The sequence below is a fragment of the Sturnira hondurensis genome, unplaced genomic scaffold, assembly GCF_014824575.4.
Source record: "Sturnira hondurensis isolate 20B ecotype Veracruz unplaced genomic scaffold, ASM1482457v3 Scaffold0022566, whole genome shotgun sequence".
Taxonomy (NCBI): Eukaryota; Metazoa; Chordata; class Mammalia; order Chiroptera; family Phyllostomidae; genus Sturnira; species Sturnira hondurensis.
In genome coordinates this window covers 6492543-6553490 of record NW_028095197.1, presented here as the reverse complement: position 1 = coordinate 6553490, position 60948 = coordinate 6492543, and the positions used below count along the sequence as shown (strand labels likewise).

The following is a 60948-nucleotide window of genomic DNA, read 5'->3' as shown; positions in this document are numbered from 1 at the left end:
AGTTGCCAGTAAAGTCATCTGGGAAGTTCCTCTACTGTCCCTAACTGTCAGAAGACTTTGTTCTGCTTAAAATGTCAGTTCCTTGATGGCAAGATTCCATAAAATAAGAATAACAATCACTCAATCACTAGAAATCTTCATAAACACCAGCATCAAATGTCCTTCATCTTCATGAAAGTGTGCTTGGGTCTCTTCTGTTTCCTTCCAGCCCGTTTACTGAGATAGTCCCTTGACTTTGCTCTAGAGGTGAGCACTAGTCTCAAAATCCCCCAGCTTTCTTTATTCTGGACACTGGGCCCACAGAATTCCTGGCACCTCCTGTAGTGAGAAGGCCTCCACACTCTGCCTTTCTGTTGGAAAATCCTTTAAGTCTAAGGAACATGAGATGTTAAACCATTTCAGGAGAAAACTTCCAGATGGTGTCTCAAATCTGGGGCTCCTTCCACTTTACCAAAGGAAAAGTCAACCAGGTCAACCTCTGACATGAAGAGTCACGGGCACAAGTCACCAGCAGCACTTAAGTGCATTGAGAAACTCGCACAAACAAACAGCTGGCGTCACATACTGAGAACTGAGACTTCAGGTTTGGATTGAGTCTCTAGACCAGCGAGTGTTCTTCAACCTTTTTCATCTCACAGCACACATAAACTAATTACTAAAATTCTGTGCTATACTCCAAAATATATTTTTTGCTGATTTGCCAAAAAAATAGGTATAATTTTGATCCATTCACACCTGACAGCTATTGTTGTGTTGGCTGTTTCATTTTTTAACTTGACAATCCTCCAAGGGAAAAGAGGTCAGTGCCCCTGACCAAAGAGTCAGGTATTGCATGCTTTAAAAATTCTAGCTGTGTGCTTCTTGTAGAACACTGGTCGAAAATTGCTGCTCTTCTCTCTCTCTCCCCCTCGCCCCCACTCCCTTCCCCACTTCCCTATCCTCTAAAGTCGATTTAAGAAATTGATGCTCTAGACACATTAAGCAGATTATCAACAACTTTTCTATTTTACATGGAAATGCTAATTTCACATGCAAAAGAGAAGTACCAAAATGGTGTTGTCATTACAACAGTAAAACTATAGAAGTAAAAATCAATAAACATGTCCTTGCACGAGAATTTTTAAAAAGTAATTCTTTTTCTAAAAAGAAGTTGTAATACTATAAACAAATTAAACATGGAATGCAAATATCGCATTAGAGTAGGCTGGGCATCCAGATCTCAGCTGAAATTCTCTGAACCGGCCTTCAGGTGACAAAAGAGCCTCTGTGTTAGGAGAGGAGGGCGGGTAAAAGGAGAGGATACAGAGGAGGGGAGGTAGTCTCAGGCTTGTGATGTCTCCTCAGCTCTTCTTTTGCATTTGAATATTCACATTGGTGAATTCTCCCACTGCAGCATGTATACTTGAGAATAACTTAATAGCTATCACCTGGGATAATACAAAACTCTGCTTATGATGACCATGAGAGCTTGAAGATGATTTTAGTGTGTTTTGGCTTCTAAAAACAAAATACCATAGACTGGGTGGCTTATAAACAACAGAAATTTATTTCTCACAGTTCTGAAGGCTAAGAAGTCCAAGATCAAGGTCACAGATTTAGTGTTGGGTGAAGACCCACTTCCTGGTTCATAGACAGCTGTTGTTTTTTTTTCCTGTAATGTCTGGCAAGAAGCAAAGAGGGGGAAGCAAGCTCTCACATGACTCTTGTAGGGACTCTAATCCCATTTATGAGGACTCCACCCTCAAGATGCCATCTAATCCTAGTTACCTCCCAAAGGTCCCACTTTCTAATACCATCACGTTGGGGTTAGGGTTTCAACATATGAATGAGGGATGGCAAGGGACAACAAACATTCAATCCATAACAAAGATACTTAATAAACTGCAAATCTGATTGCTTCCAATGTCTGGTCAAAATCTTCCATTGGGTCCCAGTACCAGTAACACAAATCATTCATTTATTGGTTTGCTCATATTATTTCTTCATTCTTTTTTTAAAAAAATATTTTATTTATTTATCTTTAGAGGGGAAGGGAAGGAGAGAGGGAGAGAAATATCAATGTACGGTTGCCTCCTGTGTGTCCCCTGCTGGGAACTGGTCTGCAACCCAGGTATGTGTCCTGACTGGGAATCGAACCGTGGTTGTTTGGTTTGCAGGCTCACACTCAATCCACTGAGGTATACCAGCCAGGGCTTATTGCTTTATTCTTTCCACAAATATTAAGTGACAGAATCTGTTTCGGGTGCTGGAGATTAGCAGTACAGAAAACAGATAAGGGAATCTCACCCCTCTTGGAGCTTGTATCTTGTGGTAGAGACAGACAATAACCAGATAGTTTAAATGGAGATGATATTTTGACAATAAACTAATGTAAATTTTTTCATGTATATCCTAACCTTGATCATGTTTCCCAAATCCAGTCATATTCCCCTGCAACCATTCCACCAATATGGTCTGCACCTAAAGAAGAAACATAACCCTGGCTGGTGTAGCTCAGTGGATTGAGCACGGGTCTGTGACCCAAGAGGATCGCAGTTCGATTCCCAGTCAGGACCCATGCCTGGGTTGCAGGCCAGTTCCCAGCAGGACCTACAAGAGGCAACCATACATTGATATTTTTCTCCTTCCCTTCCCCTCTATAGATAAATAAATAAAATCTTAAAAAAAAAAAGAAGGAACATACAATAGAGGGGAAACTCTCTCCAGAAAAGATGAAATAAAAGAGAGTACTTTTGTTGAGAGGAGGAATATGCAGGTGGTGGGAGGCATCCGATCAATGTATCTCTCACACATCAATGTTTCTGTCACTTTCTTTCTCCCTCCCTTCCCCTCTCTCTAAAAATAAATAAATAAAAATCTTTAAAGAGTAAAAAATGTAGTTAAACTGCATTTTAAAAACAAATGTTTAAAAAATTAAATTAGGGGGTGGGCAGGGCAGAGGAGAGTAATGGGGGAACATAGGGACAACTGTAATTGAACAATAAAAAAAATTTAAAGAAAAAAATAAAGGAAATCTATATGGGAAAAAGAAGAGTTCACCCTGCAGCAACAGCGCACACGTGAGTTCTAGCTGAATAGGCTGCTACTCAGAGGAGCACAGGGCGGCACCAAACACGTGAGTTCCAGAGTCACAGTCTGTCTTGAAGGAGAGCACATATGGACGCCCCACATACCAGTTCCAGAGTCACAGTCACTCACCACGGAGAGCACACATTGAGGCACCACATACGTGAGTTCCAGAGTTGCAGTCTGTCTCTTGGGAGAGCACAGATTGTGAACAAACACACGTGAGTTTCAGAGTCACAGTCTGTCACTAAGGAGAGCACACTGCAGCAACACATGCGTGAATACCAGAGTCACTGTCTTTCACTTAAGACACACACACTGAAACACAACACACACACAAAAAATGAAATTAAAACCAAACACTTATGAAATGTTTGGAAGCCCTGAAACACTTTCCGGGAACCCAGGATTCTGAGAACATGAAACTACTCTCATGAAACTACCAATCTAATTAATATAAAGTGATTCTTAAGATAATTCAGTTCCCAGCACAGGTAGTTCTTACTTTACAGGGGAGCAATGAGGGACCATAAAAAGGACTGTGCAAAGCTGACACCATGCAAAGTGATCTTAATAATCAACGGGAAAAATGATATAGTGACCTTTAAAATTTTTGTCAAAACATTTAAAACTCTCTTGTCAGTAATAGTAAGTAGGGAAAAGAATAAAGTAGTAAAACTGACATTTAATTGGAAAAATGGAGACTTATAGCACTTTGTTTTGTAAAAAAGCTTACCAGTCACCACAGATTTTCCTTCCCTCTGTCTCTAAATTCTTAACCAATATCTGGAGGCATACAGATTGGTCTTTCCTACTCACAGGAGACATTTTGGAAGGTGTATTTTATATCTTTTTCTTCAACATTGAAAAAGAATTTTACAGGTGTGAACACTGTTATAACGTCATTAAATGAAAAATCCCTCATGGTTTTTGTTCATGAATACTCTAGAATTCAAAAGCTTCTGAGTTTTTTAATCAAACTATTCAGTGATACTGAAAATTCTTCAAAGTTATAGAGTAATTTATATAAGAAAATCTGATTCTTTTTGCAATATAATAATATATTAAAATATATAATAATATTGTCCGTGTACATGTGTTAGGTAGGATACATAGCAAATCAAGGCAGGGAGGAGAGATGTCCCACCCACTGACTCAGCAGTCCTTGAAATTCTATGAATCTTTTCATTATCTGGGAAAGAAAGCCTTGAAACTGTGCTTTCATCCCAAGTCCTGAAAGTCCAGAAAGGGCCCATAGTGCCTAAAGGAAGAAGCCCTGTCCTGGAAATCTAGCACCTTTATCTGGCAATGTGTAACTTCTTTACGCTCCCCATCCTGCCAACTGTGTAAGTCCTCAGAACAAAGGATCTCTCTCTTGCTTTTGCCACCTTTACTCTTCCCTTTCTCCCACGTTGGCAAGGCTGGTTTTCTTCCATGAGAACCAATCACCAATAAACGCTGCTTGTGGGATAATAGACTTGCTGATTTGTAATTTCTTACTGGATTGGCAAGAAGAACTGAGTTTCTGGGGGTTTCTCCCATAAAACATGGAAAATATGTATTTCTCTTTGAAAAACTATCCTTTTAAGAAAGTTGCATAGTATAACAGTGGAGATAATGCTCTCACACACTATACTATTTGTAAGATTTAATAAAACATTTTCTACCAAGAAACACTTACCAGAAATGGTTTGAATAGTGCTTGCCTTCTTCTTATCATGTAACTTAGGGTGGGAAGTTAAAATTTTTTCTGTGCCTTTGCAAATTATCATATCCTTTATCATATCCAACATTTTATTTTGGCACTTTCAGTATGAATATTTCTTTAGCGTAAATACTTTAAAGTATCTTCCTCTGATCACTCTCTTTCCTCTCATCACTCTTTCATTTAAGTTTATAAGTTCATGTTTACTTCATTCCTCTTACTGTATATCTAGGGTCTCTTGAGTGGTGACAGTGTCACCTATGGTCAGCTATGTCTTCTATAACTTCATTCATCTTTGATTCAAATTTCAGTTTGGAGAGTTCCTTATATATTCTGGATATAAATCGTTTGTCAATGTCCAATTTATAAATATTTTTCCTAGTGTATGGTTTATCTTTCCATTCTCTTAACTATGTCTTTCAAAGGGTAGAAGTTTAGGATTCTGATGAAGTCCAATTTTTCAATGTGAACTTTTGAAAAACATATCACCTATTTTTTTAAAGAAGATTTTGGTTTTATTTATTTTTGAAGAGCGGGGGAGGCAGAAAGAGGGAGAGAACATTGATGTATGAGAGAAATATCAATCAGTTGCCTCTTGCATGACCCCAGCTGGGGACCTGGCCCCAAACCCAGGCATGCTCTGGGAATTGAGGAATTCCCAGCAATCTTTCTGGCCCAAAACCCTGGGCATGTGAGGAATTGAACCAGCAATCTTTCAATTTGCAGGCCAGTGCTCAACTCACTGTACCGCACCAGCCAGGACTCAGTGTGATCTTTTATAGATCTCACTTGGATGGTATATCTAAAATCTCTGCCTATCTCAGAGTCACAAAGGTTTATTTGTGTTTTCTTCTAAGAATTTTATAGTTTTACATTTTGCATTTAGGTCTGTAATCAATTTTGTTAATTTGGATTGTGTGAGGTATAGGTCAAGATTTGGGGGGGTTTGAGGGGTTGTTGGGAGGATGACAAATGAATAGCCAATTATTCTGGCACCATTTGTTAGAAACACTATGGTATTTCCATTGATTTGGCTTTTTTACTTTGGCCAAAAATCATTTGACCATTTGTGTATTGGGTCTATTTCTGGACTCTATAGTTGAAGAATTTTCTTTTTTCCTTTAAAAATAGTAAATATTTTAAGCTCTGCAGGTCATAGACAATATACAAAAAATGGCCATGACTTTGCTAAACTGTATTTACAGAAATAGGCAGTGGGCCAGATTTGGCCTATAGGCCACTGTTTGCCAACCCCTGCTCTATTCTTTTCCATTTATTCTTGTGTCTCCCTTTTCCAGTACCCTCTGACACTGTGTCACACAGGACACTGTGTTAGCTACTGTAGCTTTATAGTAAGTCTTTAAAAATATATTTTATTAATTATGCTATTACAGTTGCCCCATTTTACCCCCTCTATTCCCCTCCACCCTGAACACCCCTCCCACCTACATCCCCTCAACTTTAGTTCATGTCCATGGATTGTACATACAAGTTCTTTGGCTTCTACATTTCCTGTACTATTCTTAACCTCCCCTTTCTATTTTCTACCTATAATTTATGATACTCGTTCCCTGTACCTTTACCCCCCATTTCCTCCTCCCCTTCCCCACTGATAACCCTCCATGTGATCTCCATTTCTGTGATTCTGTTCCTGTTCTAGTTGTTTGCTTAGTTCATTTTTGCTTTTGTTTTTGTTTTTAGGTTCAGTTGTTGATAGTTGTGAGTTTGTTGCCTTTTTACTATTCATAGTTTTGATTTTCTTCTTTTTCTTAGGTAAGTCCCTTTAACATTTCATATAACAAGGGCTTGGTGATGATGAACTCCTTAAACTTGACCTTATCTGGGAAGCACTTTAGCTGCTCTTCCATTCTAAATTATAGCTTTGCTGGATAGTCATCTTGGATGTAGGTCCTTGCCTTTCATGAATTGGAATACTTCTTTCCAGTCCCTTCTTGCCTGTAAGTTTTCTTTTGAGAAATCAGCTGACTACTTATGGGAACTCCTTTGTAGGTAACTGTCTCCTTTTCTCTTGCTGCTTTTAAGAGTCTCTCCTTATCTTTAATCTTGGCTAATGTAATTATGGTGTGCCTTGGTGTGTGCTTCCTTGGGTCCAACTTGTTTGGGACTCTGAGCTTCCTGGACTCCCTGGAAGTCTATTTCCTTTGCCAGATTGGGGAAGTTTTCCTTCATTGTGTTTTCAAATAAGTTTTCAATTTCTTGCTCTTCCTCTCCTCTTTCTGGCACCCCTATTATTTGGATGTTGGAATGTTTAAAATTGTCCTGGAGGTTCCTGAGCCTCTCCTTCTTTTTTTGAATTCTTGTTTCTTCATTCTGTTCCAGTTGAATGTTTATTTCTTCCTTCTGGTCCAAACTGTTGATCTGAGTCCCAGTTTCCTTCCCCTCACTGTTGGTTCCCTGTACATTTTCTTTTATTTCACTTTGCATAGCCTTCACTTTTTCCTCTATTTTGAGATCATATTCAACCAATTCTGTGAGCATCCTGATTACCAGTGTTTTGAACTCTGCATCTGATAGGTTGGCTGTCTCTTCATCTCTTAGTTGTATTTTTTCTGGAGATTTGATCTGCTCTTTCCTTTGGGCCATATGTTTTGTCTGGGTGTGCCTGTTATGTAGTAAGGGGCAGAGCCTTAGGTATTCACCAGGGTGGGGCAACCCAAAGTTGCTGCACTGTGGCACTACATGTGGGGGAAGGGAACAATGCTGCTTGCTCAGCTCTCCAGCAGCTTTCAGTCACTTTCTCTGCTACCCACAAGCAAATTGGGCCCTTCTGGTGCTGATTCCCAGGTGCATAGTTTTGCATACATTCTAGGACCCTGTGGGTCTCTCCAACAGAATCTCCTGTGAGGCTGGGATTTTCTCTCACTACTGCAGTCCTCACAGGTTTTTACAGTCAGAAGTTTTGAGGCTTTATTTCCACCCATAGAGCATGAGGATTCCCTTTTCTCCACATCCTTGCCAGCATTTGTTGTCTGTTGATTCATTGAAGATAGCCATTCTGACACACAAGAGTTGATATTGCATTGTGGGTTTAATTAGCATCTCTCTAATGATTAGTAACGTTGAGCATTTTTAAAATATGTCTGTAGGGCATCTGAATGACCTCTTTGGGGAAGCATCTATTTAGGTCCTTTTAGGCATGGTTTTCTTCTAGTTTATTCTGTGTGGGTTTGTGTTGCCACTCTTCAAGTCCAGGCAGGTTCATGTTATTTGTGCAGATGAAAAATATTCGTGGAGCCATTGGGATGTCTGATATGCCTTTATTCATGGGTGGGTGAGCCACGCATGCTGCAAGCTGCATATCTATCTGTGTGTCTCATGTCATGGCCCTTGCTCCCCAGGGTGACACCCATCAGGGCACCTGTCGCCTTGTCTCTCATCATCGTCGCCCCCAGCAAGGAATTTCTACCTGTTTGAGTACTAGAGGGGAACAAAGCTGGCAAGATGCCAAAACCTTACATAACAGAACACAGTTCTGCTCATGCAAGCCCACTTCATGTTATGGGAACAGTTCATTGAACCCAGTCTCAAGGCTGTGAGAGCACTGGTTATCAGGCCCCTCCGAGGCTGTGGGAACACTATTCCTCTTAGTTACCCAAACACCTGGGTGAGGAAGCCAGCCTGCCTCCACTTACCCTACAGAGTTTCCCTAGCTTTTTGAATTAGTAAATTTTTCTACTTTCATTAAATATGGGTGATTTTCAGCCATTATTTCTTCAAATATATTTTCTGTGCCAATTTTATATGTGCATATGATTTAGACTAAATGAAATGGTGATAACTGATATCTTCTGAAAGGAGTTTAATTTTATGAAATTCTTACATTTGAGGTACTCACCAGAATATCATAGTTAAAATCATATTTTCAGGACTTTAACTTTAAGAGCTTAATTATCAAACAAATGATTAAGTTAGTTATTAAGCAATCTTTGGACGCCTGAACTATTTCTTAGAACAGATGCAATAGAAACACACTCATAGATACAAAGAACATTTTGACAACGGCCAGATGGGAGGAGCTCAGGGAGATGAGTGAAAAGGCGAAGGGATTCAGAAGTACAAATTTGTACTTCTGAATAGAAGAATAGTCATGGGGATGTAATGTACAACATAGAGAATATAGTCAATAATATTGTAGTAACTATATATGGTATCAGATGGGTACTAGTTTTATTGGAATGATCACTACATAATTTATATAAATATCTAATCACTGGCTATACATCTGAAAATAATACAGGGTGGGACAAAAGTAGGTTTATAGTTGTAAGTATGCAAAACACAGGGTGTTTTATTGTATTATAATTAATTATTATTATAATAATACGTGAATAATTGTATTATTTTCCATATCAACAACTATAAACCTACCTTTGCCCCACCCTGGATAATATTGTACATCAACTGTACAAAAAATAAAAGATTATTATTATTTTTAAAGAAATTATAAATTGATTTTGAGAGAGAGACCGATATCAATTTATTGTTCCACTTATTTTATGCCTTCGTTGGTTGCTTCTTGTATGTGCCCCAATCAGGGATCAAACCCACAACCTTGGTGTACCAGGATAATGCTATAACCAACTAGTTCTAGCTAGTTGGTTATTTTTAGGACCTGAGCTACTAGCCAGGTCCTAAGAATTAGTTTAAAAAAGAAACAGATGCAAAAATATTTCTCATTAAACATAATTTTGCTTTACTCTCATTTCTTAGAATGGCATTATATTAACAAATATGAAAAAAATGCAAATGCACTGGATGATTATTTGCTACTAAATTTTCTAAAGATGATATGTGACAGATGCTCATGGAAAAAAAAGTAGCTAAATCGCTCTTGTTTTTCTGTTTTCTAGTTTTCTCCTATGTCTGGAGAAAAGAAAAGTTGGGTGATTAGTTTAAAAAGATAATTAATATAACTGGGTGACTATGCTACATATCTTTTCTGTTTCTCCAGTAACTAGAATAATGCTTTTAACATACAAAAACACCCAATTAAAATTTGTCAAATCAATGAATGAATTACCTGTGGCTGTGACAGTGAAGACAAAAGCCTAAGATTGTTCCTAAACTACTTTACTATAAGAGGTACCCTTTTTCCCAATTCAAAAACATTTGTTTCTGGGGTATTGGTGTGGTGTGTTAGCTCTGTAAGTTAGAAGAGGAAGAAAAATCTTACAGAAAGAAAACTGCAATGAAGAAAGAAATGTAACTTGAAGGATAAAAAAAGAAAGAAAAAGAATACTAAAAGAAAAAAATCAGAGGGTTAAATTGGATGAAAGAAGGACAAATGAAAAGAGTCAGAATGTGATGGATAAAAGATGGCATTTTGGAACACTAGCCTTTAACCAATAAATATTGTATTATTGGAAAAAGTACTTCTAAAGTCAGCGGAACAATTATCAACTATTTAAAATACTCATGATGTATACCAGTTTCACATTTGGGCTTCAGAAGTTCTCCTCAGCAACTTCTCACTGCCTTTCCCCTCCTTCTTTCTCCTCCTCCCCTCTAGTTCTTCCTCTTTCCTTTTCAACCCTTCAGGACTGCATGTGCATGCACCCACAAAAATGAAAAAATCTGTAGAGAAATGCACCCACACGGACGTTTTTACCAAGATACACATATGGTCAGATTCAGGAGACCCATCTCCACAGCTCATGTCCACGTGATGCAGAAAAACATGCCCACAAGAAGATGCACAATCACAGTTTCCATACAAAGGCAAAATGACATGTAAACCTCATTTCATTGAGATTGAATATATACAAAATGAAATGTACCCAGAGTAAAATATTTCAGGAATCCTTCTGTTATCCCCATGTACTGCTACACAGATACACTGGGAGCCTTTCACTTGCCGATTCCTGCATTTGGATCACTGTCTTTTCTAATTACATATATTAAAGTCATCTGCTTCAAGCACCAGTTTAAATGCCATTTTCTACATGAAGCTTCCCCAGATCACCTTAGCCAAAAATAATCTCTCTCCTTTTTTAGATGTAGATAGCAGTTTATCTGTACCAGGCACACTCTGAGATATTTTGAGTACTTTTGTGTAACTATTGTTTTACACTTTGATCAGGATTCCTTTCTAGATAATATTTATAACCCTCCCCCATACTTTATTCAATAAATAACCCTTAATAGATACCACTTTTTCCCAAGGGGAAGAAACTAAAACACACAACAGGAAGGCAGCTTCCTAAAAGTAGAGGCACCCACTCTCCTCTGTGAGGGGACAGGGTTGTGGTCACTGCAGCAGCCTGATGTTTTCAATTGCTTTCCCTGTCTCTGCCACCACTGGTCCTGAGGGTGGAGGCTAACTAGGAAGAACAAAAAAGACAAGAACTAAGAGTCAGCATTCCCCCGATCTACAAATAGAAAGACTCAATCTTGTCCAGGTTCTCTGAGACAATGGTTTCTTCATTGTGGACCAGCTGTAATTAAACTGAACAGTATGAGGCATAAATAATAATGCTAATTTGCTAATTTTTACTGGCAATATAATCCCAAGGGACCTGGCATACTCCCACCTGCTAGCCAGGGCATTATCTTCTTATAGGCCTATTTATACTGAAAGTTACATTCTAGTCAGAATAATGAGCCTGTAATCAAGCCAGGAGTGTGGGTTGATTACAATGGGACGACCTCAGGTACTAATGTCACTGGGCTGTGACAGCCTGATGCCTGTTGCACCTGGGGACACACCTGATGAGAGGAAGTAGGTATGTACCTGAATGACAATGGAGACCATTGGACCCAGCCTTGCTCTTTGGATCTTGTTTTAGATTCCTTTTATTATGGTGGTCTTTCTTTAAAAAAAAACACTGGACATCTGAGCAGTCTGCTCGAGTAAGTGAAAGGAAGGAAATGATAGAGATTAGAGTGAAAATAAATGACACAGAGACTAAAAAAATACAAAAGAAGAATGAAACCAAAAATTGGTTCTTTGAAAAGATAAATAGAATTGACAAACCTTTAACCAGAACTCATCAAGAAAAAAAGAGAGGACCCAAATAAATAAAATCAGAAATGAAAGAGAAGTAATAACTTACACCACAGCAATACAAAGGATTGGAAGAAAATACTATGAACAACTATATGCCAAAAAATTGGGCAACCTGGGCCATATGGATAAAATCTTAGAAACATTTAGTCTTCCAAAACTGAATCAGGAAGAATCAGAAAATCTGAACAGAACAGTTACAACTAATGAAACTGAAGCAATAAAAAAAATCTCCCAGGAAACAAAAGTCCTGGACTGGATGGCTTCACAGGTGAATTTTACCAAACATTCAAAGAGCAACTACCACCCCTTCTCAAACCACTCTAAACATTCAAGAGGAGGGAAGACTTCCAAGCTCCTTTTACAAGGCTAGCATTATTCTGATTCTTGAAACAGATAATGACACTACAAAAGAAGAAAATTATAAGCCCATATTAACATAGATACTAAAATCCTCAACAAAATATTAGCAAACCATATCCAGCAGTACATTAAAAAGATTATATGCCATGATCAAGTGGGATTTATTCTGGGAATGCAAGATTGGTACAATATTTGCAAATCAATGAATGTGATGTATCATGTAAAGCAAAATGAAGAATGAAAATCACATGATCATATCAATTGATGCAAAAAAAGCATTTGATAAAAGTCCACACAGATTTATGATAAAAACTTTCAGCAAAGTGGGAATACAGGGATCATACCTCAACATACTAAAGGCCATATATGACAAACCCCCATCATACTCAATGGGCAAAAACTAAAAGCATTTCCCTTAAGATCAGGAATGAGACAGGGATGTCCACTTTCATCATTCTTATGCAACATAGTACAGGAAGTACTAATCCCAGCAACCAGACAAGAAGAAACAAAAGTCATCCAAACTGAAAAGAAGGAAATAAAACACTCAAACATTCTTCACAGAACACATGATATTATACATAGAAAATTATAAAGATTCCACCAAAAACTAGCATTTTTAAATTAAAACAAAGCATTTATTTAATTAAAAATCATTTTAATAAAATGAATTAAACAAAGTAGCAGGATACAAAAGTAATATTCAGAATTCAGTGGCATTTTTATATACCAATAATGAACTATCAGAGAGAGAAATTTTTTTAAAATCTCATTTACTATTCCAATATAAAAAAATAAGGTACCTAGGAGTAAGTTAACCAAGAAATTGAAAAACCTGTATTCAGAAAATTATAAGATACTAAAGATAGAAATTGAGAAAGATACAAATAAGCTGAAGCATATACTATGTTCATGGATTGCAAAAATTAACATCATTAAAATGTTCATACTACTTAAAGCAATCTACACATTCAGAACCATTCCTATCAAGATACCAATGGCATATTTCACAGAACTGGAACAAATATTACAAAAATTTACATGGAACCACTCAAGACCCCAAAGAGCAACAGTGATCTTGAGAAAAAAAGAACAAAGTTGGAGGAATCAAGCTACTTAACATTAAACTATGCTATAAAACCATAGTATTCAAAACAGCATGGCAGTGGTATAAAAATACACCTATACATCAATGGAACAGAATAGAGAGCCCTGAAATAAACACACATCTCTACAGTTAATTAATATTTGACAAAGGATGCAGATACATACAATGGGCTAAAGAGAGTCTACTCAATAAATAGTGTTGGGAAAATTGGAACGATAAATGCAAAATAATGAAACTAGACCACCTTCTTATGCCTCTGACAAGAATACACTCAAAATTGATTAAAGACTCAAATGTCAGACTTGAAACTGTAAAAATCCTAGAAGAAAATGTAGGCATTAAAATCTTGGGAATTTTTCATAGTAGTATTTTTTCTGATATAACTCCTCGGGTAAGAAAAACAAAAGAAAACAATTAAATAGGATACATCAAACTAAAAAGGTTTGGCACAACAAAGGAAACCATCATCAAAATGAAAAGAAAACACATGGAATGGGGGAACATATTCACTGGTACATCTGAAAAGGGGTTAATATCTAAAATTTATAAAGAACTCATACAACTTGACACCAAAAAAAAAATAAACAAAACAATTTTAAAAACAGCAAAGGACCTGGATAGACATTTCTTCAAAGAGAACATACAGATGGCCAATAGACATAAAAAGATACTCAACTTTAATCATCAGAGAAATGCAAGTAAAATCACAATGAGATACCATCTCACACCTGTTAGAATGGCTGTCAACAATAAACAACAAGATTTGGCAAGGATGTGCAGAAACAGGAACCCTTGTGCATCATTGATGGAAAAGTAGATTGGTACAGCCACTGGGGAAAGCAGTATGGAATTACCTCAAAAAGTTAAAAGTAGCCCTGTGTGGTGTGGCCAGTGGATTGAGTTCCAGCCTGCAAATCAAAGGGTTGCAAGTTCTGTTCCCAGTCAGGGCACATGCCTGGGTAGCAGGCCAGGTCCTCAGTACAGAGTGCATGAGAGACAACCACACATTGATGTTTCTCTCCCTCTCTTCCTTCCCCCTTCCCCCTCTCTAAAACTAAATAAATAATATCTTTTTAAAAATCTTTAAAAAATTAAAAGTGGAACTGCCTTTTGACTCAGGATTCCACTTCTAGGAATTTATCTGAAGAAACCTGGCACACTAATTTGAAACAATATATACAACCCTAAAATCACTGCAACATTATTTCTAATAGCCAATATTTGGGAGCCGACCAGTGTCCATCAGTAGATAAGTGGATAAAACAACTATGGGACATTTACACAATGCAATACTACTTGGCCATAAAAAAGAAGAAGATTTTACCCTTTGCAACAGTATGGATGCACTTGGAGAACATTATGCTAAGTGAAATAAGTCAGTGAGAGAAAGACAACTACCACATGATTTCACTCATATGTGGAATCTAATGAACAAACTGATCTAACAAGCAAAACAGAGACAGACTCAATGATAGAAAGCAGGCTAACAGCTCTGGAGGGGGGCAGTGGAGGGATTGAGTATAAAAGAAAAAAGAGAAAGAATTCATAGACATGGACAACAGTGTGATGATTGTGGGGGTGGGGTACTGGGATGTGGGTGGAGGTGGAGGAGGGTATGGGGGGATAAATGGTAAAGGAAAAAATAAAATAAAATATTTGACAAAGGAGACAAGAACATGTAATGGAGTGAAGACGTTCTCTTTGATTGTAGTTGGGAAAGTTGTACAGATACATGCAAAAATCGGAAATTAGACTACCAACTTACATCATACACAAGAATAAACTCAAAATGGATTAAAGACTTAAATGTTAAATCATGAAGCTGTGAAAACCCTAGAAGAAAACATAGGCAGTAAAATATCAGACATTTGTCATAGCAATATTTTTTCTGATATAACTCCTCAAGCAAGGGAAACAAAGAAAAAAACAAATGGAACTAAAAATCAAACTAAAAAGCTTTTGCACAACAAATAAACCATTAACACAATGAAAAGAGAACCCACTAAATGTGAGAATATATTTACCAAAGATATATCTGATAAGGGGTTAATTTCCAAAATATATAAAGAACTCATACAACTCAATCAAGAAGACAAACAACCCAATTAAGAAATGGACAAAGACCTGAATAGACACTTCTCCAAAGAGGACATACACATGGCCAGTAGACACACAAAATAATGCTCAATGTCACTAATTATCAGAGAGATGCAAATTAAAACCACAATGAAATATCATATCATACCTGTCAGAATAGCCATCATCAATAAATCAAGAAACAACAAGTGCAGCCCTGGCTGGTGTAGCTCAGTGGATTGAGCGCGGGTCTGCGAACCACATGATCGTGGTTTGATTCCCAGTTGGGGCACATGCCTGGATCTCAGGCCAGTTCCCAGCAGGGGACTCACGAGAGGCAACCATACATTGATATTTCTCTCCTTCTCTCTTTCCCTTCCCCTCTAAAGAAAATAAATAAAATCTTTAAAAAAATTGCTTAAAACACATTGTTTTTTTTGTTTGTTTGTTTAAAAAGAAACAACAAGTGCTGTCTAGGACACAGAGAAAAGGGAACCATTGTGCACTGTTGTTGGTGGGAATGCAGACTGGTGCATCTACTGTTGAAAACACTATGGAGTTTCCTCAAAAAATTAAAAATAGGACTGCCTTTTGACCCAGCAATCCCACTTCTGGGAAGATATCCAAAGAAACCCAAAAAATACTAATTGGAAAAAATATATGAACTTGTGTGTTCATTGCAGTATCATTTACAATAGCCAAGATCTGAAAAGAGCCCAAGTGTCCATCAATAGATGAGTGGGTAAAAAAAGCTGTGGTACATTTACACCATAGAATACTACTCAGCCAAAAAAGAAAATCTTACCTTTTGCAACAGCATGGATGGACCTGGAGATTATTATGTTAAGTTAAATAAGCCAGTCAGAGAAAGAAAAATACTATATGATCTCATTTATGTGTGGAATCTAATGAACAAAATAAACTGATGATCAAAGTGGAAACAGAGGCATGGATACATGGAACAGATGGACAAGCTGTCAGAGGGGAGGCCGGTTGAGGGGCTGGGTGAAAGAAAGTGAAGGGATTAAAAAAACATATATATGTAACACGTACACAGAGACAACAGTGCGGTGATGGCCAGGGTGATAGGGGTGTGGAAGTAGGTGGACATGGGCAAAGGAGGGATAAATGGGGCTAGAAAAAGACTGCTTGAGGTAGTGGGCACACGATGCAATGTGCAGATGATGTTTTGTTGAATTGTATCCTTGGAACCTATATGATCTTGTGGTCCAACGTCACCCCAATAAATTCGATTAACAAAAGAAAGACAAGACAAAGTATGGCCAAGGCAGGTAATGATACCACTAACACATCGCAGCTGCTGCCTCTAGAGCTTGTGGGCAAGTGTATAGGATCAAGAATTCACATTGTGATGAGCAGTGATAAGGAAATTGTTGGCACACTTCTAGGATTTTAAGACTTTGTCAATCTTCTTGGCAAGTGCAAGTTTCATCTTCTTCTATGAGTATCAGCCCTACTGGATGTGGGTCTTAGGCCAAGCAGTCTACTCTGTGGTCTTTGGGGAAGAACTGAAATCACAGCAGACAAAGAAGGGTGACTAAATTAGACCACAGTTTGACCTGGCTGGTGTGGCTCAGTTGGTTGGAGCATCATCTTGTAACTGAAAGTTTGTGGGTTCTGTCCCCGGTCAGGGCACATCCCTGGGTTGTGGGTCCAATCCCTGGTCTGGACACAGGTGCATGTGATCCCCTGTTTTTGTAATTATGCATATTTTGAAAAAAAGAACTGTTTTTCTTTGAATGCTAAAATAAAGGTGTTTTTACCAAAAAAAAAAAAAAAAAGACAAGATACAACCACCGCTGGCAAGGACACAGAGAAAAGGGAACACTTGTGCACTGTTGGTGGGAGTGTAAATTGGTGCAGGATGGAGGTACTTAAAAAAATTTAAAATAGCCAGCCAAGATGGAGGAGTAGGTGGAAATACTGTGCCTCCTCGCACAACCAAGATTAAGGACAACAAAGATTTAGAAACAAAAAACACAACCATAACAGAGAAAATGTACTTCTGTACATTGAACTGTACAGAAGTCTGACAACTATTCACACAGACCGGTAAGAGGGGTGGAGTCGGCGGCCGTGGAGAGGGGTCCTGGCAGGAAAAGGTGGTGGCTGGCAGCCCTGGGCGCACAGGTGGTGCAGGGCTAGCAGACATCAGGAGGGGGGAGAAAACGAGCAGACCCAGTGAGGCACACAAGGTGGCTGGCAGACCGCAGACACACATTCATGTAGGTGTCCAAGCAAAAAGAAGGGCAGTGAGACAGACCACGCAACCCAGAGCCCCAACGGCGGGAAAATAAAGCCTAAAAGCACCGATTGAAGGAAAGTTTCTCACAGGAAAGTTCCTTTTCTCACAGGAAAGTTCTTTGAAGAGACCCACAGGGTCCTAGGATGTACACAAGCCCACACACCCAGGAGCCAGCACCAGAAGGGCCCAATTTGCTTGTGGGAAGCGGCAGAAGGGATTAAAATCCAAGAGAGAGCGGAACAAGCGCCATTGTTCCTTCTCTGACTCCACCTCCAGCCACTGGGTTGTCCTGCCTGGTGAACACCTATGGCTCTGCCCTTTAATACATAACAGGCAGGACCTGAACAAAAACATTATGGCTTAAACAGAAGAACAAATCAAAGCCCCAGAGCCAATACTTTTAAGTGACTGAGAGGTAGCCAACCTATCAGATGCATAATTCAAAATACTGGTGATCAGGATACTCACAGAACTGGTTGATTTTGGTCACAAAATAGATGAAAAATGAAGCCTACACTAGTGAAATGAAGGAAAATGCATAGTGATGGAAAGGAAACTGGGACTCAAATCAAGGGAGTGGACCAGAAGGAAGAAAGAAACATTCAACCAGAAAAGAATGAAGAAACAAGAATTCAAAAAAATGAGGTAAGGCTTAGGAACCTCCAGGACATCTTTAAACGTTCCAACATCCGAATTATAGGGGTACCAGAAGGGAAGGAGGAACAGCAACAAGTGGAAAACTTATCTGAACAAATAATAAAGGAGAACTTCCTCAATCTGGCAAAGGAAATAGACTTCCAGAAAGTCCAGGAACTCAGAGAGTCCCAAAGAAGGTAGACCCAAGGAACATCATAATTACATTACCCAAGATAAAAATGAAGGAGAGACTCCTAGAAGCAGCAAGAGATAAGGGAACAGTCACCTACAAAGGAGTTCCCATCAGACTCTCAGCTGATTTCTCAAAAGAGACCTTACAGGCAAGAAAGGGCTGGAAAGAAGTATTCCAAGTCATGAAATCCAAAGACCTACATCCAAGATTGCTCTATCCAGCAAAGCTCTCATTTAGAATGGAAGGGCAAATAAAGTGCTTCTCACATAAGGTCAAGTTCAAGGGGTTCATTATCAACAAGGCCTTATTATAGGAAATGTTAAAGGGACTTATCTAAGAAAAAGAAGATAAAAAATATGAACAGTGAAAGGACAGCAAACTCACACTCATTAACAACCACACCTAAAACAAAAGCAAACTAAGCAGACAGCTAAAACAGGAGTGGAGCCACAGAAATGGAGATCACATGGAGGGTTAGCAACAGGGGAGTGGGAGGAGGAGAAGGGGGGAGAAGGTACAGAGAATAAGTAGCATAGGCGGTGGGGAGAAAATAGACAGTGGGAGGGCAAGAGTAGTGTGAGAAATGTAGAAGCTAAAGAACTTATGACACATGGACATGAACTAAAGGGGGGAATGTGGGTGGGAGGGGGCGTGCAGGGTGGAGGGGAATGAAGGGGAAAATGGGACAACTGTAATGGCATAATCAATAAAATATATTATAGCCCTGGCTGGTGTAGCTCAGTTGACTGAGCACGGGCCTGCGAACCAGAGTATCATGGTTTGATTCCCAGTCAGGGCACATGCCTGGGTTGCAGGCCAGTTAGTTCCCAGCAGGGGACACATGAGAAGCAACCATACATTGATATTTCTCTCCCTCTCTCCTTCCCTTCCCCTCTAAAGATAAATAAATAAAATCTTAAAAAATAAAATAAAATATATTATATTATAAAAAAAAATAAGTACTATATGATTCAGTAACCCCACTTCTGGATATATATCTGAAGGAAATCAAATCACTATCAGGAAGATATATCTGCACCCACATGTTCATGCCAGCATTATTTACAATAGCCAAGACCTAAGTGTCTATTGATGGAAGAATGGATAAAGAAGATGTGATACACACAAACACACACACACATACTGGAAAATTATTCAGCTGTGAAGAAGGAATAAAAAGGAATAAGAAGGAAAAGGAAGAGGAGGAGGAGGAGAAGGGGAGGAAGAAGTGAAGAAGGAAGGAAGGAAGGAAGGAAGGAAGGAAGGAAGGAAGGAAAAGAAAGGAGGAGAAACATTGATCCGACCTTGAGGACATGACACGAAGTGAAATAAGACAGAGAAGGACAAATACTACATGATCTCACTTATATGTGGAATGTAGCCAAAACTCACAAAAGCAGAGAACAGATTGGTGGTTGCTGGCAGCACGGGGTGAGAGGTGGGGGAAATGGGGGAGTTAAAAGGTTGAAACATCCAGTTATAAGATTAATAGATCCTGAAGATCTAATGTGCAGCACAGTGACTATAGTTAACGATACTGTACAGTTAATGATACTGTATTGTACAGTGTTCGAAAGTTATGAAAGTTGCTAAAAGAGTAGTTCTCATCACAAGAAAAAATGTAACATGGGAAGTGGTGGATATTGACTTATTGTGGTAATCATTTCCCAATACATGCACATATTGATCATTACGTCGTACACCTTCGACTGACACAATGTTGTATGTCAGTTATATCTCAGTGAAATTGGGGCAGCGTGGTGGGAAGGAGCTATTTCTCTTTGGAGGCCAATTGTTTCCAAATACACATCCAGAGCCAGTGCTTTATTGTATGAGGATTGTTTTTAATTATTTCTTAATATGTGAATTTCTGGGCCCTACTCCTAGAGATTATGATTCGATAAGCCTGGGTGAGGCCAGGAAATTTATATTTTTACAATCTTCCCGTTTATTCTACTGCAAAGCCAGGATTAAGAGCCACTGGGACAGGTTACTGTTCCTGTCCATGAGTCCTCCAGACTGGGCGCATCAAGTGGGCATGTGCTGCCCTCTAGTGCCTCTGGCTGCTCGCTACACCGCTGCACAGTGTAGTAATCCGCTGTGTGAGCACCGGTGGTCTTGCTGCCTGACAGTACTCCGGGGCTTCCTGTCCAGCACTCTGGAAATCTTAGATCTCGGGCATTAATAAAAATGCTCATGTATAATAATGTTGCTGCCGAATAGCAGCAACTATGTTTCTCTGACCAAGCATCTTGGCATAACTAAGGTGTGCCATAATTCTTTCTGAGAATGAGACACAGCAAAACTTTATAAGGCTTGTCAGGAGGGGCAACTTGTGTAAATGGTACGACTGTGTGACCCATGGTACCTATGAATCAATAGCTGTGAACAGTTTCCTGAGGAAATTCTGTTATTACAATAATTGTGATGCCATAGCATTATAATGGAAGCAGGGTCCAGCTTTACAAGTCTTCTAGAAACACAAGAATATGAATCCTTTGGAGTTGTGTAATCCTCCAGGGTCCACAGAGCCTTTCCCTGTACTTCCCCTCCCTTGTTTGCTGTTCATTGTAAACCACGAGGCAGGAAGGACAAGTGTGAAGATCTATCCCCACATCATTAAAAATCACAAACAGTATGTCCATCATGTAACTGTGCCCTTATTTAGGAAGACCCTAACCTCACATCCTGTCCACACAAGCACCTTTCATCAACAAGTATCAAATCAGTAACACCTGCACCGAAGGCCCATTCTGCAAAAAGGCATAAGATTACCTTTGGTTCTAACTCCACAGCTTGGAGACAGACAAGCAAGGGCTGGGTGAACTGGTAGAGAGGAGATTTTAGCAGATGGTTCTAATGGCTTGTGGGGATGTCAAACTCATTTTCACCAGGGGCCACATCAAACTTGCAGTTGCCTTCAAAGAGCCGAATGTAATTTTAGGACTGTATAAATGTAACTACTCCTTAACTAGGGGCAAGGAGCTCGGCACTGCTGCTGGGTAGAAACAAGGTGCTGGGCTAGATAAAACAAGGTTTTAAAAAGGGGGCAGGATTCGGCCCACGGGCCTTGTGTTTGCCACCTGTGGCTTAGTGGGTTGACAGTGGCTGTGGGTTATCTGTAAGGTAAGTGTACTGGTCAGAGCAGGTGTGAAGTTTGCAGAATTTGATGGTTTTGACTGAAGCAAGTGATTAGGTTCATGGAGACTGAAAACTGTTCAGCAGCAAAAAAGTGGCAGCGGCCGCAGGAAGTTGGCACTGGTTGGGTGGGATATACAAGTATTCTGTTCGCCTCCTCTCCAGCTCACTGGTGAGGGAGAGAGTCCCTAGGATTCTGGGGATGGCTGAACGCGTGACGCTGATGCTGGACCTATGAGACTGACAGCAGCTTATTTAGTACATATATTCAGAGACCAAATACTTCGTGGCACCCACTGGGTCAGGTTAATGGGAGACAGAACTATCGCAGTGGCATAGGGGATGGCGGTAGCTGCAAGAAGCAGAACCAGGTTGAGTAGTAATAATAAAAGAAACAACAGATTCAAGCCACTTTGTAGGTGTCTTGTCCCGCTGCTGAAAAGCTGATGCAAGGTGCTTTCAAATGGATTTTTGTGAACGTGTCATTCAGTACTGTTTGCTTGAAAAAGTCTTCTCTTTCCTGTATTATGGAATTTGCAAGTTCAGAAAAGATGTCAAAATGACTTCCTTTCGACATCTTCAGGGATGTAAGGATTATCTTGAATGTCAGGTTCTATTTTTCAATTTTGTTCTACATAAAAGAATATTCAAGAAAAACATTTTCTAATCCATTTCTTTAACAAATCATTTCCAGATTATTCTTCCTGTAGCTAGTAAAAAAGTCTCTCATGTTAATAATTGTATTTTGGCCTTTTGTTTTTTAAACTGTGGTTAAATATACTTAACAAATTTTAACTATTTTTTACAAGATTTTATTTAATTATTTTTAGAGAGAAGGGAAGGGAAGGAGAAAGAGAAGAAGAGAACCATCGGTGTGTGGTTGCCTCTCATGTGCCCCCTACTGGGGACCTGGCCTGCAACCCAGGCATGAACCCTGACTGGGAATCGAACCTGTGACCCTTTGGTTCTCAGTCTAGCACTCAATCCACTGGGCCACACCAACCATGGCAAATTTTAACCATTTTTTAAGGGTATAGTTTGGCATCATTAAGTACATTCACAATGTTGTGCAGCCACTAACACTATCTTTTTCAGAACTTTTTTCATCATTCCAAACAGAAACTCTGAACACATTAAATAAAACTCCCTGGTCCCCTCTTCCCAACCTCCTGGTAAGATTAGTTTTTGATTTATGTGAATTAGTCTTGTCTTTGAAACTAGATTTTTAAGGGTCTTGAGACCAGGCAGGAAACACAACTCAAATGTCTCTGTGCTTGTCACACCCCCAGCTTACAGCTGAGCAGACTGTGTACTCACCACATTTGTTCAGCAGAAGAGTAGATGCTGGATGCAGGACCACACAGCCTCTTCAGAGATTTGGGGCCTAAGAATGTTTGGGCTGTGGAACCACTCATCAGGGCAAGAACATCTTAAGGAAATTCAGAAATCCTGGAATGTTGGAGGCATATCACAATGCCCACAGGGGCCATGGCGTTAACATTACTAAGTGAATCAGTGGACATTAGAGTGTGGTGGGCATTGAAGTTGAACAGGAAAAAGCCTGCTCTGCCTAAATGTGTACAAATTCAGATTTTAATAAAACCTTCAGCCAGACATTCCAACCATGATGGAATCAACCAAAGAGCCACAAGTTTGTGGCCCTTAATCAAAAGTCCAGCCAATAATCCATCTCCCTAAATAGGATGCTCTAAGATCTGTAGTGTCTGTTCTGGAAACTCGAGCTCCAGAGGTGAGCAATGAAGCTCATGTGCCTCCATGAAAGACAGTCACTTCCTGCCCATCTCAAGCTTGACCATAAACACTAGAAGGAATCCTTCTTAAATAACTTACAAAGTTATTTAAAAGGACAGCAGTTATGTCCTCTCCTTGCCCCATCACACCTGGTCCTCTTCCTGAACTTCTCCATACTGACACATAAAAACCCACACTTTCCAAGACTTAACAAGACATTGCAAGCTTTGTCCTCTTGTGTGTTTTTTGGTTACCTTCCCACTACAGGTCATACAGTTTATGGAGTTCCTCTGGCCTAGCCATTTCTTTCTTATAGGGCATGCAATATACATCAAGACTCAGTTACCTGGGGATAGATGCGCAACTATTGTCTTCACAAAGAGAGCTGAGCCATCAGGGCATAGGAAAGAAAAAGAGCATGAAAGAATATATGTTGCCCATGACCTTGGCACCTTTAGACCTAGGCTCTGCAACCCATGCAGGCAACTAGGTACTCTCCTCTGAACACTGAATCACACGAGCTTCTCATATACCAGGGATTTTCAACTGGTGTGCCCCAAGAATTTTTAAAGCATGCAATACCTATTTAGTCAGGGGCACTGACTTCTTTTCCCTTGGATTGTTAAATTAAAAAAATGACAACAGCCAACACAACAGTAGCTGTCCCGTGTGAAGGAATCAAGATTATATCTCTTTTTTGTGAGATAGGCAAATATATATATATTTCTGCGTGTGCTAAAGAACTTTAGTAATTAGTGTATGTGTGCCATGAGATGAAAAGGTTGAAAATCACTGTCCTAGACAGATAAAGGTCTGTGATGCTCGGCATTGCCTTGTGAAACAGGAGGGCTTTGTGATGCAGTCTGGTTACATCCTCTGTGAGGCAGACATGACAGTGTCTAGCACATGGAGGCATTAGGTTTCAAGACCTTGAAAGATGATGGCTAGCGAGGTTTAGATTATGTTGAGCCCGACATTCGTTCTGTGGGAAATTGGATATCCCTTATACACTTATGGCTCCATCATCATTATTGCATTAATTATTTGGCAAGCAAAAAAGAATCACCAAGAATTGAAGCTGGGACCTAACAAGAGCCATTACCGGGTAGGAAAACACTAGGACCATGACCGAATCAATTTAAGTCTCAAACAGGATTTTATCTCCTTACTTTCTCTTGTTGCTCTTACTCTCTGCTTTTTTCTTTTTAAATGGGGGCATCCTCATTGGATCCCAGAACAGCTCCATATTTAGGTGATTCTTCCGGTTGGTAGACACGTAGAGCCTCAGATGGCTGAAGTCCTTTGGCTACTAGACCACCCACCCTTTAACCTGTTCCACTTTCTCTCCTGTCTCATTCTGATTTCTCCTCAAAACTTGTTCGGGGAATGAGGGTGGAAGTGTGGAATAAGGAAGTGCCTCAAAATGAATCAGAAACAAGAAGAGAAAGAAAATGATGGGTGAAAAGAAATGTAGGGAAAATATGTAGGGAAAAGAAAGATAGAAGAATGTATAAAATTGGTATACAGAGCCCTGGCTGGTGTAGCTCAGTGGATTGAGTGCAGGCCTGCGAACCACAGGATCGCAGTTCAATCCCCAGTCAGGGCACATGCCTGGGTTGCGGGCCAGTTCCCGACAGGGGATTCACAAGAAGCAACCATACCTTGATATTTCTCTCCTTCTCTCCTTCCCTTCCCCTCTAAAGATAAATAAATAAAATCTTTTTTTAAAAAATTGGTATATAGAAAAACGGTTGGGAAATATTTGTGGGTTTTGTCTCATTTTAGACATGAAAAATTTTTAAAAAGCATGTTCCAGCTTCAAACTCTAACTTTTTTTGTCTGTAGCATCAACGGAGAGTCAAACAAAGGGCTAAAGATAGAACTTCAAGAGGTAAACTCCCTTACTCATCTCCGACTCCCCCCAGCTGTAGGCCAGGGTCCATGGCTTTAGCCCTTCTTTGACCTCTGTGTGTGTGGGGGGGAGGGGGGCCAGGTACTTTAACCACTGAAGCTTCCAGTTCCCAAGCTGACAAGTCCTCCCAGGAGAATTTCTAGGGTGGGAAACTGGAGCCTGGGAATGTTCCAAAATCCTCTACCCTATCCCAAGGAATGAAGAATGAGGATGTAGGGCAGAAGTCTTTAACTGTGCCATTTACTGCTTTCATGGCTCTGTGGAAGTCACTTCAGCTCTGAGTCTTTTATCCATGAAACAGGCATCTGAAGACCCTGCCTCACTCGTAGTGTAGCTGTGAAGATCTAATGGGATAGGTCCAAGACAGCACACCATAACTGGTTGAGTTGGACACAGACATGCCTTAGGGCATTGACTGTTGGGGTTTCCAGTCTTCTCTCAATCAGAGGCCTTTAGCTTCTATAGGATGTCCCTGGATCCTCTCTCATTCCATGTAACACTGTCTCCTGGTTTCTCAGCTTGGAGACTTTCCCGGAAAGAAGCTGAAAAGCCATGGGAGCTGCTGTCTTTCATGAAAAGGTGATCAGTTGCTCTTTGTGGTACTCCGGCTCCAGCCTGGATCATGATGGTTTCTCTGCTTGGCCTGGGGCAGGGATGAGGAGAGGGATAATAGCTGGAAGGGAGTTGGACACAGTGGGGGCTGCAGCAGGGTTGAGAGGGTTGCCAGGGCAAAGGGGGCTCAGATGATTCAGGAGGGAGGAGTCTTCCAGTTCTGGGCTAGGCTCTCCATGCTCCAGAATTCAGAATTTGACTAGTGCTTAATTCATCAAACCTACCTGGGTTTGTACTTAGCCATAAGACCAGTTAGCCAGCTAAGAGAATGGGTGAATAGTGCAAAATAAGTCATCACTGTCATAGTCTCCTTACAGCCACACCCTTTCAAGGGCAGACCCCTGGGCCCTGCTGACATCACCTCCCCTGGTGCTGTCTTGAGGGAGCTCAGTTCCTGGGACATCTCTCAGCCAGGAGCTTAACATTTCATCCTCCTCTTAACAACTCTACAGAATGAGATTAGCGCCCCAGAGACATTGTATACACCTCACAGTCCCCAGGGAGCAGAGTTCCCACAGGGACCTCATTTTCCACAACTTAGAAATACTGAATACCATGCTGTGGCCTTTCTAGCCTTAAATGAGACTGAGTCCAGATTCTGCCTGGTGATGGCCCTGGTGAAGCCCTATCAGCAAACCATTGACTCCCCATCCCTTTTCCCATCTCCTGGTTAAGCTTCTTAACACAGGGCAGTGACAGCTCACCCACCTCCCAGTTGCTCATGACCCTGCATTCCCATGGGTTGTCTGAGACCTTGCCCAACAAGCCCCAGGCCCTCAGCCCAGCACTCCATAACTTGCCCAATGGCATTTTCATAGAAAGAAAAGTAGAGGAGTAACCACTAGGGGAAAGGGGGGTGGCCCCAGCACATGCAGGACTGGGAAGGGCAGGGCCAATCTCCAGATGACACACCTCCAGAGAGGCAGGTGCCACTCCATCAGTAACAGATGCCATTTTCTCTTCCAGCCAAGGCTGGTTTCCTCAGGAGGGAAGTGTGCGAAGGCTCCTGTGTGCAGATCCCTCCTGCCCCATCTGCAATGCCGTGGCTCTGGAGATCAAGCAGTGGCTGGCTAGTGAGAACACCCCAGTCTCTCCCTCTTCATCAGGGCCATCCCAGGATTCCTCTTGCCTAGAAATTTTGTCCAAGTCTAGTTTGTCTTTTGATCAGAGTCGGGGTTCCCAGCACAACAAAGAACTTTCACTTCCATCTGCGACCCCCTCAGTGTCACAACGAATGAATCAGAAATCCTTAACCCAGTCAGCTGCCCAGTCAACCGGTACAGTCAGCATCCAAGACTACTGGGCCGACCACCAGCTAAAGCAGGGATATCAAGCACCAGATGTGTCCTGGGATGCAGGTGTTCTGTCTTCTTCAAGCCTTGAGGAGCACAGGATTCCTGTGAACCAGCAGGACAAGAACAGCAACACCCAATGTGTCTGGGAGAAACAAGGTCAGCAGCCCTTAAGTACCCTTTCTTTCCCTCAACCCAGAACTGACAAATCTAAAACACCCCATGGCCTTGCGTCCCCTTCACCTGTTCTCCCTGTGTCACAAAACTGTGGGGTATCTTTGAGTACAGGTATATAAATGCATACATTTCTATAGCTGAGGGCTTCCGAGATCTGTGAAAGAGTTCCTATTGCCACTTATATCACACTGCCTTAAATATTATCTAAGACCAGAGGGAAAAAAACAACCATTTCTTTCATCATAATGCTACCGCTAAGGCCTCTGTTAAAAAGATAGGCTTTTATCTCCCTGACCTGGGGTCATAGGAGGTCAGCCAGTCCACCCAAAATGTCTGGGTTTTTGAAGGATCCAGAGCAAATATCACAGCAGGCGAATCCCAAACTCCATGACTCTGAACCTACCCTCTACCACCTTTTGGTTACTAAATGGTCTCTGTCCAATGCCTGGGAGACACACTGAGAACTCAGTGTTAGCTGCAGCATAAGCACTATTTATTTATGGTTCTGCTTTTCCACACAGTACCTAGTCCGCCCCTGGAGATCTCTCCACAAAAGTGGAGTCCTCAGTACCTTTTTCTTCAATGATTTCTCCTTAATCTCTGTACTATTTGTTAGCTCCACCTTCTTCCCATCTGAATTTGGGCTTCTTTATCTGACTACCAAAAAGCCCATACCAATGTCCCATTTCCAACTCTGGCCCAGTGTGAAGCCTTGGAGTGGCACCTGCTGCAAAGGCAGCTCCAACGTCAGTGATGCTTGCCAGTTGTTGCCCGGAGATCTCTGTAGAAGCAGAGAACCATACAACATAAACCCTGAGACACGTTAAGCAATCAGTCCCCTAAGACCCAGGGTCTTACCTGTGTGGGAAGCCTGTTTAGGTCCTGAAGAGGCAGGTAGTATTTTCCTAGAGCATGCCCAGAGGTGCGGGGTTCCGCCTTCAGAAGTGGTCAGTTGAGCAGGTCGATTCACCATTGCTAGGGCCTGCTCCAGAAGATCCAGCAGTCCTTCCAGTTTCTTCTGTCACCTGATGACTAGCAGCTCCTGCTCTGGAGCAGCACACTGACCAATTTGAGTGTCCCCTAGTCTGCAGGCCTAGAGGCCAGTGGACACGGGGACCTGTCCTGATCCACCGAGGCAGATGGACCAGTCCACAGTTGTTTGCCTTGGCCAAGGCAGTGCTGTAGGGCCACATGGACTGCAAATGGGGAAGATCAGCTAGGACATTGTCCCTGCCCATATCCTCACTGGTGGGACTGCAGCATTTTAGGAGCTCTGGAAGCAACTTGGTTCCCTTACACCCAGGAAGTAAGCCCTACACTTGGATCAGGAAGTGACACCTGAATACTGACAGGTCTTGATCAGCAGCAACAAGCCTCACCAGAAACTGTCACTGATCACCTGATCAGCACCTTCATGGATTCCTTCTCAGGGAGTCACTGAGAGACTGAATCACTGAGACAGGTTTTGGCCTTTCCATTAGGGCTACTGTCTCTTTACTATGTGACTCTCTCCAGGGCCATAGCCCCAGCAATCACTAGCCAATCAGCAATCACAGAGATGGTGCCTGGGCCTGTTGGGGGGTCAAAGAGAGCCTCCAGCTCAGTCTCACTTAAACAGCGATGTATGAGTCCTGGGCCATGCTTTCAAGATGCTAATGGAACTTACCCAGACAGTGCTCAAGCATTCCAGATTTAACCACAAGTGAATAGGGATGGTACTTTAGCTAGCCAGACAGATCCTAGTAGCCCCTACTCACTCAATACACCCATCTTGGCCAATGTAAAATTTTACCCGAAAAAGAAATTCCTAGCCTTGGATGGTGTAGCTCAGTGGATTGAGTGTGGGCCTGCAAATCAAAGGATCGAGGTTCGATTCCCAGTCAGGGCACATAGCTGGGTTGCAGGCCAGTTCCTATCAGAGGACACACGAGAGGCAACCATACATTGATATTTCTCTCCTTCCCTTCCTCTCTAAAGATGAATAAATAAAATTTTTAAAAAAGAAATTCCTAGAGATACATTTGGGGAGTCTTATCAAGACAAGGGAGTCCAGGGAAGAAACTTTGGCTGTCTCAAAGAATGTCTGGGCCTAGGAGTCCTTTAGGAGCCTAAACAATTATGGGAAAACATTTCCCCAGGAACTCCCCTTCCCACCAGACATGCCATGTGCCCCAGAATGTCCCACCTTAAAGGAGAGCTTGCAATTAAACTAACAGGTGCAGCAGAACCAAAAGCAGGCTCATTCCAGGGGATTCCTTATGGTTCTTCTCACTGGGCCTTCAAGATCTCACAGCTCAGTGGGGACATGACAGAGGCTCAGGTGCTTTGTGTTCAGCTGAAGGCCAGTGTGAACAACCCCAGCCTGAAGGAGCCCTGAGCTCCTTAACCCCAGGTCTCTACAAGGATAAAGACAACTCCCTATTCCAGCAGAGAAAACAGAGGCTGCAGGGAAACTCAAAACAGCAGAGAATTACAGAGAAGGGGGTACAATGTTGAGGTTCTACCCAACCAGAGAGAACATCTAATCTGCCGAGATTCAGGGGCCAGTAGGTACACTTCTAAGTAGGACCTCTAAAGCCCCTGACTTCCCAAATGTATCTCCAGGATCTTTCTCAGGTAGAATTTTAGTGTCACCAACATGGTTTTCTTGAGTGAGTAGGGACTAGCAAGGGTGTGTCTGGATCTAGAGATCCACCATCTTCATTCTCCCAGCCTACTGCTTCCTGTCAGCACCTTCACCAGCTTCTCCCTCACCTTGAGTTCCTCCTGCATCCTCTAGCATTCCTTGGGGCAAAGATCCAGATTAGAATATTCACTGATATGTAGAATCTAATGAACAAAATAAACTGATCAACAAAACAGAAACAGAGGCATGGATACATGGAACAGACTGACAGCTGTCAGAGGGAAGGGAGGGCTGGATGAAAGGTGAAGGGATGTTCTTAACCAAACATCTATGCATAACCCATAGACAGCAGTTGTGGTGATGGGCAGAGGAAAGGGGGGTGTGGGGACTGAGTAAAGGTGGGCAAAGGCGGGGCTGGGGGAGAAATAGGGACATCTGTAATAGTGTCAACAATAAAAATAAGACAAAAAAAGGCTGTTAGAGCAAGCTGAATGACCTCATCCAAATAATGATGCCCGAGAATGTCCACTCTGGAATGCCCACAGCTTAAATAGTCTGGTCTTACAGGATCAATTTACTAGGCCACCACTCACTAAGCCAAAATTTGAAAGCCCAGCATTTGAAGGGACCACGTGTTTCAGATCCAAACTTTGCAGGGACAAAATTTGTCAGGATACTTTCTAGGTCCAGGAGCTACAGGGTTTGGTAAAGGCAGCTCATACTCACAAGAGCCCTACCCTTGCAGAAGCTGCAGACGTTGGCTTGGAAAATAAGAGGAAGCATGTTCCACACTGGATTAACCCCAAAGTGAAAGGAGAAGGGCATAAAGAACCCATTCTCCTCTCCAAGGAGGAAACACTGGTCAAAACCACAACACAAAAGGTTGAGAAGAGTCCACCCTCCACCAAAGGCCCCATGAGGCTAGCTAAGTTGGAAAAGACAACAGAGGACAAGGGCATCACTTTCTTTGATGCCCACCAATGTCTAGACAATGAAGTCCAGCAACGCCGCTTTCAGCCCAGGCGCTCCTTGTTCCAGTGCTTTCCCCACCACAGCTCTAAGCACGGTCCTCAACAGACTGGTGCCACTCAACAAAAAACCTCAACTCTTGCCTCAGCAGGAGGCGCTGGCCTAAACAAGGAGAATACCCATTCCAGCAAAAAGGAATTCTGAGTCTTTCAAACTTCTGCATCTCCCTGAAAAGGGCTATCATCATTTCCATTATTGTGCAGATGAGGCAGCACCTTCTCCAAATATACTCTATACCTCTAAGCAAAGAACCACCTGTTTTTGTCTCCTTATTTTCAATGTGTTATATGATGGAGAGAGTAGAGGGGGTAAATAGTACTTCCCATGTGGTATAAGAGCTTAGACTTGTATTTCAGGTGGGTCAGCATTCCATAAAACTCTTTCAGTGCCACCCTGGGCTGCAGATAAAAGCACTTGAGCAGAAAAGGAAGACCCTCCTCTAAGGTGCATTGAAGGTAAAGATCAGGCTTGAAATCTTCCCATGGTGTCTTTGGGCACCAGAGAAGCAATGTGGAGATGAGAATAGTATAGAAGTAGTGGCCAGGAGTCCGGTGCATTTTTGTCCCATAGGCACAGTTCATAAATAACCTTTGTGCATGACCACAGTGTGGAGGGAAGGTTTGTAGAGGAGTGTGCACCATCCTTGAGGATGTGCTTTATGTTTATCAAAAGCAGAAAGCTAGTATGACAGATGTCAAAAGCAAATGATAGCATCTCCCCTCTCTGTGCCCTGTTGTTAGTGATTAGCTCTTTAAGAGGTAAGCCATCTAGTTCCCATCAAGAGGGAACCTGTGGTGGTCCTTTTGCCTCTTTGACCCTCATTGCCTTTCACCTGCATGTAATGAGTGCCCCCTAAAATAAAGAACAGTTGATGGGAAGGTCCCCAAAAGCATTACAATAAAAATGACTTTGAGCTGAGTTTTGCATTCAACAATTCAAGTATCTGAGTACCTTATATGCTAGGTACTATCACAGACCCTAGGGACACAACAGTGAACAGCACACAGGCCATCTCCCATGGAGCTCATGGAATCATGGAGTAGACAGTTAAAAAAAGAAGTCACTAAAAGCAATGTGATAGGAGCTGCATAGAAGAAGTCAGTCACCCACAGATGTAGAGTACAGAATAGGGAATATAGTCAATAATAACGTAATAATGTATGGTGTCAGATGGATACTAGATTTGTTGAGGTGATCACTTACTAAGTTGTACAATGTCTAATCACTGGGTTATGCACATGAAACTAATATAATATTGTATGTCAACTATAATTGGAAAATACAAGTTATTTTTTAAAGATGTTATTTATTTTTAGAGAGGAGGAAGGGAGGAAGAAAGAGAGAAAGACATTGATGTGCAAGAGAAACATTGATTGGTTGCCTTTCACATACCCACAACCAGGGACCTGGCCACAACCCAGCTGTGGACTCTGACCAGGAATCCTACCAGTGACCTTGCGCTTTGTGAGACAATGCCCAACCAACTAAGCCACACCAATCAGGGCATAAAAATAATATTTTTAAAAATAAATAAATGACAGACACAGGAGGTTACTTAACCTAGTTTGGGGGAGGTGTGATTCATGAAAATCTTCTTGGAAGACATGACATGTAGACAGTTTCAATGGGTGAGCAGAAGTTAGCCAGTAAGCAGGTTGTGGGGTAGAGAGGTTTTCCCAGGCTGAGAGTACAATATAAACAAAGGCATGCTGTCAAACCAATGGGCTTACCTGCCATGTCAGAGAACTTACTTGCTAGAGAAGTACCTGTGATAATCAAAAAAGCATATTAAAATGTTTGAAGCTGGAGAATGGATGGCATTCACTCAACCATTTTTTTATTTCTTCAACTAATATTGAGAACCTACTCCATGTCAAACACTTGTATAGGCACTTGGAAAACAGCAGTGAACAAAAGAGGGAAAAAACTCCATCACCAATGAGCGTACATTGATGGTGCTCTAGAGAGGGAAATAAAGAAGCATATGTAGAAAAATATAGTATGTAGAAGGCAACCAAATACATGCAAAACCGTGGTAAGAGTCTTAGGGAAGACATAGGTAGGGTATAGTTGTAAATAGGGGGTTCAGGGCAGGTGTTCCTCAGACATTGACATGTGAACATGGACTAGAGGAAGAAAGAGTAAACCACATGGATGACTGAGGAAGAGCATTCCAGTCAGAAAGTATAGCTATTGCATATGTCTGGAGGCTGGGGCACACCAGGTCTATTCCAAGGAGCAAGGACAATGAGCCTGAAGCAGAATAATCAAGGGATAAAGTACTAGAGGGTGAAGTCAGAGGAGTAAATGGGCAGATGAGGTAAGGCTGAGAAGGTTGTAGCAAAGACATTGACTCTGAGTAAAAGTGGGAGCTATCAGAGGATCTTCTTAGATTTGACATATTTTAAAAGGGTCACTTAGGTGAGGTGCTAATAGAAGGTTGGGGCCACAGACCTGGGAAGAAGCAGTGAGATTCTTTATGAGGTTACTCTAGTCATGGTAGCAGTGGAGGAGACTGAAAGCATTTGGATGCTGGTTTCTTTTTGAAGGCAGACAGAACAGGATTTACTGATAGATCAGATGTGGACAGCTAGAGAACCAAATGTCAAGGATGACACCAATGTGTTTGGGTTAAACAACTGGCAAGACGGAGTTGCTGTTAACTGTGGTGATAAATGCTGTAGCTGGAATAGGGCAGCAATGTTCAACTGGTGTGCTGTGGCAGGCACGCTGGTGTGCTGCAAAACATGTTAAAACATGCAATACCTGACTTTTTTATAGGCAGGGCACTGATCTCTTCTCCCTTAGATTGTCAACTTAAAAAATGACAACAGCCAACGCAGCAATAGCTGTTCACTTTGAATGAATCAAAATTATACCTATTTTTTGTCAGATCAGCAAGAAATATTTTTTTTGGTGTGCCACAGAATTTTAGTAATTAGTTTATATGTGCTATGAGATGAAAAACACTGAAAATTACTGGAGATGTCTGTGATTGGGCATGTGGGGGGCTGGGTAAGGAGGAGCTCAGTTTTGTATAGTTATGGCTATTGGACATTCAAGTGTACATGCTGATTAGACAATTTGGATATGTGACCCTGGAGTTTAGGGAAGGGCCCAGGCTTTAGGTAGGCAGGCAGCCAGCCAGATAAATAGATATACATAGGTGATGATAGAAAGATGGATAGATAGATGATAAATAATAGATAGATAGATAGATAGATAGATAGATATAAAACCATGAACCACGAGACTGGACTGGGGAGGCAGATCAATTACTACATCAGTGTGATGAGAGCTATGGTGTGTGGGGTCCTGCCACAGGAGGAAGTACTCAGCTGATGAGGAGAACCCTAGGGTCACATAAAGTGGTCACAATAAAAATGATCTTAAAAAAATAAAATAAAAATGACCTTAAGAGGCGCCGTGCATTCAACAGTTAAAATATTTGAGTACTTACTGTGTTCCAGGACCTATTCCAGACACGGCAGTCACATGGACCGTGCCTCCATGGAGATCATCACCTTTACGGGGCAGACAGTCTCACGTGCCCGAAGTGTCTAATCAGAATATACACTTGCACGTCCAACAGTCATCTCAAAAGTGAATTCCTGACTCCCTGGACCCACCACCACCACCCAAATCTGTTCTCACTGTGGCATTTCCCACGTTAGTTATGGCACTTCTCTCTTGCCAGTTGTTCAGGCCAAAACCATTGGTGTCATTCTTTTGTTTCTAACAGTCCACTTCCGATCCATCAGTAAAATCTTGTTGTCTCAAAACAAATCCAGAACGTGACCACTTCTCACCTCCTCTGCTGCTATGATTACTGCAAATAGTATCACCACTAATCTCCCAGCTTCCTCCTGACACCCCATCTCCTATAGTCTATCATCAACACAGAACCCTGAGGGTCCTAGGGAAGGGTCCTGGCTACAGGTGATTGGTTGGTTGATTAACTGATTGACTGATGTATATAAAACCATAAGACCAGATAAGGTCACAAAAGGAATGAGTATAAATGAAGGACCAAAGTATGGGAAGTGCTGTCACTTCCTTATGAAATGGTGGGGGGACTGTGGGCTGCCCCTGCCTCATTGATTCCTAAGGAAATCCAGGATGACTCAGCATTCCATCAAATGAGGAGGTGGTGGCAGGACTCCCTTCCTCTGCTAGGACCCCACTTGGTACAACGTGTTCATTACTAGCAGATGCAGAAAAGCCAGGATGGGAAGAAGCAGGAATGCGTCCTCCTCTGAATGGTGAGATTCTGTGCCTGAGGGATGGGGGCCTAGGCCCTAGTGTGGCCTCCAGGATGAGGAGGCACAAAGCCCAGGCCTGCTGAGCCAACACCCTCCAGGTGTTTTCCTAAAGCCTCCCCAAAGATCACTGGAGGTCTTGTGACAGGCACATCCTCCCTGCCTGGTGGGAGTTGGGCAGAGAGTCATGTGAAAGGATGCCCAGGAGAAGGAAAGTGATGCAGGCCGGTCACCAGAACATCAGGTGAGAAGCCAAGGTTAATGTGCACACATCCTGTCTTAGGCGTAGCAGGTCTTTCCCATGGCCCCCACAGGCTTCCACCTGCCCCAGCAGATTTCTATCTTGGAATTTCAGGCAACTGACCACCACCAATTGCCTGAGTTTTGTACCTGTTCACTCCACCCTAGTGAGAAGTCGTAGAATATGTGGAGCAAGTGAGTGTGTGAGACCCATTTCCTTGCTCTTGCTCAGTCCTGTCATGCCAGCCTCTTGCCAGCAGGGGACCCAGATTCTAGGAGGTTAAACTGAAACTCCCTGCCCTGCTAGAGTTCCCAGCCTGTTGAATGCTCAGGCTCAAGGGCTCAGTTATCTCTGCTTGTCCACTCAAAGTCTAGTCCCTTTTCTCTGTGGGCCTTTGAGTACAACACCCCCAGCTCCTAAATTCCCACATCTCTGAATCTTAACCTTCTTCCACAGCTTCATCTTATTTCGGCTAACCTTTCCATTGCCACCCTATTCTTGCCCTGTCCAGCCTGAATCCCTAGGAAGATGTTATAATATACGAATACAAGGTCTGCCCAGACAGTATCCAGCTGTGTAATATGAAAAATAGAGACATTCACTGAAGAAGATACAAGATACAAGAAACATTGTATGCAGGACAATGATGCCTCAGTCCTCTTCAAAGTAGGCACCTTGGGACCTCACACGGTTCTCCCAAGTGCCATCAGCTGCCCTGCTGTATTTTCCTAAATTTCACTGACAGTCTGAAATCTCTTCCCTTTCAAAGGTGATTTTAGTTTTGAGAAAAGCCAGAAGTTGCAGGGCGCCAAATCTGGGCTGTAAAAGGGCTGAGTCACCTGGGTGATTTGATGTTACCAAAAAAACTCTGCACGAGACTTGATGCATGAGTAGGTGCATTGTCGTGATGAAGCCGACAGTCACCAGGTACCCATAGCGGCAGCCTTCTGAATCATGTGACTTGTTTCTGTGGAGGAATGTTCAAGCTTAATGAAAAATGTGATGCAGATTCATTGCTCTACTTGCTTAGTCATTGTGAATGCAACACCACACAGTACACACGCTCACTCAACAGCATCTACCGCCCACTGACTAGTACAGTGAAGTCACTGTTGTTCACACATGCGCATTTCAGCCCACTTTCCTTGGCTGCCAGGTTACATCGATGTTGCACAAACTGTTCTTGTTATATTAATAATGGCTGGACTTTTTCCGTACAGACCTCATATAGTGAAAAAGCAAGTTACAAAAATATTTCTGTTTTAGTATAATGTTTGAAATAGTAAGAATATTTTTAGAGAAGCTTTAGGTTTGCAGAAATATTGAACAGTGAGTACAGAGAGTTTCCATATACCCATTTCCTGCCATTAGACACATACAGTTTCCTGTATTGTTAATATCTTGCATTTAGTGTGGTATGTTTGTTACAATTGCTGAGCTAATGCTGATACATTATTATTGTTAGAGTTAATAGTTTACAGTAGGGCTCACTTTTGTGTTGCTCATGCTATGGGTTTTGGCCAATGTATAGTGACATGCATCCACCATTACAATGTCACAGAGAAGAGTTTCACTGCCCTAAAAATACCCCATGTCCCACCTCTTTATCCCTTTGTCCCTTCACTCGATCCCTGAAACCCACTGATTGTTTTTTTATTGCAGAAAATATAAACAATATGAAGTTTACAATTTTAACCATTTTCAGTGTTCAATTCAGTAGCATTAAGTACATTCCCAATGTTGAATACACCACAATCTCCAAAATGTTTCATGAACCCAAACAATTTAAACAATAACTCCCCATTCCCCGACCCTACCCCAGGACCTATTAACTTCTATTTTACTTTTTGTCTCTATTAATTTCCCTATTTTAGGTACTTCATATAAGTGGAATTGTGCAATATTTGCCCTTTCGTGTCTGGCTTTTTTGCTTAATGCAATGTGCTCAAGGTAAATCCATGTTATAGCATATATCAGAACTTAATTTATTTTTGTGGCTCAATAGTATTCCATTACGTGGATATGTCACATTTTGTTTATCCGTTCATCTGTTGATGGACACTTTGGTCACTTCAACCTTTTGGCTACTGTGAAAAATACTTCTATAAACATGGTGTGTAAATATGTTTTGAGTCCCTGCTTTCCATTCCTTTGGGTATATACTTAGGAGAGGAATTGCTGGATCATATGGTAATTCTGTGTTTAATTTTCAGGGGAATCACTTCCAATTGTTTTTCACAGCAGCGGCAACATTTTATATTCCCAGCAACAATGCATAAGGGTTCCAATTTTTCCAGATCCTTGCAAACACTTGTTCTCTCTCTTTTTTAAAGAATAATAGCCATGCTAATGAGTATGAAATGTTATCTCATTATGGTTTTGATTTGCATTTCTTTTTTAAAATATATTTTATTAATTATGCTATTACAGTTTTCCCATTTCCCCCTTCATTCCCCTCCAACCTGCATAACCCCTCCCACCCACATTCCCCCACTTTAGTTCATGTCCATGTGTCATAAGTTCTTTAGCTTCTACATTTCCCATACTATTCTTGCCCTCCTCCATCTATTTTCTACCTACCATCTGTGCTACTTATTCTCTGTACCTTCTCCCCCTTCTCCCCCTCTCTCCTCCACCCACTCCCCTGTTGCTAACCCTCCATGTGATCTCCATTTCTGTGGTTGTTTCTGGTCTAGTTGTCTGCTTGGTTTGCTTTTGTTTTAGGTGTGGTTGTTAATAACTATGAGTTTGCTGGTTTTTTACTGTTCATATTGTTCATATTTTTTATCTTCTTTTTCTTAGATAAGTCCCTGTAACATATCATATAATAATGGCTTGGTGATGATGAACTCCTTGAACTTGACCTTATCTGAGAAGTGCTTTATCTGCCTTCCATTCTAAATTATAGCTTTGCTGGATAGAGTCATCTTGAATGTAGGTCCTTGCCTTTCATGACTTGGAATACTTCTTTCCAGTTCCTTCTTACCTGCAAGATTTCTTTTGAGAAATCAGCTAATAGTTTTATGGTAATTCTTTTGAGGGTAACTGTCTTCTTTTTTCTTGCTGCTTTTAAGATTCTCTCCTTATCTTTAATTTGGCTAAAGTAATTATGATGTGCCTTGGTGTGTGCTTCTTTAAGTCCAACTTGTTTGGACTCTCTGAGCTTCCTGGACTTCCTGGAAGTCTATTTCCTTTGCTAGATTGGGGAAGTTCTTCTTTATTATTTGTTCAAATAAGTTTTCCACTTGTTGCTCTTCCTTTTCCTTTTCTGGTACCCCTATAATTCAGATGTTGGAATGTTTAAAGATGTCCTGGAGGTTCCTAAGCCTCTCCTCATTTGTTTGAATTCTTGTGGGGTTTTTTTGTTCTTTTCTGTTTGGTTGTTTCTTTCCTCCTTCTGGCCCACTCCATTGATTTTAGTCCCAGTTTTCTTTCCATCACTATTGGTTCCCTATGAATTTTCCTTCACTTCACTAGTGTAGCCTTCATTTGTTTCATCTAATTTGTGACCAAAATCAACCAGTTCTGTGAGCATCCTGATCACCAGTGCTTTGAACTGTGCATCTGATAGGTTGGCTATCTCTTGGTCACTTAAAAGTATTGGCTCTGGGGCTTTGATCTGTTCTTCCATTTGATCCATTTTGGTGGGGGGAGGGCTCTGGTCATGCCTGTTACATAGTAAGGTGTGGAGCTTTAGGTGTTCACCAGAGTGGGGTGACCCAGATGCTGGGTTGTGACACTGTATGTGGGGGAGGGGTCAGAGAGGGAACAATAGCGCTTGCTCTGCTTCCTCCTGGATCCCAGTCTCCTCTGCTGCTTCCCACAAGCAAACTGGACCCTTCTGGTGCTAGTTTCTGGGTGGGTGGGCTTGTGTATGTTCTAGGATCCTGTGGGTCTCCCCAACGAATTCCCCTGTGAGGCTGGGAGTCTCTCCTGGCACCTCAACCCCCACACGTGTTTTCAATTGGTGCTTTTAGGCTTTATTTCCTGGCGCTGGGGCCCTGGGTTGCATGGTCTGTCTCACTGCCTGTTTTTGCCTGGTTTATCTGTGCATGAATGTGTGGCCGCAGTCTGCCAGCCACCTTGTGTGCCTCACTGGGTTTGCTTCTTGCCTCCCTGCGTCCAGGGTCTGCTAGCTGCTGCCTGTGTGCCTGGGGTCTGCCAACTGCCACTTTTTCCTGCTGTGACCCCTCTCCACCAGCCACCAACCCCATCCCTCTTACCAGTCTGGATGAATGACTGTCAGACTTCCATACAGTTTAATTTGCTGTCTGTTGGTTGTCCCTTTGTTTCTAATTTTTTGTTGTCTTTAATTTTGGTTGTGCAAGGAGGCACAGTGTGTCCACCGATGCCCCCATCTTGGCTGGAAGTCCTGATTTGCATTTCTTTAATGACTAATTACATTGAGTATCTGTTTATGTGTTTATTGGCCATTTATATATTTTCTTTGAAGAAATGTCTACTTAAGTCTATTGCCCATTTTAAATTTTTTGGCTTGTTTTTATTTTGTTAGTCTTTGTTTGTTGTTGACCACTAATCTTTCTATTGTCTTCGTAGTTTTGCCTTTTCCAGGACATTTTAGTATTGGAATCATATACTATATAGTCTTTTCAGATTGGCTTTTTTCACTTAGCAATACGTATTTCTTCCATGTCTTAAAGAGATTGCTAGCTCATTTCTTTTTAATGCTGTATGATATTCAGCATTATAGATTTACTAGAGTTTTATTGTTCATTCACCCATTGAAGTATATATTGGTTGCTTCTAAGGTTTGGCAATGATAAGTAAAGCTGTTATAAACATTTGAATGCAGGGTTTTTTTGTGTGCACATGTTTTCAGTAAATTTGCATAATAGAAAGAAGCACAAATGCTGGATTGTGTGGTAAGAGTATTTTGATTTTGTAGGAAACTGCCGAACTGTTTTCCAAAAGGGCAATACCATTTTGCATTCCCACCAGCAATGTGTGAGAGTTCTTGTTGCTCCATGTCCTCACTGACATTTGGTGCTGTCAGGGTTCTAGATTTTTGCCATTCTAATAGGTGTGCAGTGATCTCTCATAGTTGCTTTAACTTTCCATTTTCTAATGCCATATGATGTTGCCTATCTTTTGATATGCTTACTTGCCATTTGTAAATATCTGATGAGTGTTCAGGTCTTTTGACCATTTTTAAATTGTGTTGTTTATTTTCTTATTGTTGAATTTAAGAGTTCTTTAACAGTCCTTTATCAGGTAGGTGTTTTGCAAAGATTTTAAGTGTGGATTCTCTTTTCATTTTCTTACCAGTTTCTTTTGGAGAGCAGAAGTTTTTTAACTTTAATGAAGTCCAACTTAACTATTTTTTTGTGTGGATTGTGCCTTTGGTCATGTATCTAAAAAGTCATCACCAAACCCAATATAAAGTTTCCTCGTAATCTCATTCTTGAAAGAAAAAAAGGTATGTATGGCTTTATTTTCATCTATTGTTAATCTGCACTTTCTAATTTTCTTACATTGCAAATTAATTATACATTTTATTGTATAGTAAAAAAATCCCAGGGTTGGCAACATAGTGGGTTATTTTAGTTTTATATATAAAACTCTGTGGCCCAGGAAACAGCTTTACTAGTCTGGCTTTCATTTTCTACATTGGTGAGCATTGCAACACAGCATCGGTGTTCCCGTTCTGTCATAAGCATCTAGAATGCTCATGGTGGTTTTTTTTTAATTATTTTAATGGGCCTTTTTGGATCATCCTGCCAAGGGGTATGTAACCACAGGGTAGGGGAAGAGTGTGTGTGTGTAAGCTTTTTAAAGGCTATTCGCCTAGAAATTTCTCTCTCTCTTTTTTAACCACTCAGACTGTATTCTCTCACCCAAAAGTTTCTTGAAATGAGAGGTGGGCCTATGGTCCTCAGACATTGCCCACATGCCTCACACCTCAGAGACACAGCTATGCTCTATGGTTAGGTGGGAAAGCAAGTCCCTAACTTGCAGTGAGAGGAACAGGCCCACCACACCAAGGAGAATGCAAAACTGACACACACTCTTCACTATGGACCTTCCTCATGAGCAATTACCATATCCAAGGCCACAGTATGTTCCTCAGAAAACTTTTATGGTTTGGCTTTCAAATTTTTTGACTGTGACCCATAAAAAAATATAGTTTACAATGTGACCCTGTACATATATGGTTATGAACACATGTTCATAGATTGGTAACTGCACCCAAAGTTTTGTGAAACCATCCTAAGTAGTAGATATGATGCTCCCTGAGATTATTTATTCTCCCTATTTCATGAAAATGATTCTGACAGTGACTGTCTAAAATAATTTCCTGACTTTCTGATGGGTCTGGATCTATAATTTGAAACACATAGCTTAAGGATCATTTTACATTTTTAAGTTTTTTTACTATATTTTATCACTTATGCTATTACAATTGTCCTATTGTTTTCTCCCCTTTGTTTTCTTCTGCCCTGTAACCCCCCTCCCACCATGATTCCCACCTTAGTTCATGTCCATGAGTCATACATATAAGTTCTTTGCCTTCTCCATTTCCCATACTATTCTTAACCTCCCCATGTCTATTTTGTACCTACCAGTTATGCTTCTTATTCCCATACCTTTCCCCCCATTCCCTCTTCCCCTTCCCCACAGATAACCCTTCATGGGATCTCTATTTCTGTGAATTTGTTCCTGTTCTAGTTGTTTGCTTAGTTCATTTTTGTTTTTGTTTTTTAGGTTTGGTTGTTGATAGTTCTGAGTTTGTTGTCATTTTATTGTTTTTATTTTTGGTCATCTTTTTCTTAGATAAGTCCCTTTAACATTTCATATAATAAGGGCTTGATGATGATGAACTTCTTTAATTTGATCTTATCTGGGAAGCACTTTATCTGCCCTTCCATTCTAAATTTTAGCTTTGCTGAATAGAGTCATCTTGAATGTAGGTCCCTGCCTTTCATGACTTGGAATACTTCTTTCCAGTTCCTTCTTACCTGCAAGATTTCTTTTGAGAAATCAGCTAATAGTTTTATGGTAACTCTTTTGTAGGTAACTGTCTCCTTTTCTCTTGCTGCTTTTAAGATTCTCTCCTTATCTTTAATTTGGCTAAAGTAATTATGATGTGCCTTGGTGTGTGCTTCTTTAAGTCCAACTTGTTTGGACTCTCTGAGCTTCCTGGACTTCCTGGAAGTCTATTTCCTTTGCCAGATTAGGGAAGTTCTCCTTCATTATGTTTTCAAATAAGTTTTCAATTTCTTGCTCTTCCTCTTCTTCTTCTGGCACCCCTATGATTCAGATGTTGTAATGCTTGAAGTTGTCCTGGAGGTTCCTAAGCCTCTCCTCATTGTTTTTGAATTCTTGTTTCTTCATTCTGTTCTGATTAAATGTTTATTTCTTCCTTCTGGTCCAAACCATTGATTTGAGTCCAGGTTTCCTTCCCTTCACTGTTGGTCCTCTGTGCATTTTCCTTTATTTCACTTTTCATAGCCTTCACTTTTTCCTCTATTTTGTGACCATCCTCAACCAATTCTGTGACAATCCTGATTACCAGTGTTTTTTTTCTTTCATGTGTGATGTTCCACACAAAATATAAGTAGCTCTAAAATTAAGGCAAGCAGCTGTGCTGTTTGATAATTATCAGGACAAATCGTGCTGTTTTTGTTAGGTCTGACTATGTTATCCTTTTCACATCTGTCTTCTGAATTATTTGTCAAAAGTGGTGCCATGAGGACATGCATACAATGGCTATAGAAGAAATTCACAAATTCACTTTTTTCAGTTTTATCGTCACTCTGCTGGGCTTCTTGCATGACAAATTCTTGAACCATGGGTGGACTAAATTCTACTAAATAAGAAAATATGTCTGTAGCAGCCAATCTGAGTTGCAAATCATCCATGGCCATTACAATTTCAAGAGCAGAAAGAATCCCCAATTTTCCAAAGCTTTGAGAAATGTACCCCTGTTTTGGGGTTGTAATGTCTGAGAAATGCACAAAATTCCTTGAAAAAATTAACCAATTCACACCATTTATCATCATCTGTGGCCTTATCTGTTAATTATGCAAAAACTTCAGAGAAAAATTTCTCATCTTCCTGCAACATGCTATTTCAATTTTGTTGAAGAAAATAAAAGAAAACAAAAACAGATGGCATAGGCAAAATGATGTCCTGAATGTACCGTACCCTGTAAGTCTGGTGTACCTTTTGCCTTCGTTCCGAGTCTGTTACCTGTATAACTTCCTTAAACTTTTCAGTTTTGGTCAGGAATTCTCCATGCCTTTTTGGCTGAGCCATAGCAGGGTGATATTGAAGGAATCCCATGACATCCATGATATACTCATCAGAAAACATTACTTCAAACAGAGTTGCCTTATTTAGACATAGGATTCCTCTAATAATTTCATACAAATGGTGTAAGCCTTCCGTGTTTTCTAGGTTCTCACGAGCTTGGAACAGCTGCAGCAGTTTTTTAATATAGCCTTCATTTTCCAAGGCCAGAGCCAGCTTTTCCCTATGGATAGGTGAGGAGAGCACTGAGGTAACTAAGTCAGCAATCTCTTCAAGTTTATTGAGTTCACATGCAGGCGGGTCAACCGGATGAATGGTTTTAGGCATTTCTTTAAATCATTCTTCTAATTCATCAGTGAGGTCCTGTGTGACTTCCACTGATGGATCCTTACCTTGAACAATTTTTTCCCTAGATCTCATCATGACCAGCTTTTTCTTGAAAACTTAGAGCCAGATCATAGTTTTCAGCTTCTGAGAAAACAATTAATGTATCCTGTTGTTTCTGATATGCAGTGTTTGGATTTATCTTTGATTCCAAGAGTGGGGATCTTTCGGACTCTTGCCTGAACCAGCAGCAACATCTCCTTGAGCTCCTCCACACAAGTGAAAGAGACAGCCTCGTGCCTCAGTCATCCCATTGCCCATCATCACATTGCCAGTCTTCATTCGGAGTGTAGGCCTTCACTCACCACCATGTATCCGACATTGTGGCTGCTGTCCCCTTTGCTTCGGCCACTGCCTCCACATTCACCTTGTCCACACCTCCCACTCCTGAGAGATGGTAGCAGCAGCGGCGGCAGCAGCTCTAGCTCAGCCCAAGTTCACCATAGCTCCCACGGTTCAGCCATAGGAAGGGGCAACAAATACCACCAAGACCTCTACAACCAGAGTTCTGGTTACCTCTCACTTTACCCCTCCACATACCCACACTCCCCTTTCCTTCCCCCACAGAGCTCACTTGCTCTCTGGCTGCTGTAGTAAATACTACACATCTGCCATCTTGTAACCCAATTCTGTCTTTTTCTTCCTTCTCCAGCAGGTTTGCATGGGCTGTCCTAGCAAGGGCTACAGTGGCTGGTGAGGCCAACTCTGATTACCAGTGTTTTGAACTCTATGTCTGATAGGCTGGCTATCTCTTCATTGCTTAGTTGTATTTTTTCTGGAGCTTCAATCTGTTCTTTCATTTGGGCCATAATTTCTTTGTCTTAGTGTGCTTGTTATGTAGTGAGGGGCAGAGCCTGAAGTATTTGCCAGGGTGGAGCAACTTACCTCAATTCACTGTGGCACTGAATATGTGGGGGAGGGGTCTGAGAAGAAACAATGCTTCTGGCTCAGCTCTCTGTGGGCTTTCAGTCACTTCCCTGGCCACCTACCCACAAGCAAATTGAGACCTTCTGGTGCTGATACTCGGGTAAGTGGGTTTGTGTACATCCTAGGACCCTGTGGGTCTCTCCAATGGAATCTCCTGTGAGGCTGGGAGTTCCTCCTGCTTCCTCAACCCCCACAGGTTTTTCAGTCAGAGGTTTTGAGGCTTTATTTCCCCTAAGCTGGAACCCTCAGTTGTGTGGTCTGCCTCACTCCCCAGTTGTTCCTCCCAGTTTATTTGCACACAAATGTGGGACCACCTGCTCCACCAGCCACCACCTTGCCTGCCCTGGTCCTCCAGCTTCAGCCTTGCAGAGCATCCTCTCCACCCCAGCTGCCCATCTCCACCCCTCCCACCGGTCTGGGTGAGTATTTCTTCTTTAACCCCTTGGTTGTTGGACTTCCAAACAGTTTGATTTTATGTCAATTCTGTTTTTTTGTTTTTAAATGTGTCTCTGTCCTTCGTTTGGTTGTGCAAGGAGGCAAAGTGTACCTACCTATACCTCCATCTTGGCTGGAAGTCCGGATCTCTCTCGTTTCACATTTTTGATTAAAGAACCATGTTCTTTAATCAAAAGAACCTTGTCCTTTTCTCTTTTTTTAAGGTTTTACTTATTTATCTTTAGAGGGGAAGGGAAGGAGAGAAGCATCAATGTATGATTGCCTCTCGTGAGTCCCCTGCTGGGAACTGGCCTGCAACCCAGGCATGTGCCCTGACTGGGAATCGAACCACAATCGTGTGGTTCGCAGGCCCGTGCTCAATCCACTGAGCTATGCCAGCCAGGGCCATGCTTGTCCTTTTCTTTAAAAATTTTTAAAATTACAGTTAATATTCAGTATTACTTTAGATTACTTAATCTCAAGTAATCTAAAGTAATGGTTATAGTGATTAGACACATATAATTTACAAAGTTATCCCCCCAATAAATCTATTATCCACCTGGCACCATACATAGTTATTATAATGTTATTGACTATATTCCCTATGCTTTACCTTTTACCCCCATGCCTATTTTGTAACTTTTAATCCCTTCATCTTTTTCATCTAACCCCCAAACCCTGTCCCATCTAGCAAGCATCAGAGTGTTCTCTGCATTCACAAATCTATTTCTGTTTTGTTTGCTCATTTATTTTGTTCTTTAGATTCAACATATAAGTGAAATAACATGGTATTTGTCTTTCTCTGACTTATTTCACTTAGGAGAGAAGCCTATAGATCCATCCATGTCGTTGCAAATGGTATACACTTTTGTCTTTTTTTTTCCTTGGCTGTTTTAATCTTTTTTTTCTTTTTTAAAATTTTAATTGTTGTTCAAGTACAGTTTTCTGTCTTTTATTCCCATCTCAGCCCTCCCTGCTCCTTCCCATTTCCATCCCCCCAGTCTTTGTCAATGTGTCTTTTATACTTGTTCCTGTAAACCCTTCCCCTTTCCCCCTGAAATTCCCTCCCCTCTCCCCACTTTTGTCTTTTGATTTAAAGATAGTTACCTATGAAAGACAAGGACAACATTGTAGAGTATAAGGTAACATTTCCTTTGGCTGAAGTGATGTAAGAATAGAATTCTTAAGCTTGTCTTAAAAGTCCATGTGGTTGAAAGGTCTAGCAGAGATGGGCAGCTACTAATGTGCCTATGACTGAAGAAAACCATACTCTATTTGAGAGGCTGATTTTCTGACCTATGGACATATTTAAAACAACATTTTCTGGAGCCTCGTTTAGTGATTTAAAGGTGGGAATAACTTCAATAGGAATACAAAGTCTGGCGAAATGATTTTTAATGGTGAATTGACTGAATAACAATTATAATATGCATATTTATATTTGAAAAATGAACACTATAAACCATTACCTTTTTTTGTAACACAGACTACAAAACACCAGAGATTTACAGTATCTATCTTCTTGGTTCTCAGGGATACACAGAAGGTACCAGCTCTTCAAACCGTTTAGGGAACCCCCTGCCAGATGTTGTATTAGAAGTTTGGGGAACAGTCATAAGGATTTTTACATTAAAAAAAAACAGAGAAACACTGTCCAAAGACCTGATATAAACATACTTGTAAAATTAACTTTTCAAAAATGATTCCTTAGAGAAAAATTAGTAGTACGCATTTGGTTCTTTTTGGCTTTTTTGGACAACATGACAATTATTGAACAAAGACCAAATAATTAGGAGGATTACTCTGTAAGTGAACAGACTCATTAACAGTGTATCAGCAAACTTACCTCAGGCACCTTCTAATACACTATAGTCCTGCTACAACCATTAATCTCCATAAGGATAACAATCTCAACTGTTAATCTTATCATTGTAGTGGTTTTGGGAGTCTGTCTTTAAAGGAATTTTAATGAACCGAAGCTGACATCCATCAGTGAAGCAAACAAACAAACAAACAAACACAGCTTGCTTCTTCAACACCCCTGTCCCCACCCCCAAATCCCAACACTTTCCAAGCCTGACAGGCTCTAAGAGCACTTCCGTTCTCTTTACCTGAGGTGGCTCCACTTTCCAGGCCACTTTTCCCCCTCAAAAGGCAAATAGTGTAAAATAGAACCTTAAAATGAAAACATCAAAAATCCCAACAAGATCCCAAGTCATTTTGAATTGATATGGCTTTGATTTTGAGAGTAAAGTGTGAGGACACAGCAGAATTCAGTGTAGGGAATGAGGCCAACGCAGTTAGTGGTTAAAGGAGGAAAGGATCAAATCTATATACAAAAGACACCTTGGTTAAAAGTGAGTGTTCTTAAATATCTAACACCTGCCCATGGAATGTTTGAGAACTTAACAAAATCAGCTATCATTTCCAGAAAAACAAGTGGTATTGTTCAGTAACAAGTAAAAACAATGGCTGGGGAAGTCCTAGCAAATGTAATAGGACACTAAAAGGTATATTCACTGGGAAGGAAGAAATCAAACTCTCTTTGTTCACAAATGACAAAAATACCCCAAATAGCCACCCAACTTTGAAGGAGAAAGACAAAGTCAGAGGGACCAAAAGGGACATCTGGCCACATGAACTAGAGAAAATGAAAGCAGATGACAGCCTGAATCTTTCCTTAGTACTATTGCAGCAAAAAGGCTGTGTAGATGTGTTTGTAAGGTAGGAAGATATAAGTGGCAACTCAGGTTTTGTGTATTTGCGTGCCCTATTTCCCTGCAGAGAACTTGCTTATTTATAAGGGCAAAGGAGGAGCTGCTCTGCAGGGGGAGAATGGACAGACGAAATCAGAAGGCACAAAGGTAAATAACTGAGAAAGCCTAAGGAGCAGCCTCCTAATTGGCTCCAGGCAGAAGTGTCTCATCCTGTTAGGTTAAATACAAGTAAAAAGATGAGCTTTGCTTCCACTTAATTCTCAGTGTGAGAGTGAAAACTGTTTAGAAACGACTCTAAGATAAATAACAGCAATCTCCTGAGACATGAGAGGGCTTCATTAGGAAAAAAAACAAAGCAAAAGAAACCTCTGAAAGGGAGAATGGGTGGAAGAAACCGAAGAGGGTTCAAAAGGTGGAAAAGGAAACGCCAACTTTTCATTGAGATTAGGCAAGAGGAAGACAAATCTAGATGGTTATCATTGCCTTCCATAGAGCATGTGTTCTATGTATCTGTGTTGTATGAATGACACATCAATGCCTGGGAAACAGAAAATGTTTGAGATTATAGTATTAGTCCTGTTCCTTTTCATCAAAATGTTCCAGAAAGACTTATGAGAACAAATCTTTAAGACTCAATTCTAGAAAATATGCAATCCCCAGCTCATCACCTCACATGTACTCTGCTTCCCCAGAGGTAGAGCCCGACTGGTGCATCAGGGCCAGCAGGAATGACAACCGGTGACACATACACTAGGAGGAAAAACAAACACAAGGGCAGACACGTAGATCTACAGGGACCCTACTGTGTGGCTCAGATAGCATGAGACCAGATTGGGTGCTTGGTAGAAATAGGCAAGGAAACCTGCATGCACACAGAATTATCATTAGCCCAAAGAATTGAATGGCATAATATAAAGTAATTAGAAGAATATATGTCCTTAAATTTCAGGAATTAAAAATAAACTGACCCAGAGAACTCGATTTTTCTGAGACCAATGTAGTAGGCAGCCTCTTACATGGCTCCCATTGAGCCTTGCCTTCTGACATTTGTGGTGTAAATCCTCTCCCCTCAAGAACCTTGCTGATGGTCAACAGATTGTGGCAACATTGAGAGGTATCACCTTCCCACATTGAGTTACAGAAGATTATTATCAATTCCTCCATCTTGCTAGCCAAATCCCTCCAATGCCTTCTTGGTATACACACTTTTATGGCATAAGCTGCCATGTAGGAAGGGCCCACATGACAAGTCACTGAGGATGGCCTGCGACAAATAACCAGTGAGAAACTGAAGCTGTAAGTCCAAAAGAACCCGAGGGACTAAATTCTGCCAACCACCACTGAGTGAGCTTGGAAGCAGATGCCCAGTTGAGACTGCAGACTCTGGGCTAATACCTCAATTTTGGCCTTATGAGAGACCATCAGGGTAGAGAGGATCCAGCTAAGCTCTGTCTTGATTCTTAACCCACAGACACCATAAGATAACAAATATGTGCTGTTATAACAAGCTAAGTTTGGGGTAATTTGTTACACAGCAATAGTAATAGAAACGGAAGTGGGGAAGCTGTGATTAGTTCCAGGGCTCTCAATATGTGCACTACAGTCACAGCAAAGGCCTTGGGTTATAACTTTCCTGTGCCTCACCAATTCTCTGGTGAAGTGTGCATTCAAGTCCTTTCTTTATTGAACATGTGTGTTGTTTCCTTTCTTATTGTTGAGTCTTGAGTGTTCTTTATAGATTCTGTATTTGAGTCCTTTTCCAGATATATAATATGCAAATATTTTCTCCCACTACGTTGCTTGCATTCCTAGGATAGCCCCATTGGTCATGACGTATTATCCTTCTCATATATTTTTGTTTCAATTTGCTCAAGTTTTGTTTTGAAGTACTGTATTTATGCTGATGAGGAATAGTTGTCTTTACTTCTCTTGTAAAGTTGTTGTCTGGTTTTGACATCAAAGTAGAGTTGGCCTCATGGAACAAATTGGGAAATATTCCCTCTTCTGCAATTTTACAAAAGAGTTTGTAGAGAATTGGTATTATTTCTTCCTTAAATGTTTGGTAGAATTAATCAATGAAGACACCTGGGTCTGGAGGGGTTTTTTGTGTGTGAGAAGGGTTTTTTTAAAAATATTTATTTATTTATTTATCTTCAGAGGGGAAGGGAAGGAGAGAAGGAGAGAAATATAATGTATGATTGCCTCTCGTGAGTCCTCTACTGGGAACTGGCCTGCAACCCAGGCATGTGCCCTGACTGGGAATCGAACCACGATCATGTGTGGTTCGCAGACCTGCACTAAATCCACTGAGCTACACCAGCCAGGGCAGTGGGAAGGGTTTTGACTAAAAATTCAATTTCCATTTTAGAGCCACTAAATTTGTCTATTTTTTCTTGAGTGAGCCTTAGTACTTTGTATTTTTCAAGTAAGTTGTTATTTTCATTTAAGTTGTTGAATTTATTAATATAAAGCTGTTCATAACAGTCTCTTATTATTATTTTATTGTCTGTTAGGTTAGTGTCTCTCCCCTTCTTCATTCCTTGTATTGATAATTTCTATTCCCTTTTTTTCCCTGGTCAGTCTGGCTATAGTTTATCAATTTTATTGATTACTTCAAAGAAATAGGAATTATGAACTTTCTCTGTTGTGTTTTGTTTTTTATTTCATAGATTTCTGTTCTATATTATTTCCTTGTGCTTACTTTAATTTTATTTGCTCTTCCTTTCTTTTTTCTCAAGGTGAACACAGAAGTTGTTTGAGATTTTTCTTCTTTTTTAATATACCTGGTTAGTACTATAGAGTTCTCCCTGAATCCCACAAATTTTATCCTAATTTTCATTCAAAGTATATTTTAAAACTCAGTTCAAAATATTTTTTAATTTCCCTTTTGATTTTCCTTTCACCAATAATTCTTTATTTTACCTTCTCACTAACATTCAGTCCATCAGTAGATGTACTTCTAAAGTATATCCTAAATTGCACAACTTCTTACCAAGTCCAATCTTAAAAACCCAGTCTAAGCCCCACCTATTACTAGCTTAAGCTAGGTAAGCATCCTAATGGTCTTAAGCTAGACAATGGCATGTTAATAGTCTCTTTTCTCTTCTTGCTCCTCTAAAGTCTATCCCCCATAAAGCTACTGAAGTGATCTTTCAAAAAAGCAAAACTGACAAATTAAAACTCCCTTAATGTCCATAATAGTCCATTTTTAAAAAATGCATTGTAGCCCCGGCTGGCGTAGCTCAGTGGATTGAGCGCGGGCTTGCGAACCAGGCGATCGCGGTTTGATTCCCAGTCAGGGCACATGCCTGGGTTGCAGGCCGGTTCCTTGCAGGCTAACTACCAGCAGGGGACGCACAAAAGGCAACCATACATTGATGTTTCTCTCCCTTTCTCCTTCCCCTCTAAAAATAAATAAATAAATAAAATCTTTAAAAAAAAATGCATTGTATTTAGTTGTCTTGAAGAATACAGGCCAGATTTCTGGAAGAATACAGGCCAGATTTCTCTATTTGCCCAGTGTTTCTTCATAATTGGACTCAATTAATTTTTGACAGTTATACAACCAAAGTGATATTGTGTTTTTCTCAGTGCATTATATCAGGAGGCATATGATTCAATTTGTTACAATACTAATGATGTTTGATTTGGTTAAGGTGGTGCCTTAATTTGCTGGAAGATACTCTGAGTCTATGAAAATATTCTGTTCCTCATCAAACTTTTACTCACTAGTTGTAGCAAACATTATACACTTCCTAACATCATCATTCTTTCTATACTTATAAGCTGGCATTTTTCTATAAGGAAGAGTTTTCCCTCCTTTCATATTTATTTATATCAGTATGGACTGATTCTTATTAATTCAATATGTTGTAATCCATCATTATCATTATTTATTTCAGTGCTCAGATTGTCCCATACTTGGTTGGTGGTACCCCTTTAAGTTGGCTGCTGTGTCCTTTTGATATACCTTCATGATTTTTTTGAACATTCCTGTACTTTATGGCATATGAATATTCCTTTCCATAGAAAGGAACCATTACAACTCTGCTAAGACTCCCGCTTTCAGTCAAGATGGAGTAAGAGGGCCCAGATATACCCTACTATCTGTAACAACACTACAGAACTACCTAAAATATACAATGACTTTTAAGGCATTAGACATCAAGCAACAAATGACAGCTATCACTGAGAGACTGAAAACCAACAGGGTGAGCCCTACAATGGTATCTGCTTACAGCCTGGACAAAGTTCCCAGATTATGGTGTTGGGAAGAGGAACCCAGGTAGAACTCAGCAGTCTATGAGTTGAGGAGATTGAAGCTGAGATTCAGAGAAGGCCAATACAGCTAGAATATGCAGGGCAGAGTATCTGAGAAGAGAGGGCTGGACATCGAACTCTTTCAATCTGAAGAGGGTTTCCCTTTAGTGCTCAGCAGAAGACTGGCTCCTACATGCATGTAGGCAAAGTACCTCAGGTGTGACTTCATAAAAACACCTGAAAAGATATAATAGCATAATATATATTCAAAGATCACACACAGAGGTAGGCAGAGTGCCTCATTAATAGCCAAAGTGGAAAACTTCATAATAAGCAGGACATTGGATAGAGAGTACCAAGAAAGGTCTTGCTTCAGTAGTGAGTAAAAATTAATCCTGGAGGAAATGTTGGTAGGATCCGAAGTCAGAAGTGGCTGTAATTGTGATGAAGTAACATAATATACTAATCAGGTGGTAATTATTGAATAGGCTGTACTAATGAACTCATAGAAGATTCATGCATTTGCAGCTTCTGCTTAACCAAGGAATGACCCTGACCATGAGAAATAGGGCAAGCATCAGCAACTCAGAACCAGCAGAAACGCTGCCTGCATGCCTTGTTCCAAGATATCAGCGGCAAAACCTGTGGATGGAATCATGAAACTACATGATGACACACACAGGAGACAACATGGAAACAACATTGAACTCCTTAGTTCCCTCTTCCCACGGTTCCCCTACATGAACTAGCCAGGACACCTGGGATGCTAAGATGAACTTTGAGACAAGAGTCCTCCATCTTTCAGATTGCCAGCACCTGAATAAAACCACTTTCCCTTACATCAGCACCTGCCTCCCGAGTAATGTCTTTCAACGATGCAGGCAGCCAGACCTAATTTGGTGAGCCAGATAGGACAATGTGGACCCTGGTAAGGCACTGCTGGCATGAGCTGGGGTCCCAGCTGCTGGTGGCAGGCTGACCCCATGGCAGGATTGCAGGAATTTCCCAGCAGCTGTTCTTTATTTTATGGACTCTCCCTGCTCTCCCTCTCAAGACATCAACTGCCTTTTAACACTTTGCTGGTGAAAGGAAGCAGGGAATGAGCCCAAACTGGGTAAAGTCGCTGCTGTGTACAAGTAGTAGCCCCCAGCCCCACCATCTGAGTACTTTGAACCATCTGGGATTCTGTAGGACTCAATAGATGCTATACAGCACTATAGCATGAAGATGCTATAAGCATGCTTCAGCAACTAAGAAAAATCCCAGTTCCCTGCTGTGGGATTAGGAGCATGCTTTTGGTGTTCTGGTTTTTGGATTTCTGGGTTTTGAATACGTGTTCCATTTGAAAGCTCTCCTCTGTCTCTTCTGTTTGGAAACTTTGTTAAAGCTCTTGCCTGCCTGAAATGAAACTTTGCTATGGTTGTTCTTTGCTTGCTTTCCTATTTTTTTAAGGACTTGGTTTGCTCTTTGCTGTTTTGTTCGCATAGGGAATCCTCTGTCTTTGTCATCTGGGCATTGTGTCATTTAAAACTTGCAAAGGTCATTTGCACTAATGTCCCATTTGCTCTTTAAGAGGATTTAATTGAAGAATACTATTTGTTTGAGGTTTGTTTTTACTTTAGGTATTGTTTTAATTCTGGTTTTTTTGTTTGTTTTCATTTTTTAGTATCATTTATTTTATTTTAAAATATATTTTATTGATTGTGCTATTACAGTTTTCCCAACTTTTCCCAATTTTTCCCTTTTTATTCCCTGCTCCACCCTGCACCCCCCAGCCCTCCAGCATTCCCCTCTCCTTGGTTCATGTCCATGGGTTGTATATGTAAGTTCTTTGAGTTCTCTGTTTCCTATACCATTTTTTTACCTCTCCCCACCTATTTACTGCCTACCAATTATGCTTCTTTTCCCTGTGTCTTTTCCCTCCTATTCCTCCCTTCTCCCTCCCCACTGAAATCCCTCCATGTGATGTCCATTTCTCTGATTCTGTTCCTGTTCTAGTTGTTTGCTTAGTTTTTGTTTTCATTGTTTTTCTTTATATTATTTTTATGCTCATTTGTTGATAGTAGTGAGTTTGTTGTAATTTTAATGTTCATAGTTTTGATCTTCCTTATCTTAGATAAGTCTCTTTAACATTTCATATAATAAGGACTTGGTGATGATGAACTCCTTTAACTTGACCTTATCTGGGAAGCACTTTATCGGCCCTTCCATTCTAAATGATAGCTTTGCTGGATAGAGTCATCTTGGATGTAGGTCTTTGCCTTTCATGACTTGGAATACTTCTTTCCAGCCCCTTCTTGCCTGTAAGGTTTCTTTTGAGAAATCAGCTGATAGCCTTATGGGCACTCCTTTGTAGGTAACTCTTTTCTTTCCTCTTGCTGCTTTTAAGATTCTTTCTTTGTCTTTAATCTTGGGTAACTTCATGATGATGTGCCTTGGTGTGTTCTTCTTTTGGTCCAACTTGTTTGGGATACTTTGGGCTTCCTGGACTTCCTGGAAGTCTATTTCCTTTACTAAATTGAGGAAGTTTTCCTTCATTATTTGTTCAAATAAGTTTCCAATTTCTTGCTGTTGTTCTCCTTTTGACACTCCTATAATTCAGTATTGGAATATTTCAAGTTGTTCCAGAGGTTCAAAGTCTCTCTTCATTTTTTTGAATACTTATTTCTTCATTCTGTTCCAGTTGGATGTTTATTTCTTCCTTTTGTTCCAAATCATTGATTTGAATCCTGGTTTCCTTCCTGTCGTTGTTGGTTCCCTGAATATTTTGCTTTATTTTATTTAGGATATCTTTCATTTGTTCTTTCACTTATTGACCAAGCTCAATCAGTTCTGTGAGCATTTTGATTACCAGGGCTTTAAATTCTCCACCAGATAGGTTGGCTATCTCCTGATTGCTTAGCTCTCTTTCTGAAGTTTTGCTCTGTTCTTTCATTCTGGCCCCATTTCTTTGTTCAGGGCCCCAGGTTGAGTGGTAAGGGGGCGGGGCCTTAGGTATTCACCAGGGCAGCCCAACCCTCTATGCTGTGCTGCAGCTCTGCCTGTGGGGGAGGGGCCAGAGAGGGAACAAAGCAGCTCCCCTGCTCTTCTCCAGCCCACTTTCCAACGAACTCTCCTGTGAGACTGGGAGTTTCTCCCATCGTGGCGTCTGTCATAGTCCACAGCCAGCTCTGAGTCTGTTTCCCCTTAAGTCAGCCCCTCCCACACACCCTGCTGCCTCACCACAGACAGCCCACATGGTCTGCTGCCTCACCACGGTTTCTCTCTGTCCACTGCTTTACCAGTCTGGTTGTTCCATTTGACTGTTTCTTTAATTCCATTGTTGTCAGAGTTCCATGCAGTCTGATTCTCTGGCACTTCTAGTTGTTTATTGATTTTAGATTGGTTGTTATCCTCCTTTTGGTTGTGGGAGGAAGCAAAGGGTTCTACCTGTGCCTCCATCTTGGCCGGAACTCTATTTTTTAATCTGTTTTGGTTCTGTTTTGAAATGGGTGGCTTGGTCTCAATTCCGCCAGAGAATGCATTAGGTTGCATTTTAGCTGAATGGTCAACTTACAGCTTTAAGTCTGTGACTAATTAAAATTATTTTGCCAAAGGTCTGATAAATGGAATAAGATCTCTTGTGTGCAATTTTCATGTTGCTACGTCATAAAGATTCTACTCAAATGATTTATATAGATGGTTCAAAGAGGGTTAAAAGGTCTCACACCCCTTCCAGACTGAAAACTCAGGAAGAAAAAAAATTGAGGCAATAAGTCTTTGAAGCACTCTGAATCCTCCTTCTGGAGGTACAGAAGCTATGGTAGCCCCAGAAATAATTTAGGACTTAATGTCACCCTAAATCCTGTGGAAACAGCAGGGGTAACTGCCCCACCTCAAAATGAATTTAAAAAGCGGGCATTTTTAAAATCAAGTGGCTAAAGCCAGCCAAGCCTGGTACTCCCCCACCTCTCCTCCAACCTCCTTAAGGTTGTCAAGGACAAAAAAAAATCTTGCCTTCTCTACAATTATTAATAACACTATTTATGTATATAGTAAGAATATAAATAAGAACTACATCAAATGTTCTATTTCAGGATCATGTGGTCTGGAAATATATTTGGTATTAAAGCTGGTTTCAATTTAGTTGATATCTTTTAAAGTTATTAACATAATATATATATATATATATATTTGTTTTCCCTGGGTTTGCAGGAATAAGTTCATGTTATCTCTGTTACAGAATTTGTCAGAAAAATGGCTTGTGTAATATATGATTTAAAGTCTTATAAAATTGTTAAGAACCAATAAATAGATGTAACTAAAATGAAGTTTTTGATAAGGCTTTTCAGAAATAATTATAAATATACCTAAATATAGTTTTCCAAACTCTTGTATGACTTGGGACATTGGACTTTTACTGGGTTTTATGGTGAAAATTATTAAATATATAGATATTTTGAAATAACAGGATAGTAAAATTATTAATTGATCTGAGTTTGCCTACTTTGATTTTTTATTGCAGAAAATGGACTTGGATCTGTTAATGAATATATCTTATAATTAATTTGAAGTATGTCCCATAAAAATGTGAATATGTTTACCAATGGAAAAATACCTATTTCTAGAAGTTACGAAATGTATTCACAAAAGTATTAATCTAAAGAATTCTAATTAAGTTGAAAAGAATAGAAGGTATAAAATATGAAGACACTTGTTAAAGGAAAAGAAGAAAATAATTTGTTCTAAAGTTGGTTATTTCTAAATGAGTTAAGAAGAAGCAAACTAAAAGGAACTATGTAAATTTTAGAAAGGTTGTTCTCATTTCACAGAGCCTGTGCAAATTGAAGAAGGTTTATAAAGAGAGATCTAGAGAGGATATGACTTACTTTTCCCATGCCAGAAAAATTGTATCTGTTCAACAGGTACCTCTAAAAAAATGTATCTTCTTTTAACTCACAAGATTTTGCTTTATAACAGACTCAAGTTTTTCATTCCCCCAGATAACTAAGAGGGGGAATGAAAGATAACATAGTTCCAAAGATATAAAGAAAGAATTGACAGTGGAGAATTGTAACAGTGATTGAAGTAAACATAACATACTAATCAGGTGGTAATTATAGAATAGATTATACAAAGAAACATAGAAGATTCACATATATCAAAAGTCTCTTTATAAGTATTTATAGACATCTGTACTTGCAGCTCCTGCTTAACCAAGGAATGACCCTGACCTCAAAAAATTGGGCAAGCATCAGCAATGCACATCAGAACCAGCAGAAACACTACTTGCATGTCTTGTCCAAGATATCAGCAGTGAAATTGCAAACAAAGTGGTGAAACTACATGATGACTCACACATGAGATGTAACATTGAAACTACTCAAGAGTGGGGCTGAGAAACTGCACATTACCAGAAAGTCCTTAGTTCCCCTCTTCCCACAGTTCTCCTATACAAACTAGCCATGTGCCTGAGATTCTACAATGGGCTTTGAAACAACAGTCCCTCATCTTCCAGGTTGCTGGCACCTGAATAAAACCACTATCCTTTGCATCAGCACCTGCCTCTTGAGTAATGGCTTTTGAAGTGGCAGGCAGCAGGACCAGCATTTATGTATTTTTCTGACTATAAGACGCACCCCCCCAATTTGGGAGGAAAATGGGGGGGTGAGTCTTATAGTCCAAATGTAGCTTACCCGGCTTGCTGTGGCTGGAGGGGAGGGCAACAGTGGAGCAAGGTCACAGGTTATTAAATATTTTGCCGCATTTTTTGCTTCAACTTTTTTTGCTATTTTCCTCCTCTAAAACCTAAGTGCAATGGTGGTCCAATGCATCTTGTAGTCTTAAAAATATGGTAGATACATGGCCACNATTTTTTTTAATATTTTTTTATTTGTTTACTTATCTTTAGAGAGAAGGAGAGAGGGAGAGAAACATCAATGTATGGTTGCTTTTTGTGCGTCCCCTGCTGGGAGTTGGCCTGCAGGGAACCAACCTGCAACCCTGGCATGTGCCCTGACTGGGAATCGAACCACGATTGTCTGGTTTGCAGGCCCGCGCTCAATCCACTGAGCTACGCCAGCCAGGGCTTCGCATTTTTTGCTTCAACTTTTTTTGCTATTTTCCTCCTGTAAAACTTAAGTGCATTGGTGGTCCAATGCATCTTGTAGTCTTAAAAATATGGTAGATACATGGCCACTAACCCATTTCCATCAGCAGATAGAGTTCTGCAACATGGTAAAAAAAATACAGCTCTAGAAAATCAACTATTTTTGTGAGTCTCATTCATGTATCTCCATGGAAGACAGTGTTTACAATCTCTTCTCATCCCTCTGCAAGTTTAAGGCCACACAGACTGAGAGGCACTCCTTCCTGCATCTCTAAAGGCATTTAGAGAGACTACCACCTTGGCCTTTCCCTGCCACATCAGCCATGGTCCTGTTCATGTACCTATAATTTCGTGTCAACATTGCTTGGAACACCAAAGCTCTCCATTAACCAGACTCTGCCCTCCCTAAGCTTGTATGCAGCTCCTCAGATACATTTTCAGTATAGATGGAGATGTTAGTGAAGATTCTTTTGTCTCTTTTTCTCAATAGATGTTCTGTGCTCCTAAACACTGTTTTCTGGGAGTAGGTGACTAGAAATTGTCATGAAGGAAAGAGCCAAGCCATCAAACTGGTGTAGGGTATGAAGAGTGAAGACAAAGATGGAGCATAGACACTGCCTGTGAGTGAGCACCTTTAGTCTCTGGCTCTGTAACCCTTGAAGAAAACAAGACACCCTCATCAACAGACTGAATCACAATACAAACTTTTGTAAAACATAAAAGTCTTGAACACTACACCTACCTTGTAAAACAGAAGGGCTTTGTGATGCAGTCTGGCGACCTGGTTCCATTGTTTGTGAGGCGGAGATGACAAGGCAGAGCACTGGGAATATTAAGTACTAGGATCCTAACCACCTAGATACATGGATGGTTGGTCTCCTCATGCTTATGAGGTTTAGATTATGATGAGCTCTGCTTTTGTTCTGTGGGATTTGACGCATCCTTTATATACCTATGGCTCCATCTTCATTATTATCTTAATTATCTGGCAAGTGAAAAAGAGTTACCAAGGATTAGGGTTAGAACCTAAAAGGAGCTGCTGCCAGGTAGGGAAACACTTTGACTTCAAATGAACTAATTAAGCCTCAGATAAGAAGTTTTAAGACCTTGGAACCTCTCTTTTATCCTTCCTTCTGATTTTTATATCATGCATTTAGTTACTCTGATATGGTACTCTTCTTCTCAAAGCTAGAAATAGTTTCTTTCTGAGCTATCCCTGCAATGTATTCTAACTGAAAAATCAAGAACTTCTCTATCAACCTTGGGTGGAAACCTAGATGAAATGGAATCTACATGACTGGATCTCAGAAGACCTCCAAATGCCCTGACTGATGTAGCTCCATGGATTGAGCACAGGCCTGTGAACCAAAGGACTACCAGTTCAATTTCTAGTCAGAGCACATGCCTAGGTTGCAGGCCAGGTCCCCAGGAGGGGGTGTGTGAGAAGCAACCACATATTGGTGTTTTTCTCCCTCTCTTTCTCCCTTCCCTCCCCTCTCCCTAAAATAAATAAAATCTAAAAAGAAGGAGAAGGAGAAGAAGGAGGAGGAGGAGGAGGAGGAGGAGGAGAAGGAGAAGGAGAAGAAGAAGAAGAAGAAGAAGACCACCTCCCAATAAGGGAGATTCTTCTGGCTAGTGGTCCATTAAGGCATTTGTTATCAGTGGTCCTTGAGCTGTTAGATCTACATACCCTTTAATTTGTTCCACTCTTTCTCGTTTCATCATAAACCTCACACAGAATTTCTCCTGAAAAATAACTGGAAGATATAGAGTATGGAAGAGCCTTGAAATGAATCAGAAGTAAGCAGAGAGGGGAAATGTAGGGGTGAAAAAATGGAGTATGGAAATGAAAGTAAAAATACAGATAATTAGAAAGGTGTTAAAAATGTATATTAGACTCATTTGGAGTGTAAAAATGAAAACAGTGTCCCACCTTCACACTTCAACTTTTTTGTCTTTCAGCGTCACCAAACACTCAGGCAAAAAGCTGGAGATGCAGTATCTAGAGGTAAAGTCCCACTCTTGTCCCTGACTCCCCTCTACTGTGGGTGAGGTCCCATGAATTTTGTCCCTCTTTGACCTCTGGTGCCTGGAACAGGTACTCTAACCACAAAAGTTTCCAATTCCCCAAGTTGACAATACTTTCAGAAGAATTTCTAGGGTCTGAGCCTGGGAATGTTAAAAAATCCTGCACCTTACACCAGAAAATAAACAATGAGGAAGTAGGGCAAAGTGCTTAACTGTGTCATTTACCAGTTATAAAACCCTGTGGTAGTCACTCCATCTCTGAGTCTTATCCATGAAATAGGCATCTGAAGACCCTGCCTCACTCACAGTGTGGCTGTGATGATCTAATGGGATAGGTCCAAGACAGCACATTGTAACTGGTTG

The 60948-nt window shown here is 40.8% G+C and overlaps 2 protein-coding genes and 1 pseudogene across 2 annotated transcripts in view; 2 read left to right on the top strand and 1 right to left on the bottom strand.

Annotated features, from left to right (window-relative positions):
- The first annotated feature begins 24288 nt into the window (after positions 1–24288).
- On the top strand, positions 24289–31081 carry SPATA31F3 (SPATA31 subfamily F member 3). The gene is made up of 6 exons (XM_037036146.1): positions 24289–24432; positions 25173–25218; positions 25758–25818; positions 26818–27302; positions 30692–30928; positions 31002–31081. The coding sequence occupies exons 1-6, from the start codon at positions 24289–24291 to the stop codon at positions 31079–31081; spliced, it is 1053 nt and encodes a 350-aa protein (XP_036892041.1).
- An 11941-nt stretch (positions 31082–43022) lies between these two features.
- LOC118979844 (serine/threonine-protein phosphatase 4 regulatory subunit 3B-like) lies at positions 43023–44452 on the bottom strand (annotated as a pseudogene).
- Positions 44453–59459: 15007 nt separating this feature from the next.
- The window catches only part of LOC118979843 (protein FAM205A-like), a 12758-nt gene continuing 11269 nt past the window's right edge, over positions 59460–60948 (top strand). The window contains exons 1-2 of the mRNA XM_037036145.1: positions 59460–59603; positions 60520–60565. Of these exons, the coding sequence (XP_036892040.1) occupies positions 59460–59603; positions 60520–60565 (190 nt within the window). The remainder of the gene's footprint in view (positions 59604–60519; positions 60566–60948) is intronic.

Bases quoted from the DNA above. Each gene is read 5' to 3' on its own strand.
- SPATA31F3 (XM_037036146.1), top strand. From the start codon at position 24,289: ATGTTGAGCCCGACATTCGTTCTGTGGGAAATTGGATATCCCTTATAC. The intron at 27,303-30,691 runs GTCAGCAGCCCT...CTACCCTTGCAG, and splicing joins ATGTGTCTGGGAGAAACAAG to AAGCTGCAGACGTTGGCTTG. The intron at 30,929-31,001 runs GTCTAGACAATG...TCCCCACCACAG, and splicing joins TTTCTTTGATGCCCACCAAT to CTCTAAGCACGGTCCTCAAC.